Genomic DNA, 72,089 nt, shown 5'->3' with positions numbered 1-72,089 from the left:
AAGAGCAGATTCAGAGAAACCTGGGAAGAGCAGGAGGGTTAATCTTGTCTCGTATTCTTTTTCCATCAGTGATGTTTGGGAAAAGCTTTGCTCCAGGTATTATTTGGTGTCAGTCCCTCAGGTCTCTTTGTTGTAAATGTGATGTCCTTGGAGCATGGAGGGTAAGACTGGGCTGGAGATGAGAACACATGTCCCAGCACACTGCAGCTCAGCCTTTGGCCATTCTGCTCCCCTGCCCTTCACCCCACACTACAAAGGAAAGAAAGATCTTCAAAACTGGGAGAAAAAAAGCTGATTTTGTTTACATTAAAATTCATGAACACATGGTTTGGCCTTTAATCTCCAAAAGTCACAGTGTTTGCTTGAGAGGACAGTTCCTCACCCAGACCAGGCCAGTTTAGAAAATTCAGCAATTACAAAGACGAAAATGACCTTTTTTTGGAGCAAGTAAGAAGGGCTGGGGAGGTCTGATTGTCCAGCTCTCTCCTTTCTTTCTTCTTGTCTCCTCAGCCTCTTTTTATTTCTCTCCCCAACACTATAAGCCAGTTTTCTGAAAAAAAAAAAAAAAAAAAAGATTAACAAGAACATGTCTGGCAATGATGATGATGACATTTGCATGTTCATCTTTGTGCATCACTGTTATCATATAGTATATTCTCAGCTTTGTCTGCAGGCTCATTTATTTCCTAATTTGTCTCTGAGAACAGAAAACCTACAAATATTAGAGCTAAAATAAAAGAAAAAAAATAATGAAAAATAGAAAACCGGACTTAAAAGATGTTATATTTGACTTGAGGGTGCTGGTAAAGAGACAAGATGAAATGTCAGATGAATAATTCCATACTTCAAAGGACAGCAAATTATTTGCAGGGGTTAGGAAGCACTGTCAGGTTCTTTCTCATACTTTGTGGGAAAAATATCAGATTTACTGGGAGCACACGAAGCATTTTTCCATGTTCCCTGAGGAATGAGGACACCAGCACAGGGGGAAGATGGGGCATTGCTTCCCATGGCTGTGGGTCCAGGACGTGGTTTTAAAGGCAGATAAAACAGCACCATTTTCCTCTCCATCATTTCCCAACCCCACGTTTTGGGGGTTACGAAATGAAGGGCTCTGTTGCATCCAGGAGCAGGTGGTCACCACCTCTCAAAATAGCAGCACTCCACTGTTGGATTTCACATCCCAAACAACTGGCTGGCTGTGTTAGTAAATGGATAAAGAGATGTGATTACACAGTCTGCATCCTCAGGACGCTTTTAGTACAAGGCCAAGGCCTTTTATTTTCATCACTGCACCGTGGCATTTCAGAGCCTGGACCTAATGGGGAATGACTGGCAGCCTTAATGATAAAACAATATTCCAAGCTGAGCTCACGACTCGCAATAACTGAACACTGCTCATGGGATAGCTCTGGGAATCTCCAGTGTGAGCAAAAAGAGTCCTGTAGTTTTCTCATTTAATTAAATTTAAATCTATGGGGACTGACAGTGCGTGTCTCGGGCTTATGCCTTTTTTTTTTTTTTGACTCGTTCTTTGCAGCTTAATGTCACTGTGAAGTAGTTTTTAATCAACAGACAGACTCAACTGGAAATGAAGCTGACACCTTGTTACCTTTATATCAGGATTTTTATTAATTGCAACACTAAGTACATGGAAAATATCTAAGATGACATGGAGTAATAAAACACCTGATGGTAGCACAGAGTTCAAAAGCACTTTATCATTTTCTCTTATGGGTGACTTGCCCTTGTGCTTGCCTGGAATTTTTTACTGGGAGGGCTCACTTTCACCTGGTTTTATTGTTGCAAACCAAATTATTAAGGGGTATATTCTACACCAGAAAATTGGGGTATTTTAGAAACATCTTGTTTCTAAAAATTCATGGTAGAACCACATCTGGTTTCTAAAATACCTCCAACATTTTTTAGTTAAAGGAGAACTGCTTTCAGTGCTGTTTCATGGAGAAACACTATTTCAATGCACTGGAACGAGTTGTAAACATAGACATAGACAGAGATATAAATATAGAGATAAAAAAACACCTGCACCACATGAGTCAGTAGTTCTTAGAACCAGTTTCTGCTGAACCATTCCTGAACTGCTGTGCTGAGGTGTTCCTGACTGGAAGCCATGTAACACTACAGCACAGGGAATGAAATTAGTCACGTGGCATTAACACAACATTAGTCAGGAATGGTGCTAATTGCTAAATCCAGGACCTTTTAAATTTAGCATTTCTAGGCACAGGAAGCCAGCAAGGGATTGTTTCATTTAACAGAATTCTTTTTAATGTAGGGAAACCCTTTAAAATTACCTCCCCAACACAAATTTGGTTCTATAACAAGCTTCTGAAAACTGAGTGTGGCAGAGTTGTTCATTAGAAATCCAGACAAGATGCCAAGAAGCAGTTGACAGTTCATTTCCACTCTCTGTGCTATGGCCTCTCTCAGCTCCTATTTACTAATTAGACTATTCACGGACACAGAATGGTTTGTGTTGGAAGGGACCTTAAAGATCATTTTCTAACCCCCAATACCTTCCACTAGCCCAGGCTGCTCCAAGCCCCGTCCAACCTGGCCTTGGACACTTCCAGGGATCCAGGGGCAGCCACAGCTTCTCTGGACAACCTGTGCCAGGGCCTCCCCACCCTCCCAGGCAAGAATTTCTTCCCAATATCCTTTTTAACCCTGCCCTCTTTCAGTTTGAAGCCATTCCCCCTTGGCCTGTCACTCCATGCCCTGCTCAAAAGTCCCTCAACAGATTTTTCCAGCCAGGCCCAATGTGGTAGGAGGCAAAAAGCAAAACAAAGGGCTCTTCCTGGTCCTCCTGCTCCTCTGAAAAGTGTGGAAAATTTCTGACAGGAGACACGGGACTGGTGAACCTGGGAGGCATCAAGAACAACAACTGTGAACAGGAACAGAGCAACAAAAGTTGGACAGAGCAGGAGTAAATGGAGAGGAGAAGTGGGAAATTGTGGCTGAGGAAAGGAGGGGTGATGGAGGTACAGACAGAAAGGAGAGAAGGAGAAGGGAGGGAGCCACACTGCAGAGGGATAATTGCAACACTTCAAAGGCACTTTCAAAAAACACAGGGAAAACGTCTGTGGAGATACAAAAGTAAAACAAACCTTCACAGAATTATAGAAGGGCCTAATTAGAGGCAGCTGGAGTAAGGAATTAACAGGCATTTACCCCCTGCAACACACACCTCTGCAAGACCCAGGCAACTCATTGCTGAGCTTCAGGGTTTGTTGGGTCAGCAAATAGCTGAGACCTGGCATCCAACCCACATCCCACGTCCCCCCTCCCCCTGGTTCACACTCACTGAGGTTTCCTGGTGTTAAACTGCCAGCAAAGCAACATCCTTCCCTCTTCCCAGCCTCCTATAAAGCCACACACTCCTTGGTTCTTCCCCCCATTCCTTCTGCAAGGTACAGGCTGGGAGCTCAAGTATTAAATAGGGAAGCAGGGATCTGGTTATAAACAAGATAAAAGGAGGGATTAACCTTTTTTTTTTTTTTTCCATATCCTGGTGCTTCTTTAACTTGTAAAGGAGAGATTGGACTCCCTGTTTCCATGCCCATGTTTTTCTGAGAGCCTTATCCAGTAGAGAGGCCGTGGTTGGTTCAGGTTGTGCTGCTGAGAGATGGAAATATCCAATTTGTAGCTCCTTGTGTGTCCAAGAACCTCAAACTGGCTGTGTTTGGGCAGCTCTGCACGTACCACTAAGGAGACAGGTAAGTGCCCCAGGTTAGGAAATCTTTCTCTGTGTGTTGGAAAGAACATGGATTTTATGTTGACAAAAAACCCTCTCCAAATGTTTCCCTTTTTTTGCTGGAGCAACAAACCTAAACTTGTGCTGTGGATGCTTAAACAGACACTCTGCAAGCCAAGAAATGTAGGATGGACCATGACACCTCAAGGGCAGCACCAAGAATTAGAATCATAAAAGATCCCAGAATCATAGAATCATTTCATAAAAGGCTTTTTCCCCCCATTTACTTAGGAATAAAAACCTCATTTTGAAGATTATGCAATTAAAATTAAAAAAAAAAAATCAAGAATTACATGCAATATTTATTGACTACATTACAGAGCAGTGAGAATTGTATCAACTGAAGGTGGCAAGATACAGTGGAAAAAAATAGTGTATTGTAGTGAAAGATGATGTCAGAGCAAATAACCATGTGATGTGATTTAAAATCCCATGAGTAACTCTGCAAGCTAAGGAATGCTTGAATTGAGTGTTTCTAAGCAAGCAGCTGCTCTTTCCATACACATTCTCTATTTTTGGCATAATACATAAATCAATGTCACAACAGAAAGATAAAATGATGCACACTTGAAGTAAAACATAAAATTACCTCTTTATGGGCTATCTGCTTCTTAGGTGCTATTTAGAAAGCATAAAATAAAGTAGAATAGCTGTTTTGGAGCTGCCTAAAATGCAGGAATGGAGGAGACAAATTTCAGAGATTCATCTGCACTCCCAGTTGGTTAAAGCCAGGTTTAGTCTGAGCATCACCTTGTGATTGTCATGACAATGTGCAATTCCTCTTCCTTGGACAATAGAGGTCAAATCTGCTTGAATATTTTATTCCTAGAGAGATCAGAAAATACTTTGCCTTCACCTGAAGTCCAGAGAGAGGGACAATTCTGATTTTCCCACAACCTGGATGTCATCCAGATCTTGGAAACTAACATTTGATAACTCAAATATGAGCTTTAATATATTGTCTGAGTCTCTGGGAATTCTAATGGTGTTAGGGACAAACAGATAAGAACCATCATTTCATGAATGGAAATCCCCACATTTTTATATTCACTTAATCCCTTGGAATCTGCATCAGAATACAAGTAATAAGTAAATAAAACTTCTTTTTCACGACAAACTTTGCAAAAAACGCCTCTCTTGTGCTAAGTCTGGGCTAATATAACATCACCCAGACAGGCTTTTTCTGCAAATGAAACTTTATTTCTCTGCTCTCTGTCCATTTTATCCACTAAAAGCAGCCAAGATGAGATAACAGCATATATTTGATACCTGATCATCAGAGATATGAGGACATTTATCCAGGGAAAGTCTCAACAACGATAAAGGACTGAACTAATATTGTCTAACCTATTGTTGGTATCCTATGAATTAGTGGAATATGCAGCCAGTTTGTCTGTGTGAACATTCTCTTCTACAGTGCACCCAACTATTGAGGGGAAATCATTCTACAACACCAAAAAACCAGCACCAAAACCTACTGCAGGACTCCATTTATGGAATGTTTTAGACCAAACTTTCTTAACACAAAGAAAGCAAAAGTTACCCAGGTCTGCAGTTCTAATCTGAGACTTTTGGGAAATATTAATGTCCTGATTGTGCTGCCCATAATTCACATCTTTTTGATGCCATTAGAAATAAATGGAGTCTTAGGAGTAAGGAAGTAAGGAGTTTTAGGTCTTAAGGAAAATATAATATTTTCAGCCTTTGGAGCCTTAGGAAAGTTATTTTTTACAGAACATTATAAGATATTTAAATATAGAGAAAAATCACTTTATGAGATCTGTTTCTTTCTTAACTGTAAGAAATATATATATTTTTGAAAGGTTGTCTATTTAGAGTCTGATTTGTAGATATCTCATCTCCCTACCCTTTCTCTCCTGTGTGCCCTCATTTTTTGTGAGGATGATAAAAGCTGCACCTGCCACAGCTACATTCTCTTCAAACCCAGCCTTTTTAACACATTATAGCTATAGGTCATATAAGTCTTTTAACTCTTTCTTTTCTAAAAGAGAGTCCAAAAAATAATCTAATTATTAACAGTATATCATGGCTGTATACTTATATCTGAAGATATAAGATTTCATGATTTTTGGGAATAATTCTTGAACAGCATTAATATCAAGGACAATAGTTTTCTATGAGGAGCAAAACATGATTTTAAAAATGCAAGTTTAATTAAATCAGGTCCTGCTTAGAAGACAGCTGATTGTATTTTTAACATCAGCCTTGACTGCCTTCTTATTTCCAGCTTATAGACACTCAGGAAAATAGAAAATGTTGGAGCTGACAAAACCAAAGGTTAATGCCCAGGAAGAGTGGTTGGAGATGGCTGGGAATACACAGTTCCATGAATAATGTACAGGCCTAATTCCACCCACCGGGCTGACATTGCCGTTGACTTCAAAGGACTCAACAAGTGCAGCTGCTGAAAATCCACACAACAAGCTGAGCATTTTGCTGTAAATTGAAGATTTGCTTTTGAACCAGGCACTAGCTTGGAGATATGGGAACTATATGGAGATATATGTTTTCACCGTATCCAGATTTTGCTGTGTCTTCTGAAGTGAACAAGTCGATAGACACGTTTTTCACTTTTTTCTGAGTCAGAAAACAGCACTGAAGAAAACTGCTATTTTTCCTATTACAGCAAACTCAAGGTTTTGTAACATCAATTTGAAATAAATAGTAACAAAAAAAAGAAGTGTAGTACCCAAGCACTAAAACCAAATAAGAACATGCTGTTATTTTCAAAATTCTTCTCGTTATAAATCGATGCCAATTAAACCTCAATATATGTGTTAATCTCAGAAACAAGGAACAATTGTTTTGCAATTGCTTGCTGCTGCATGTGCACATTTCTCCTCTGTGAAGTTAATTTGTAATTATTGTGAAGTTTAGAGCAGTTTGGAGGGAAGGTGCAGAGGCAGCTTTGTACATCTTCGTAAATACCTTTTTTTCAGGTGCAGCATCTGTTGCTAAGCTCTAAATACGTACCTATTTTTCAGGTAACGTTTTCTCATCCATAGCAGGGCTTAATTTGTTCTCCTGTTTCAGATGTCCCCTATTCTTTAAAATATCAGAGGATTAGGTTGTTAATTTTGCAGTTAACAGCTGGCCTTCCCACCCCTTTGTGAAGGCAAAAGCTGCCTGTTTCTTCTTGCAAACGACCTCATCTCACCCAAACTTCTCAAAGGGAGAAGTTGCTGCTGCTCCTTCTGCTCTTAAATAAATAAAGAAATAAAGCAATGGGGCCCTACAATGTGATCATTAGCACTTAATAGCCTTAAAATGTATTTTCGAATGTAAAAACCTGCTCTGTAATGAATAACAAAGGAAGTGTAATGAAAGTACAAGCAAGGAAGGAGTTTCCAGAGACAGTTGGTATCTACGGCAGAGATCTACTCGATTCAGTAGCTAATTGCTAATTCGATGTCTAATTGCTCAGTATCACATTATGCACTTGTCTGACTTGCAGCAGCAGTTCAAACAGCTTTAGTGAGGGCTCCTTAATGGCACAGTTCCCTTCCTCACGTGGCACTAAATGTAATTATTCCAGATGCCATCTGGAACATCACACAGATATGAGCAGCATCCCACCACCTGCAAAACGTTCAGCTGCTTCCTGGGCACTCCCAGGACCTTTTCCCAAGTGTGCTGATTTAAAGGTAAACCAGCAGGGGAAATGAGGCCAACTCAAAAGAGAGATTATAAGTCAGAATAACAATTTAATAAAATAATACAATAAATACGATTATACGGACAAACAATTGGTTTTCACCCACAAAACCCAAATGTACAACCCAACACTCTGAGGCATAAACAGAGTGGTGTTCGTTGGGTCCCCTGAGTCCAAAGGAAAAGGAGAGAGGAAAACCTGTTGGTGAGAGTGCTGGTGCAGTCTGGTTGAGAGTGGTGGTCTGCAGTCTTCCTCTGGATCCCACAAGTGGTTAAAAAAGTCCCAAGACCCCAAGATTATATATCCTCCAGTTCAGGCAGGAATGCCCAGTACCTCCCTCAGGGTGGGGAGTTCCACAATGGGTGTGAGGACAGGAGCATCCTCCTGTCTCACAGGCCTCTTAACACCCAGTTTATAGCCTGAGGGGTCAGGGGTGCTCTGGGCAGATGGTGTAAATGCTCTATTGATAACAGTTTCTGGGAAATGGCATGGAAGGCTCTAGAATACAGTTTTGGGTTACACCCATACAGTGATGAACTGGTCCCAGCTGTTCTAACTAGGACACCAAGGAAGGTGCTGCTCCTGCTGGGCCAGCACAGCACCCACCCCACACACCGAATCCATCACCCTGCTACTGCCTGTCCAAGAAGGCACAAGGCAAGGCCACCCTTTGGCCCCTCCTCAGTGGCATCTGGAGAGAGCAGCACCTCCCTGACACCACACACGACCCTCTGCTGCTCTCCAATGAAAATTTAATAAGGACTATTTTCTCTCCATTATTGTGTGTAGAAAGTTATGTCCTCATAAAAAAAATCATGGTGCAAGATCCGGGTTCACACCAGTCACCCAATTTATATTATAAATTAGCTGTGCTAAAACATTGCAAAACTTTGGAACAGCTTGGAGGGTTTGGGGGCTGTTTCAAGGAGAACTCTGCAACTTCCCACAAGCAGGAAACATTTTCCAGGTCTGTGTTCTACCTTCCAAACGTTGGAAAACATTTCAAAGGAGCACAGACTACAAGCGTTGCAGGTAAAGCAAGGCAAGAAACATCCACAGCTTGCCGAGCATCGCTGTGTTCAGATATATCTGGTAGTCTCTGTATAGCAATTTATGCTACAGCAGCCACTGCATAGAAACAGCATTTTGTATCCAATTTAAAAACATGAATGTTCTGTCCTTACCCTAGAGCTTAAAGACAATTTACAGAAGTAGGGCAGTATGAAGTATTGCCACAATAAACTATTGTTTTACTTCCCTTTTACAGCAAAAATTAGGGGAACACTGCAACTGATGTCAAGCCTTAAAATATGTTTGCAATAAAATAGAAGCCATTGGCTTTCTTTAATTTCAATGGCTTTCTTCATTATTCAAAAGCCTCTTTAAATCTTTCATAGATTCAGATGTGATTTTTTAAAAAAAGAAATACATAATCCTTCAGCAATTAATCTGAGTCTCTGGCTGCTGAAAAAATGGACATTGATGGTCTCTCACAGAAGGAGAAAGCATTTTAATACTTCAAAACTTGTTTATTGGTTCCTCTGTGTTGGCAGGAGTGTGAACATATTATAAAATGTTTTTCTGGTAATATTCTTCTAGAATAAATGAAGAAACGCCTTCTAATTAGTCACTGTGAATTAATTTGAAATCCATTCTAGTGGCTGGAGATTTACTTTTAATTGGACACAAATGATATGGTCATAGAAATTTACTATCTTTTTAATCACATGAAACTCAGTAAAGAGTGAGGATCCAGGACACAGCGAGTTAACAGAGACAAGAACAATTACTTTCATGGCTGTTTTCAGTGAATGAAAGGAATTAACTAAATTGAATAATGTGTTAATACAACAGGTTATCATCTTTTCCCCTCAACAAGAGAAGCACAGAGCAGCTCTAAAAAAAATCCAAGTTAGACTATTTTAATTAACATTAACAGCACTTCTCTGCATGATTAGTCCCTCTGAAAGAAATGGAAATACCAGAGGATTAATGGAAAGGAATGAAACTGTCAAAATTCAAATCCTTAGACCCTTTGAGGAGGAGCACCCTGGATTTAGGAAGGTTGGGTTTGCTGGTTTGGGCACACCACGGACACCAGATGATGGAGGTGGAAAGAAATTTCTCTAGTTGGCATAAAAATCAGTGAATGCAGCTACACATTCATCTGCTGCTTTTTGGACCATGATAAGGAAGGGACAGAAAGTATTTTCAATCTGTGTAAACTAAAATAATGGAGAGATTTAGGAGTCTGAGAGTGGATTTAGTTAGAACAAGCCTGTAACTCCTCCAGCTTTCATCAGTCACTCTGCAGAGTGAAGGAGAGAGATGTCTCTTCATGGTCTGCAAACCCTCAGCTAAATGGTGTTTAGACAAACAGGTAATTCAAGTCTACCTGCTGACAAGCACAATTTTAAAGTGATCCAGATGTGGTATAGTTGTTGATGTCTTTGTGTGAAGCACTTAAAGGAATAACTTTTAAACAGATGGAGCAGGGAAAAAAAAAAAAGTAAAGAAAAAATAATAAAAAAAACCAGAATGGGAGTTGACAGATATTTGGATTTTAGTACAGCATTTGACACTGTCTCATGAAATCTTAATTGAAAAATTAATTCAAGTCTGCTTGGCTGGAGACAATGGTGTGTGGATTGAATATTGGCTAAAAGACAAATGAAAAAAATGATGACAAACAGCTGTGAAACAAGATGGTTGGAAATGTCCAGTGGGGTAACACACACTGATTGTTAGTCTGGGTTTACTTCATATCTTCATTAATGATTTAGAAAAAGGACATAATTGAGATCTTAATTAAACACACAGATTATGCTCATTCTAGAAGATTTGAAATGTCAATAAGGAGAGTGAAATAAAAAGGTTCTGAGAGGAAGCCTGGGTGCACATTGGCCAAAACAGATTCAGCAAGGGAGGAAAATTATTTTACTGCAAACACAAAGCCAACAGAAAGCACAGAACCAATCAGAAGATGAACCAGCAATTTAAGAAATGGAATAGTATTAATGGAGAAGAGAGTTGGAGGATGTCACAAGAAGCATAAAAAGTAAAATGCAAGTTTAAGATCCAGTGCCCTTCGCATTCACTGGAAGCTCAGCCAGGGACTTCAAAGGATTTTGGGCATGGATGGCAGTCACAGAGCAGGGATTATCTGCAACCTTGCTCTGGCCATTGCAGGCAACTCTGAGAAATGCTCTCCCAGAAAGATGTCGCATTGGAAGGGAATCAGAGAAGAGACAGAATAAAAAATTAAGGGGTTTTGTGAGAACTGAAGTGGGAAGAAAAATGAAGAGAATTAAGCAGTTATAATTTGGCCAAATAGGGAATAAGCAGGAACACAATAACAGCTTTCAAGTGTCTGAGGACATAAGCCTGTAGAAAGGATAACAATTATTCACTCTGTTATATGACAGTAGAATTTTAACAGGTGAAAGGAATATATTATAAGGGATGAAAGACATTTGATGTAAATATCAAGAAATGCAGCATATTAAACTGTTGAATAATAGAAGAGATGGAAGTCCTATGGTCTGGGATTTCTAAAAATCAGATTGAATGCCAGCTATTGAAATGCAGAGAGTAATCTTTCCTATTCCCCAGGATGCCATGAAATACATCTGCCTTAAAAAGATTCCTGTCTCCTCCCAGCCCCTTCCTGTGCAAGTTCCATATGTTTTAAAGCCTGCACCAGGAGATGCAGAAATAGCAGAGGATAAATTGTTCTTAATAATGAATAAACACTCTTCCTATCTTTTGATTGTGTAATCTTCTCTCTGCTTCCACCCCTCCCTGATTAAGATTACAGTCTTTTCTCAAATGTAGTATTCAAGTCATTATCTTCAAACTGTTTTGCTCCACTCAGAGGCAAAAAAAGTCTTTACTGGGATGGGAAATGAGGGTATTTGTAGCAGTAACCCAAAGATTTGTTGGCAGAGGACATTTTTTACCATGATTTGTCTGAGACTGGTTGTTTTTTTCTGCTAGAAATGCTGCCTACAGGTGGTGTGAGACTCTTTCTCAGGAGTTTTCCTCTCTGGCCACATTATTTTCTTAAGTCTTTAGATTTTAAAATTATTGACAACATTAAAGGCCATTAGTAAATTTGTTTATTTGCATGTGCCCACTCATTTGCACAGCAAAGAGCTTGACTAAGAAATATTAAGCAAAGAGAAAAATGTAAAAAGCTGACTTCTATGCCATAACACAGCTCGTGACAGGGGAGGGAGCTATTTCTATTTAGCAATTCCTGCCTTTTTTCCACCCTCTGTATTTTGGTTCCCAAACGTAGGAAACAAAGACAAATTTCAGAAGATAAATCAAGAAGTTGTTTTTTATTTTTTTTCCTTTTGATATGAAAAAGACAAATTAAAATACAGCTAAATATTGGTAAACTTAGGAAATGCCAGCTCTTACTTGGCATAAATGATCACAGGTTTATTCATTTTGATTTCAGCATGACTATTTACACTAGAGGAGGATCTATACCACTTCTATTTCAGTAGGTGTTAAAGTACAGGACTTCACTCACTCTAGTACCAGTTTTAATGATCAATAGTACACTTGGGCAACATTAAACCACTGCTTTTAGACTTTCCACACTACTACAATCTATGTTAGAACACATTGAAAAATAGTTTCTGGCCATTTCTGATTTGATACTAATGTACAATGAAATATGGATTAAAGAACTACTGGGGAAGGTTTGCCATGTCCAAGTGTAAATCACATATATTTTACTGTAGACAAACATGCTTTGTACATCTGCAATGTCACATGTTTATGCTTAGAAAATCAACACATCCTGCACTGCAGAAACAAGGATCTTAGATAAGAAGCTGAATATAAAATGTTAGCAAAGTGCTGCAAGAAAGAGCAAGGACAGGAAGAAGAAGAAGCAGGGAAGAGGTGGTATCTTGTCCATGGAGACAATTACTGGAATGATCTGTTTAATTCTGCAGCCCAATTTCCAAACTGACAATGAAAATAAGAAATATTCAGAAAATGAAAAGTAGGATGTCTGGAAAAGATATTTTATTGAGAGTGAATTATAAAACTGAATATATATGGTTTATCTGAGTATGGTGTAGGAGATGACTTTCTTGAAGTCAAGGAAGCAGTGATGTGAAAAATCATGCAATAATAAGTTATTAAAACCAGTAACTCTTCTGATCCTTACACAGACTGTGACAGCATCACTGACAGCACTGGAGCCTTGCTATTATGTGAGTCAGAATAAGTTCATAATGGGGGGTTTCTGTGCTGGTACTTTATCCCCAGGTAAATTCAATCTGTGCTCTGATTTGCACTTGCCTGAAAAGACATTCAAAATCAGCCCCAAATTCAATCTTGGATATATGTACAAATTATAAATACCTGGAATGGAACAGATTAAGCCTGTTTAAAATAAAGAATTAGCTCAAAATTAAAGGGAAAACAATGTATAACCATAGCCTGTAAAATGCCCTGACATCCTTGAAAACCAAGATTCTGTATTTCTGCACACTCATATTATGAACTTAAAAGCATGAATATGTTTTATTCCTTACCAGGTTTGTTCTTCTACTTGGAAAACATTTATTCTGCTTCTTGTTTACACTGAATTTAGAATTAATGTGACTGTTCTGGTTGAGCAAAAGCAACCTTGACTTGTATTAGGCATCATTTTATCATGCCAAGGTATCTTGTGTAAAAACGTAACATGAACACAGTTCTCAGAATTAAGCTAGTTAATAATTACCATATAAACAGGTCAAGGATCAAAAGAGACAGTAAATTCTTGTGAAGTGTGTTTAGATTATATTTCCAAATTACAATACTGAAAGCCAGAGCTGTCTTAATGTGTATAGAATAAATCTAACACCCAGGGGTGAAATACCATGGCCTCAGTGAACGTTTTTCACAGAAAAATAATCAAAATAATCATGCCAGCAGTTCATTTGGGTAAAATAATACACTGTTGGCATTAGTGAAATATATCTTAGGTATAATAATATTTACCAAAAACTTACATAAACCAAGCCATGTTGTCTTTAATACTGTAGAAATAAACAGAAACCCCAACTGAGAGACTCCAGTCCAGTTTCCTGATGAGTTTCTCAACCTAAAAACCATTTCCCTAGTTGAACTGTCAGCAAGACACCACTGAAAACTGAACGTGATTCTGTAATTTAACATCTTAAATACACATACCTTCAATAAAACCTCTTGAGTGGGTTTGCTGGTGCTGAACAGAATCATTCTGGAGCAGGGAATGTGATGTGTGGGCACGGGCAGAGGATGAGCACAAAACTGCTCCAGGTGTGATGGGGGAAAGACCTGCCTGCTGGAATCAGGGTGTGTGAGGAGTCCCAGGACAACAGGTACCAACAAAGGTCTGGCAGCATAGATTTAAAGCTGGAAAACCAGCTGGTGGCACCTGGAAAACCCAGCCAGGTCCCAACACTCCTCTCCTTCAAAAGGCTCAAGGTCTGTGTCACCCCCACCCCCTGTTCCTACCCCCGTTTCTGGTGTTACCATTATCAGCTGTTACCAGTTAATTATTACCATAGGCTTAACAAGCTAATCATGGCCTGGCTGTGCCACCTGTTTGTGCTTTACCACTGAATGACTCACAAAATCACAGAATCAGACTGGTTTGGGTTGGAATGGACTTTAAACTCCTCTTGTTCCACCCCCTGCCATGGGCAGGGACACCTTCCACTAGCCCAGGTTTCTCCAAGCCTGGCCTTGGGCACTTCCTGAGTGGCTCCACCCTCTCTGCAGCTTAGGGCATGGTCACCTTTGATCCTTTCAAAATGTTTCATGTTTCATTACATGGAATCAAGAGCATAATAACACCAGACTGAAGCTGGGGACGATCATGGAAGCAGCTGGAGTCAGGCAAATGTTATTTCCAGCTGAACTTGCTTGTGTTGTTTTAGTTGGCCAAAACTCAGGACATAAGTGGCTCAGGCTCAAGAGTTTGTAATGCAGATGGCAAATACATGTAGGATTAAAATACAGTCAAGTGACAATGTGAGAGTGATAACCTTGCAGATTTGCTGAGGACTGAACAATGCAGTTTCTTACACTTGAATTATTTTTCAGATGTTTTCCTTACGCAGAAAATTTGGGGTTTTATATTCAATCAAAATATTCACAGAAAATACTTCTATAAAACTACAAACCAAACCAACCACTCAACCAAAAACCCACAACAAAACAGTTTTATTTTTCTTCAAAAAGTTGGAAGTGGAAAAGAAAGTAGTTCAATGCCCCAGCAGGGACCTGACCAGAACACAGCCCTTTCTCACTGATGTCCCACCACTCATCCAGCCAAGCAACACCATGAAAACTGAATAACTGAGTTGAATGTGTCCCTCATTGCTTTATTAGATTTTAATGCTTCTTTACTTCTAATAAAAGCAATGTGGAATCTAAATTCCACTCAAATGGCAAATCCATCCTGTGAATCAAAACTGCAAACAGTTATAGAAAACAATTAAATCTGCATGTGCTTCTTTTGGAGCTTGGAAGGAATTGAAAAAAAATAAAAAACTCGGGTCCTATCAGTCACTATAAAAACATGCAATAACCAGGAAAGGTCTCAGCAAAGCAGGAACAGCACAGATGAGTAAACACAGCTGAGCAGAAACGTGTGTGGTTCATTCAGTTGTTTGCCAAAGCGCCCTTACTTCAGTACTTTATTTACAGAGAAAAAATAGCCCATCTTTGGAGTCATGTGCTGTTCCTGGCTCCCCAACCTCCCGCTTATCTCGGGGGTTAACCAGCATTTGGGGGTATAAATAGTTTGGCTACTTTGGTAGCCGGCTCTTGGCTCTTTTATTCGACGGGAGAAGCAGCCAGACGGGAAAAATCAGCTTTCAAGGTTGGTCCTTTCTGCTTCCTTTTCAGAGACAGGAGTGTTAAGAGCGGGAGAGGTGGCAGCGCTGATGAGATCAGACAGGCGGGTCGGAGTAAACAAACGAAGAGCTGCTGCTTTCCCCCTCATTTCTGTGTTAATTTGATGCCACCTCCGCGGGTCTGACATTTGGAGGGCGGAGGGTGCGAGCAGCACCAGCTGGAGCTGTGACAGCTCCTCGTCCAGGGCTCCGGGTGCTCCCCTGTCCTTCATCCTGAACTCTGGACCGGCCCCTCGGAGGATGCTGGTCCTGCAGGCTTTGCCTCTGGCACTGGCCCAGAAGGGCTGGAGGGTGTTCCGAGCTCCAGCCAGCCATGAGAATCTGGGAAAATGAACTGAACTGCCCCCCGAGCCCTGGGCAGGCTGCTAGACATGCCTGGCCCTGGGCTTTGAGTGCTCACACAGCATGGACTAAAGGTGTTAAGCAGGAAATCGGTGTGTGTGTGTGTGTGTGTGTGTTTCCTCTATTTTGGGATCTCCAAACTAGAATGAACTGATTGCTGATGGCTAAAAATATCATGTTGTTGGTCCTTTCTACGCTCTTTATTGTTGAAAATGCAAAAAATAGAAAGGAATCCTAAATCATGGAAAGGAACAGAAGGTCAGAAGGACTCTAAAGATCATTTCCAACCCCTTGCCATGAGCAGGGATGGCACCCACCAGATCAGGTTGCTCAGGGCCCCATACGCTCTTATATATATTGTAATACTTTACTATTATATTTTACTACTGAAAAATCTCTTCTTAGACCACAAAAGGGACATATAGACACCTCTGTGCCCCACTGGGGGACACTGACAGACTCTACAACATGTACAGACATATGGAAAAACAAGGGGATGGTTTTCACCCAGGTGGGGTCACCCCTGTGCAAAGGGGACTGGTGTAGGAACTATCAGAGCTGCAGAGGAGCAAAACACATCCTCTAAATCTAAACATTAAAAAAAAAAATCTAAAATGGGTGCAAAAAAAAAAAAATCAATGTCAGCCTTTGCAGAAAATATTGGATGTAGAATTAGCATTAGGTGGTGTAAACTGAATGAGGTAAAATGAGGCATCAGAGTGGAAGGAAACTGCGTGAATTCTTTTCTCTTTAAAGTGCTAGCAGGACATGAAGGTGGAATTAAAATGTTTTAAATGTCAGCTGCTTGCATCGCCCAGATCCCACGGGGAGTTTCCAAACCATCAAAACTCCAGCCATACTAAATGCACTCACACTTGTGCTGCAGTTTTGCAGCTCTTCCTCTCTCTGGCTGATCACGCTGGTTATAAACAGAACCCACGGGCCACACACTTCTGAGCTCATTCCCTGCTCCTCCACTGGCACAGAAGGGGTGGCAGAAAGGTGGATGCTTCAAATGTGTCTTTCTTTGTGCTGCAGTCGTGCCGTGAGATCAGCAAAGCTCAGACTCTGAGGTTTACCAGCACTCCAAGGTGCCTTCCCAGCGTGCTCGTTGCTTATGCTGGGAGGGTTCTGAGCTTTCAGGGCTGGGGAAGCTCGTCAGAGGTTGTTTGCAGCTAATCCTTGGTCACAGCTCAACAAGGCACTGCTGATATCCCAGAGCTTTCACAGTTAACAATCCCAACCATAATGTAACATGCCTGATTGCTCAGAGACAAGCTCTGAGGGATTATTCCTTCTTCTCCAGCTTCCTCAGGACACAGGAGTTGTGCTCAGCTTTTCCCTTCTCCTTTCCCTTTTGTCTCCCAGCTGGCCCCAAGGGCTCCTGCAGCAGCCAGGGGTGGACTGTGGCACAATTAAGTTAATTATTAGCTGCCACAGCCCTGGGGTCAATAATGCTGGTAACTTCTGATTAACACTTGTGATGCTGCAGTAGTGGTCAGTTAAATCTTTGCATTCTCCCTCCTGGGATTGATCTCATTTTATAGATTTGCCAGCATTTGTGCTCAGGTTTTTGGACCCTGGAGAAGCCAGGCTGCTCTGTCAGGATCCCAGAGCTCCTCATCTTCTCCACCTTGGCATAAACCTCTCTGCATTTTTCCATAGCCAGCACACTTTCAGTGAGCAACAGCAGTAAATCATTGCATTTCTAAGAATCCTTAAAAATGAAGTTCCCAGGCTTTCCCAGCTCTAAAACCCTTAGAAAGGCTTTCCTTCCCTTTCTACACCTGGTTTTCTCTGGTAGGAGTATGACTGTTACACAGCTATTTTCTTTCCATGTTTTTAAAGTGGCTGATTTTAATTTGGATGTATTTTCCCCCGAAAATCCTTTCAGTCAATATGGAATTACATAAAGCAGCTTTCTGGAGAGAAAATACAGCTGGAGAAGTTTCCACTGAGAGGTGTGTGTGTATTGGGGCGTGTGGGTGCATGGTCTGCACAGGGAAAACAGTTGCCTCCTGCCTGGAACCAAATCAGTTCTCTCAGTACCTGGCAGAGGGGAATATTGGTGCAAAGCTGCAGAGAAAAGAAGGAATCTGAGAGAAATGTGGAAGAGTCTGGATACCCAGCTCCTCCTGTCTCAGTGCCATGCAAACAGCCTGCAGACCGTTCAGTGACAGGACAAATTCAGTCTCAATATTCACTCCAGGACATCCCAGCCCTGCTTTGCACCACTTGCCCTCCTTTTATTTCCTTTGCTTCTTTATCCCTGTTCCCAGAGTTTCTCTGATTCAAGAAATGGTCTTCTCTCATTTCTCTCCCCCCAAAACAAAGATGTAAAGTAGATTGGGTGGATGAGGCCAGAACAGCTCCAGGGGTCCTGTACACCAAACGAGGAAGGTACAAGGACTGATTCTTGGGACCTTCATTTCTGTGCAGAATAATTGTTTATCAAAAAATATTTATTTATGTAAGTCTTGGCACTATCACTTTTGATGGTCTGAACTGATCTCTAAGAAATAAAATGAAATAATGATGTATTTACATATTTCTGATCCTTCCACATCAAGAATGATGCTCTCAAATAGGGACAGGGTGATGCTGGGAAAGTAAATTTTTTGTTATCCCCAAAAACCCTGATAGACTGAAACAGATTGACTTGGCTTAGAAATATGGTGCAGCTAATAAAGATGTTTCCCTCTTATAAATCTAGCCATAAAGAACCATCCAGGAAGAGAGAATATAAGAAGAAATTATAAAATTCATAATGAAATTTTATTATACATTTATCTGGACAGGGGAGTAAGGTTTCTAATCACCAGTGACTGAGATTTTCAAAGGTTTTACATTAGGAGCAAAGTGGGTGAGAAACTATAAGATTATGTTTAATCAAGTAATGAGTGAAATAATATATGATGATTTTTTTATAACAGTGGAGATCTGGGCATGGCACAGTAAGTCTTAAGGAATTGTGCTGTGAAAAAAATCCAATTCTGATTTTTGTTAACAACATGTTCAGAAGGAAAAAAATGGGCAGAAGTTACCAGCCTGCTCCAGCAAACAGATGTTTTGGGGTTTATTATGGTTAGTGGGCCTCTCTAGCTTAATTAAACCCTATTCTTATCAGCTAAGTAACACTGAGGCATATAAGGAAAGGGAGATGCTACATTTTTAACAAAATAAACAAGTAAACTCAGCTTTACCATAATCTTTCTATCTGAGAACAAGAGAAAGGAAAAGGAGGCACTGGAAAATCCATATTTTAAAAAAAAAATTATAGATATTCTTACCAATACCAATAAAATCAGGGATACTCCCTGAATTCCTTTCAAGGGGGAAATCCACTGTTGATTTCCATCAGAAGAGGGACCATCAAGATTTCCCAGCTGCTAATCTGAATCCATTAATGTCTGTATTGGCAGATTCAGAAATCTTCATCTGGATGAAACTTCCTTTACTATTTTTTCCAGATAGCTGCATTTACTGGAAAATGAGCTATGTGTGTGTATATATATAAAAATAAATATATATATATTCACTATTTTCATATATATATTTATTATTATGAGCTGTATAAATATATATATCATTATTTCCATGCTGAACATCTGCATACATGCATGTTATCACTTAAACCTTTAAGGTTTTACTTTGTATTTAAAGACTCCTTTTGATGCTTCATGCCATTCATTCAGATATAACAGCAATGTGTTCCACAGCAGCAGCATGGCTCCCGCATATTTTATTTTTTTTTAATATATACAAGGGAAAAATGTGTTTTATCTGCCTTGCAGAGCTTCAGACACATGGAATGCTGAAAAGAAAGATTGTCTTTGTTCTGATTTATGAGCAACCAAGGGGAGATCCCCCCCTTGGGATGTTTTTGCTGAAGTGGAACCACTTGGAGATTGAGCTTCCTCCCTGGGTGCCCTGATAGTCTGGTGGGTGCTATTCCAATCTGAACTGAAGCACAAGTATTTATTGCAAGAGAGGAGTGCAGAATATTTGCTGAGTAAGCCAAGACTTTTTGCATTATACCAGGGATTTAAAGGGACAAAAAAAAAAAATCAGTCCCAGCAGCAAGTCTCGGGGCACTCCATATTAACCTCTCTGTATGGCAAGAATTAGATCTTTTTTCTTCTCCTTTGTTTTCTCTATCTCATGATTAGCTTTTAATCCATGGCAGAAATTTACCTTTTACACTGTAGTTTTCAAATTTCTATAATAGGCTTTGGTGATGGATTGGGTCATAAGCCTTTTAAAAGTACCACTGAATGATCTCCTTAGGTTGGTTTTTATTCTGTGAACCTTTCTACTGGCACTCAACAGATCTGTGGGGCAACATTTTTAACCATTCCAAAAGGGGAGGGGGGAGGATTTCCCCCTCTCTCACCACTTTTTAAATGTTCTGGGGTTTAATATTCACATTTATCAGTGTTTGTAACACTGGACTGGACACAGCAGGAGTTGCTTGTCCATAATTTGGACAGGAGGAAATCTGGAAATGTCCAACATATAATTATCCTCTTCCTGAAAGGACAGATTCACTTCTAAATAGATGGACAGAAAAACAGGCTATAAAGTGCTACTGTTCAGTCGCTAAAAATCTGGTGGTATCCTCTGGGAGACTATTTTAGGAGAGGGAGCAACTGTGCAGCCTGTAATGTGCCACTGCAGTGTGATCCACAAGCCAGGATGGTCCCAGCTCCCCACTGGGAGCTGAATAACCTGAGTTGTGTTTCTTGTGTTACAACAATCCCTGATCCAGTGTATTCCCACTGAGGTGCATGAAAGAAAAGGAGCCTTTCCCCTTCTTCTTTTTAGTCTGAGCTAAAAGGTTTTTTTCTTGGAGTACTTTGAGGGAAGGCAGAGGACGGTATGTGTTGCATCAGTTGAGGAGGAAAGGACACAGCCTGGAAAAGCTCCCCAGAGCCAAGGACAAAGCTGAAGGGTAGTTGAGGAAGAATCCTAAAATGTTTGGGAATATTAAGAAGAGAATAAATAGTCAAATGCTTAGTGATTTGGATGTTAAAATTCAACTAAATCCTTTCTAAAAGTGACTCTCAGTTATTTCATGTAGGTTTAAAGATTTGGGATCCTGGTTTAGTTTTGTGTTGTGGGGCAGTCTTATCTCTTGTGTCACAAGCCCATAAAACTGGTTTTATGGAATTACCTAGTTTTATGATGGAAATTATCAGGACCCAGCCTTGAATCTTAACCAGGTTTGCTTTTCCCTTTATCTCACGTGTAGCTCCCAGGGGGTGGGTTCAAAGCAAACTGAAAGGAACCATTTTTCATGGCTCATGTCCCAGTGCAGTGGATTTTGCCACCAGATGTTCTGGACGCTGAATGTTTCCAAGGTTGCAAAAAGTGCTTGGTTGAATCCAAGGAAGAAAAACTGGGTGGCAACAGGAGGCAAAAAACTGTTACTGAGACTCCATTTTTTGCTGGCTGGGAAGTTTACTTGCATCAGTTTATGTTTTGTCTGCTCTTCTACTTTACTTTTGCGAAGTTCCCTGGTTTTGGACAGAGTCCAGAGAAGGCCACAGAGATGAGTAGAGGGATGAAGTACCTCTGCTGTGAGGAAAGGCTGAGAGGTTTGGGATTGTTCAGCCTGGAGAAGAGAAGGCTCTGAGGAGACCTTATTGTGGCTTTTCAGTTCCAGAAGGGAGATGATAAGAAGGCTGGAGAGGGAACTTTTACAAGGGCCTGGAGGGACTGAACAAGGGGAAATGGCTTCAAACTGAAAGAGGGGAGCTTTAGATTAAATATTGGGAAGAATTTTTTCCCTGTGAGGGTGGGGAGGCCCTGGCACAGGTTGCCCAGAGAAGCTGTGGCTGCCCCAGCCCTGGAAGTGTCCAAGGCCAGGTTGGACAGGGCTTGGAGCAACCTGGGCTAGTGGAAGGTGTCCCTGCCCATGGCAGGGCTTGGAACTGAATGACCTTTAAGGTCCCTTCCAACCCAAACCATTCTGTCATTCTGTGATTTGTTGATTTACATTTCCTCAGACTCTGCATGACCATTCTTGCACATTCTTCATTTAATTAAAAATGTTAAGACTTCCCTGCAGTTACCATATCCCTGCAGTTAACAAATCTCTGCAGTTAACACATACAAAGTGTCTCTTTAGTCATGTGGAAAAGTAATCCTGAATCACACCACTGTCTGAGGTGACCAGTCTTGTAGAAAAAAAAAAATCTTCTCTGTTGAGTTGTGATTTACTTAAAAACTATGTAACGGGGAACCTGGAAAGATTAAATCTGTTCAGAAGTTAGCAAGGAAAATAAATATTCAGGTATAAACTATCAAAAAGGGTAATCTGAAAAACATTCTGAATAAATTATGGATGAGGTCAGCATGGCAGAAGCATTCATAAGATTCAAAGGGTTAGTGCAGTGCATTGAGGTTCCAACTGCAAAGGGACACCATGTCCAACATCTTCATTAATCCCTACATATCCAAGGCATCCTCAGAGATCTCTCCTAGGCACACTCTTGGTTTTTGAGATAATGTAGAGTTTTGAAAGACTGAAATGGTCTATGCAAGGGGTAGAAATGCAGTAGTGAAAATTAGGTGCAGCTATGAAATTAATGGAAGCTTCATTGGAAATTACACTCTGTGTAACACCAGGGTCAGCTGTGCAGTGTTTGCATCCTAAGCCTGTGCTGCTGCTGAGCCTTTTTTTAATTATTATTTTAAATTATTTTATTTTTATTATTTTATTTTTGTTATTTTAATAATTTTACTTCTACTACTTATTTTAATTTTTTTTTGTACCTGAATTTCAGCAAACGCTGCTGGTGGTTTTCGAAGTGAGACGAAGTCCTGTGAAAAATACTGAGCTGTATAATCAGAAGCAAAATGAGTCTGAGGGGCTTGCTTTCCCTCTGGTTTTCTAGGATTTCAGATGAATAGCAGCCATGAGATGAGCCAGTTCTGTGGTGATGAATATTGCTTAAGGGCAACAGCACAACCTGGTGGTTTATGGTTATTCTAATGCATCAGATCAGGTATCTGCACAGAAAACAGAAATATCCCTTCCCCACAAACCTGCTCAGAACTGCAGCTGGCTTTCATTAGTTTATTCCTAAGATACTGTTTTACCTGAGGTTTTCAGAATAAATAGAAAAAAACAGACTGTCAGGGCACTGCAAAAAGATAAAGTAGCAGATCCTTCCCAACATCACTGACTGTGAAACCTCGAGGTGCAGTTCGTGCTGGATGTGTCTGAATTTTTATTCCAAGGTAATAGCTAGAGGTGTATAACTAAAAAGAAAAGCTTGCAATATGCAGCATGCAAAATTTTGGAAAAATAGACAAAAGGAAAGTGTGTGTAGAAAAAAATGCAAGTTTGTCTTGCTCTTTCTATTATATCGAAGCCAAGCAAAGTATAAAATGCATTTACACAGAAGGAATATTCAGACACCAATAATAACATTTATTTTCTTTCCTCTGTGTCTTCAGGGCAAGTGACGTTGGTCAGAGTGTATCTTCTGAGGTGGCAGTGAAGTGAAACGGGTGGCGAATGTGCTCAGACAGAATTTCCAAATAAAATTAATTACGTTTTGTGTTTTGCTGTGTTCTGAAGAACAGGCTGTTATTACTGGCAAAGCAGCTGGCACTGCTGTGGGTGCTGAACTAAATATCTTGCAAACTACATATTCAGGTCATTTATTGATCATGTAGAAGGGGACAAAAGCCATTGACTGTAACTAGAAAGGGGCTCCGGTCCAGTGCTGGGGCTGATATTGAGATTGTGAGAGGCTTTTTCATAGAATCACAGAATTATAGAACGGTTTGGGTTGGAAGGGACTTTAAATCTCATCTTGTTCCAAACTCCTGCCATGGGCAGGGACACCTTCCATACACCAGGTTGCTCAGAGCCCCATCCAGCCTGGCCTTCACCATCTCCAGGGACTGGGAATCCACAGCCCTTCTGAGTTATTTATCTTCAGGCTGTGTCCAAAACCCAGACTGCTCAGTCCTGCTTGGCTTGATAGAAAGAACCTTTGATTTCACCTGGGTGGGTTTGGACCTGAGAGCAAAGGGATTTTAAAAGACACCTGCGGAAACACTGACGGACTGAAGTGCTCTGGGGCAAAAGTAGCATTATATTTATGCAGTGAATATTCCTACAGGATTTTCCCCACAAAGAAATGCTGAGGTGTCTCTTTGCTTCATCTTTGTCCTTTAGCCCAGTTCATGGCTGAAGAATGACTCACAGCCCTGGTCCAAGAAAGCACTGAGTCCATGTGGAAGTGTGATTAATGCATTTAAACTCGCTCAAGTTTTATTTGTTTATGGTGATCAAATATATAAAGTGTGTTGAAATTCTTGAAAATGATTATTATTCTGCTTTGGTTTATTACAGAGGAAACACATTATTACATAAATAGGACAAAATACTTTGAAGCCCAGTGATGACACTTCTGAAAAATTGTACAAAGAGCTTTGGAAAAGTGTAGAATAGGGAAAAAAAAAAAAAGGAAAAGATAAATAAGAGAAAGAATTGTTTTCTTTTTCTTGAGGACCAAATTAGAGGACAAAATCATCAAAGACCAAATGCTGTTGTCCACAACTTTTCCCTATAGCCCACTAAAGCACAGGGAGGTGATGTGGTTCCTGCATCCCACTAGAGCAGGTATGGGAATCATGCTGAGTTCTGCCACAGGTATCCACAGCTATGGACAGCAAACAAACCTCTGAGATGAAATGGCTTTGTGCCCCCTTCTCACACATCCTGCTTCAGGGTGGAGGAACTCCAGATTATTTTCCAGCTTGCTGAAAAGGATTGGTGAGCACGGTGATGTCAAGTCCATCTGCTTGATGTGCTTTGATCACTCTCTAATTATATCCCATCAGCTGAGACACTGATTTGTGCTTTGCTCCTGAAGCAGAGACAGTTTTGATTGCTGGATGGAGCATCTCAGACCAGCTGGGTTGAGCTGACATGTCTCCATCAGCCCCTCCAGCCACAGCTGCTGGGTGATGTCTGGGGCAGCACAGAAACTTCTGGGAGGGTGAGTCCTCCACTCTGCTTCCCCTGCTCTTTGCCAAAGTTAAGCCATACTTTCATCTTAGCAGAAAGAATTTGTTGGAAATAGTTTACTCTACTCCTTGGGGACACCTTCCTATCATGGAATCATTCAGGTTGGAAAAGCCCTCCAAGACCATCGAGTCGAACCATTAACCCAGCACTGCCAACCATGTCCTCAAGGGCCACAGCCTCAATTTTTTTTAACACTTCCAGGGATGGTGATCCCTCTGTTCCAGCCTGTTTCTGTTCCAGACAACCCTTTGAGTAAAGAAATCTTTCTTGCCATCCAGTCTAACCTCCCGTGGGGCAACTTGAGGACATTTCTTCTGGTCCTGTCACTTGTTACCTGAGAGCAGAGACCGACCCCCACCTGGCTCTGACCTCCTTTCAGGGTGTTGTAGAGAGCAAACTCTTGACAACTGAGTATCAAAAACCCTCTCAGAGAATAGTCACGTTCCCAGTTTTCATGCTCTCCCTTCTCCCTGTAAATGGAGGGAACATGGAGAGGGTCTGCATTGTTTTCACAGTGCCATTTATGCCCTGAAAACAAATGTTATATCAGCACTTCCAGTACATGTAGGAGGAGGAGCAACAGTCCTGTAGAACAAATTCAGTGTGTTCCCATATTTGTCCACCGAATTGTGTGTTCTCATTGCTGTAAATTTTGCACTAAATTATTTAGGTCAGCTTAAATTTGGAAAGCAACAGAATAAACACCATTTTTTTGCCTCATTTACATGTCTGTGATTATTGTGAAATGCTTTGCTTTCTAAATTAAAGTGATGCAAGCAGTCTGCCAGGAAAATAAGCAGCAGTATATTTTGGTTATGCTTCTGAAAAGCTGGTTGTGACACTCTCTCATTAACCCAGGAGTAGGTGGACACCTGGAAAGGGAAAATTCAGAAAACACTGGATATGTCCTAATTTTCTTGTGAACTAAAGAATATTTGGGGTCTTTGCCTAATGGTTTAAGTATATAGTGCTGCAGACATGGGCACTGCACACCTTTGGAGCTCTTGGGGTTGGTGTATCAATGTCCCTGATCCGGGGATTAAGGATTGCTAATGGCATGGAATGGATGCATTGTCAGGATACAGGGTATCACATTAAAAGTCATTAATAGCTCTGTCCTGTGCCCTGACATGATCCAATTCAGCAGCTGTCCCATGGAGAAACTCCTCAGGCATCCTGTCAAAGGTGGACATGCTAATAACTGGGATGGGACTGGCTCAGTGCATCCTGATGGTGCCAGAGTCCTTCCTGCTTCCCTCTCAGTGACTTGTCCTCAATGCCTGCCCTCATCCTACCTCTTGTTTTCGCTGCTGGGGAAATGCCAGAAGCTCCAGATTCCATTTCTGGCTGATCCTGTCTCAGGCAAACACCCCTCTGTTCCTCAGTGTATGGCAAGGAGCTTCCTATAAACAATTCCACATAACTGTCACCTCCCAGTGCCTTGCATTCCTTTGGTTATACACTGACAAATGTTGCTTTGTGGTTTTCAGTGTGTGTGAGTCCCATCTTTCTGCTCCCACCAGATGCCACTTATGTTAAATGGAAAGCTTTTTGTCACCAAGGCTGCTCATACTGATCTTCTTTGCGTTACTTGAAAATCCTGACTGAAAATCCAGTCATGGAGTGGCCCAGCACAGCTTTCCAAGTGAAAGGTTTGCTCCATATAAATCTTTGCATGTTTGCTATGTCCCATGCTGGTTATTATCACTGATGGGGTGTTCACTGTGGGGTCACTGTCATTTCCAGCAAATATTTTGGGTTTACCACACTTGGAGAATCTCACCCCGTTATTCAAGTGAGGCTGTTGGCTGTTGGTGTTTTCCTACCTCAAGATTTTTGGGTGAGGAGGAGGAGGCTGCAATATGCCTTCCTTTCAGCCACTTTATTGAATAAATATCCATTGATGAACAGGAAGCACCTCTGTAGCCTCTGCTTTGAATCTGCTTCTGTCTGTTCTGGTATAATTATGTCAGCAAAAATTCATCAATTTTACTCCTTGCCCATCTTCTCTGGAAAAAGCTTCAAAGTTTCTCTGTAAAACATTTGGATTCAGCCCCTTTTCCTATTTCATGCACCAATACTTAATTTTTGTACAGATTTTTATCGATTGTTTTTCTTAGTGTTATTTTATTTTGCTGTTTTATGGCTGCTGTTAACATTTACTGGGGAAACTATTTTTTACACTCTGCATGGGGACATCACTGCAGATTTTTTGGCTTCATGAATAGCCAACTAAAATTTGGGGTGTGTGGGGGGAGATGTAGAATAAAAAGAGGAGAGAAAAGGCAGCTTAGGAAGGTTAGAAAATTGCTTTTCACTTTTCACATGGTTAAATCCTAAACACTGGTAAATGACTTTTCACTGGGGAGGACAGCTCATATCTGATATAAGCACAAGTGTGCTTGATCAGAAAATCAACACCACAGGCACTTCCATCTCTTTGTGCAACATTCCAAACTTTCCATGTTTTCAGCAGCCAGGGGTGAGATTTGCTTTTTATTTTTCCTTTTTTTTGGTGTGAACACGAAAATTAAACTCACTTGAACGCTTTCACTGAGCAAGCCTTAGCCATCCTGTATTCCTCCAGGGGCACTGGGAATACACTCACAGTCTTTTCCAAACTAAATGATTCTGTGATTCTACTTTGTGGAAGCTGTGCTCCTGTGGGATGGGCACTGGAAAGCAATCCATGTAAATCTCACCCAGCAGCACCCACCCCCCTACCTGTGGGTTTTCTTCAGTGTGAGTGAGTTGCTGCTTTGGCAGAAAGGAAGGCACAGGGGTTTGTGCCATGTTATTCCATCTGTGCCTCCTGAATCCATTTCCAGACCGAATCCTCACTACAACCTTTATTATGATTGATTATTGTGCACACAAGATTCACAGCTGTGCTGGTGGCTCCAACAAGAAGCACTGGCAGTTCCTGGGCAGGCTGCTCCCAGGTGGCTTTCCTGGGAGCCCAGGGATATTCTTCACTATCTTCCTTTGGGTATTGCCTGTGGTGACTTCTAGAAAATGTAATCTCTGAATTCCAAGGGCTGGCTGCTGTTTACTGTGGAAAATAGATGGAAATGCTTCTTTTATTCAAGATTACCATCACAAATTCTTTATTTTTAGTGATATATTGAGAGAAAACCTACCACACTGCAGCTATAAAAGTGGGGTATTTAAAACAAACCAAAAAGAACAGTGTCTTAAAGTCCTGGGTGTCTGAATGCAATTCAGACTTTCTATGATCTTGGGCACATCTTTCAATTTCCCAGTATCCTTGGTCTGATAACTTAAATAGAAAGTCTTTTGGGTTGTAGACTGTCTTTGTGCATTTTGTACTGAACCTGCCTTCAGGCAAAAGGGAGAGAATGAGCAGAGAGTTGTAACACTCCTGCAACCACTAAAACTGCCTCTTCTCCCCGAGGTCGGCAGGGTCTGCTCACAGTGCCAGGTTCTCTAGTGCTGCCCTGAAGTTTTCCTTCCCTGCTGCAACTCCTGCTAGGGGAAAATAGGCTTAGGGATCATTTTTGGTGTTAAAATGCTCTTACATGATAGAAGGAAAGGGACTGGGAGAAGTCAGTGCTGTTTCAGGCTTGTACATTTTCCTTCCTGCAAACGAAGGTGAGAGGAAGGAAAGGTAAGGTTATGGGGTGGGTGAAACCATCAGGGATCTGCATAGGGTGGGATAATCATAAGCAGACTGTACTGTTATTAAACTAATGTAGAATAACTCTATCTCCTTTATAATATAATGTTCTCCAATAGTTATACCTGATTAATATTTTAAGAACACTGTTGGAATTAATATGGCTTTAATATTTTGACTCGTGTCCTCAAAATTCGCATCGATCCTCACATTTGGAGCATCACATTACCCTTCACTTAATGTTATGTACTTAATATATAAACACAGAGCAAGACCAGAGGGGGTCTCCTGTATTTTAGCACTCAGCCACCTGCTCTGACAAGGCTGTTGTTGAGGCAGATGGCCCCGTGATGGATTACCTGGGACTCACCAATCGCGGCGTCTTCCCGAAACATTTGCACAGATGTTCGTAACGAGGTTTTCATGATTCCACAACACTTGCACATCCACAGAAGGAAGGGAAGTCCTTCTCTTGGGAAGTCACCCAGCCTGAGAAGTTTGCTGCTCTGGTGGCTCTGAGCTTTCATGACCCTGTGACAGAGGACGGCCCGTGGTGCCCCAGCAGTGTCAAAACAAGCGCAGCCTCTTCCAGGGTCATTTGTTTTTTTCCCAAAGTTATATTTCTTTCCTGAAACACAAAGGCAAAGAGATCAAGTCTGCTGGGAATTATAGAAAATAAAGTAAAACTAGCTCTGGAATGTTTTTTTTTGTTTTGCTCTGATGCAATTTTAGTTTGGAAAAATGAAACATGTGTCCTGATGTGGCCAACACAGAATCATTGTGGTTGGAAAAGCCCTCGAAGATCATTGAGTCCAACCACTAACCCAGCACTGCCAAGGCCACCATAAATCATGTCCATAAGTGCCACATCTACATGTCTTTTAAATCCCTCCATCAACACTTTCTTCCTTCTACTTGAGCAAAGCTGTTGGAAAGGGCTTTTCCAGCACGGGGGCTGCAGTGACCTCCCACACCTTCTCTCCCAAAAGCCTCAGACCTACCACAGGGCACCAGTGGATCTGAAACTTTATCTCGTGCCAAACACCTTGTTATTTCCACTAAAATCCACAGTTGTGACACATTCAGGTGCTGTGACCCATTTTTGGGGCACACTGAACTTGTTTGCTCTGTAACTTCCCTCTCAGGACCTCCCAGCAGGTCCTGATGTCAGGCTCAATTCTTTCATTCCTGTTTTCACCACGCTGGATGAAATTGAAATCTGAAAACAGCAGTGACTTAAGATAAACCTTTGAACATCCCCGTGGCATTTTTCATTACAGATGTTCCTTCTCTCGTGGATGTAGAAACTGAAAGCCTAAAATAAAGAGTGAGAATTGGGAAGACTGGGGAGAATTCCCACCTTTCAGGTAGAAATTCTACTTTGGAGATGCAAAGGAGCTCATTGATCCACCAAACTTCTTAGTTATTCACGGAGTTTGGGTGTGAGAGACCATAATATCATGAACTTCAATCTGCTGTTGGCAGGTGACCATGGGAATTCAAATATCTTTATTTTAAACAATTGGAGCTTTACTGTTCATAGGAAAGAAATGGGAAAAAAAAGGTATATAGTCAATTAATTAATCATCTGCAGAAATCTGAAAAACCTAACTTGTAATTTAATTAGCTTTAAAAAGCTCACACAAGATGAGCTCTTTGCTGAGGCTTCAATTTTGCCTATTTTCTTGCAAGGTAAACATCAGGCTATAATAATGTCATGAAAGACATATTTTGTACACATTAATCATATTTTATTGAACCTGATCCCCATATGAGACAAAATACTGAGTTATGTAATACCACAAGGAATTAAGAATACATGAACATTCAAAAGAAATAATAATAATAATAATACCTTTATCTTTTAACTGGCTATATCTTCTCATTGGCTCTGATTTCTCCAAGACATTTATAAAAGTACAGACCATAATTGTGCTAATAAAGAGGAAATTATACTGATCTATAATTAGAGTAATAAGGAAAAAGGCACAGCAGATCATAATTGAACCAATAAGGGGAAAATATAATCATGTTTAATGGCTTATATGAGTGTTAGTGTCTCCTGTATGCTTAATAAATTGGTATCTATTTTCCTGGTGTGTATCTAAGACACCTTTCCTAATATTATCAAATTACCCTTCAGATCCATTGTTGGGAACTTCTGCTCATCCTGGAAGGCACTCTGTGGTGAGGTTTCTTGGAATAATCAGAATAACAACAGAATTTCGGACGGGTCTGACCATCAGCTACAATCACCTGCAGCAACACCTCAACTCTCTCCAGGTTTATTTAGGGTGTCCCTGGTTTACATCCATGGATATACAGAGGTGTGTGGGCAGTAAGAGCAATCAGTCTCATCCCAAACATATTTTCAAAAGAAATAAAGAGAGAGTTGAGAGGTGTAACCCTTTATCCACTGTGGTCACTGGATTTGGGCATGAAAAGATGCTCTGCAAACTCAAAACAAAAGGCAGTGATTTATTTCCTAATATTCACAGTAGAATATCATGGCTGCAAGCCCCAAAGCTGAACATCAGTGGTTCTTTGCTGCCGCTGAGCTCCCTCTTCTGTGTTTTTATTTTTTACCTGAAAATTTCACAGCTTGCAGCTTTGATGTTTTTTCCCTGTGAGTCCTTGAGCTGTTAAGTGTCCCCTTCTCAGCAATCTTACCCCTGTCTGCAATTTCACCTTTTGCATCTTGTGCAGCTCGAGTTTACTTGTTTTTCCTCACAGCTTTTTTTTTCTCCCAGCGTGGTGGTTTTCTCAGAGGTCTCAGCCAAGGTCACACAGATGCTCAGCGTGAAAATTCAGCCAGGGATCAGAGAGAGCTGAACCCTCCCGAGGGATTTTAGAGCTGGAGTTTAAAACAACCTCCCCACATCTTCACAAAAGGGACATTACCCAGAGTTTAGCTATAATTTGCCTTTTGATTACCCTCCCAACAATTAAAAAATAAGAATATTTCCTACTTTTACATAGTATGAGCATGTAAATATTTCTCTGGACGTGCCCACACTTGGTATGTGACATCCTTTATTTTGAAGGGACATTTTCAAAGCTTTTCAGCCCAGTTATCCTCACAGGAGCCCAGGTGCTCTTCCAGAACTGTAGGTGGCTTGGAAGGGCAGGACCAGCTCTGGTGAATGGGGCTCTTTGTGTGCAGGTAGATCTTGAAAGCTCAGAGGGCTATGATCCTATGATAACATGGAATGTGCGTGACTTAAGATATTAATAATTTCAAAAAAATCTGAATATGCTTAAATAATGTCCTGAAAGGCACCTAAATAATTAATTAAATAACAGCAAAAATATATTTTATATATTGATTATGTATTTCCATGTATGTTTATGTATTTATATATAATAACTATAATTCTCTAAACTTCTTAGCCTGATAAATATCAACCTTCCTTGGAGCTGACCTTGGCTTTCACTTCTTAAGACACCTGGACAGACATCTCTTGTATCAAAATTCCTATGACAGTGTGACACTGCTTTCACATACACACATGAAATAAGGAAAAGACAATTTTATAGTTTGTAGTGAACTTTAAGAACCTTAAACGAAAGAAATCATATAACCTCATAAAACCTCATTAGATAGATGGATGGAGATATTTCAAAGTAACAGAATAAATATATATGTGTATGTATATATACAACACACACACACATATATATAAATATATATACACACACATATAGTATTCCATGCACTGGTTTATACCTCCTTTCCTTTCAAGCTCCCAAAGGAGAACTGAGAAAACAACGATTCTACACAGAATTACAAAAGGCATTAAATGTATTTAAGCTCTAATTTTCGCCCAGGTATTTTTAGTAAGCTCAGCAATAACTAAAAGAAGTGTTTCCTTGCGCAGCACACAGTAGTGAAACTTTAATTTATATGTTAATTTTTTAATTAAAGGGAAAAAATTATAGAAGAGGGTCTAGTTTTCTTTAAAAGTGCAGCATAATAGTCTAACATTAGACTGGAGGATAATAGTTGAGATGTCTAACAGCCCAACCACTCTTCCCTGAGGACACCCAGGTAACCCCAAGGCTGAATTCAGTGTTTTCTGCTGCCTCAGAAACAGCCTGAGACAGTCAATTCACTTATCCCAGGGTCACCTTGTCACAAAGGCTCCACGTTTTGCATTTACTGAGGGTTCTGCCTGAGAGCAGGGGGTGTTTGGGTGCCCTGGGCACTGTAAAGAGGAGCAGACAGGGGTGAGGAGAGGGGAAGGCACAGCCCTGATGGCAGATGTAGGGAAAGGCAGACAATGCTGGAAAATAGATAAAGCCAGAAACTGCATTTTTAGTGTTTGAGTGTCCTGCGGTTTCTCTGCCGCTCAAGGCAAAGAGGTTTGAGAATGCAATGGGCAGTCACAAGCATCTGAAATACCTTATTTAAAAGTGGCCTCTGACAAGATTTAGGGCTTGTGATTCATTCCTCTGATGTCATGGAAATGAAAGAAATGTGTGTCAGCTGGCCACGTCTCCAAAGGGGGTAAAGAGGCATCAGAGAAAGGCAGTGAATGCACATCAGAGAACACTGAAATTGCCTTAATTTGAAGAGCATGATTTGGTGTTTCCTGCAGGAAACTGCACTTGAAAAGTTTTAATCAGCAAGAGTTGTCACTCGAGTTAATTCTGAATTAATCTTATTTTATCACTAAATATTTCTATTTGCATTGCTGACACAACAATCTTGGCTAAGAATTCCAAATTCCCAACTGGTAACTCCCATGTTGAAACTCAACATGGACGCTCCCATGTTGAAAGCTTAGGGATTTATCACAGAATCATAGAATCCTTGAAAATCCTGGGTTGGAAGGGACCTTAAAGATCCTCCAGTTCCAACCCCTTGCCATGGTGGTTTAGGTTTAGACTGGGCCATGCTCTCTCCAGTGAGCTTGTCCATGCAATACACCTAAAGGGAGACTGCAGAATTACCCAGAGAAATGAAATTATCATGATTTCTTAAACTTTCCTCTGTTAAAACACCATTTCCCATTCTAGCTTTAAAAAAAAAAAACACACTTGTGCTCTCCATATTAAGGTCTATAAACTTCACACTTAACTTTTTATTTCTGCTTTATTCCTCTTCTCTGCACTGCCAAATATTGCTTTTGTGTAATTGAAACAGAGCTGTAGTTTGATTATTAAACAGGGAAAGTAATTGTATTTGGCTGTACAGGGGGAAGTAAAGGTGCTTCATAGAAAAAAAAAAATTAAAATGTGGAAAAGTTGCTTTTTTTTCAGAGCAGAAGTTGAGGGCAAATGCTCCTGGGGGGCAACAGTCCCACCACCAAGGAGTCACCTTCTAGTTTCATGGGGTGGCTCAGGGATGTGGGTTTGACAAGACAGTTTGTAGGGAGGGTGTACATAATTTATTTCTCTTCTCCACCCCTCTTCTCTATTCATTTGTGCCCCAAAATATTTGCATTTTAAAGACCCTCCCCATGTTGTAGGACCTGACCTGTTGTTCAGCCTGGCTTTGTACCTGCAGCATGGAATTCTGGTGGGAACAGCGTTTAGGAGGCTGGAGTAAAATGAGGGTATCAGGTGTCCTAAGCACCGTGGGTGATTTCCTGTTGGGAGCCCAAGAAGACAGAAATCAGCATGTGACACTGTCTGGGTCCCATTTTTAACCCCACCATCAGCAGAGGACCACGCAGAGCTCTGCCACAGCCCTGATGGCAGCGAGTCAAGTGACACACCTGATGCTTTGCCAGCTGTGACATGCCTGGGCAGAGGACACTCCTGTTTTATCTGCCACAGTTGCTTAAAACCAAAAATAACCACTCATGTTACAGTGCAAAGTTTGCGGTGGGTAAAAAAGGTGCTGATCTTGGGCAAAAAAAGCCCAGGTGGGAGAGAGCTCTAAGCAAAGACGGGCAGGATTTATTATATTTGCAATTCTATTTATCTTTCCAGCTCCTAAACCAGCTGCCCCATGCGAAGGACACATCCCTGAGTCCCCCCAGCCCCCTGGAAGCTCCTGCCTGGATGTGCCCAGCGCGGGTGTCCCTCCATGGCATTCCCACAGTGATCCCGTTATCCCGGGAGCAGATGCCGGGTGGGAAGCAGTGCCTGCCTGCAGATCAAGTTGCTGCTGCCAACTCTCGCGAGCTTTATGTCAGAAACACTTGATTATAATGTCAGCACTGGCCAATTTACGGGCTTAAAGCAGCAGCTGCACAACTGCATTTCCCTGAGGTACCCAAAGATCCCGACTCCTAAAAACTTTTGTAGCTCTTGTAATAGAAGTGGGGTAAGTGATTCTCTCTTTCCATGTCTCTGTCTGCCAGGAAAATTTACAGTTCAGCTTGATTTGTATGGGGATTGGGATCTTTTAAAACGTTCTGCTCTGCCCATTTGTTGCTCTCCTGGGAAAACTCCCTCTGCTCCGGGAATGTGGTGTGTGTATCCAACCTCGGGATTATTCAAGGGATCCTGGGCTAAGTAAATTAAGCTGAGCTAGAAATCACTTATTAATTCAACCATCTTTCCTATTTAAATAGTGATTTTATAGCCCTGTGTATAGATTTTTTGGCTGGGTAAGGGTTTGCAAGGGGAGGAAACAGTCATTGAAATAAACAGTGTTCCCTTGCTGAATAAGAATGCAAAAGTAGAGTCTGTTTAACTTTTGCTGGAGGAAACTACTCCAGCAGCAGCTTTTTAAAATATGCAAATACATTGTAGGATATAACTATGCTGGGTTAATGTTGATGAGCTAAAGCAATTTCTGACCCTTTTACTCTCATAGTAATAATCAAGTCATGTTTGTTTTGCTCAGTGTGCTTTACACTGCTGAGTTTGGTTTAAAGCAGCATTAAAAACCTTATTAAATGTAATATTTGCCATGCAGTCGAGGTGTAATAATAATCCCCTGTCACTGCTTCTGTTAATATTGGCAGAGTAGCTGGAGACAAGTCCTTTCATTCACTAGTACGAAACTTCTGTGTTTTTCAAGCTTGATCTGTTTCTAACTTTTTCTTTGAAATTTGCAGAGCTAATTTAAAAAGTACCCAACTGATTTTTTTGTTATTATTTTTTTTCTTTCTAATATTCTTGTTTAAAACTTCTTCAGTTTCATATCTTGCAATGCTACAGTGTTTTCCTCCCACCCCCATTCCTTTTTAACTAACAGGAAAGTGCATGGGGGAATTAATTTTAATTACTATTGAGATAGTAAAAGCTTTAGAAACTTTAAAGCCTCTTGCTTTTCTTAGTCTTATTTTCTCTTCATATCGACAATATTTGAAATATCTTATTATTTCCAGCTTGTTGTTGTGGTTTGACCCTGATCTTTCTTCACATGTTCAGTGAAGTGACAGTGTCAGTGAAGCAATGAATGTATAGAAGTAACTTCTCCCATCTCACAGTGGTATTGGGTGCTCAAATACCCAACTAGATCCCTAATATTAACATTCCTCCCAGTCACCCCATTGCCTTGGATGCTTTCATCCCTTCTCCATCCCTTTTCCATCATCATCCTTCTCCCGGCTCTGGTGGGTTTTCAGGACCTTGGGGGAAGAGTTTGGGTCTGGTTTCGCAGAGGGGCTGAGATGAGCCCTGGGGTGCTCAAAACCAGTGAAGTTTTAAGAGCAGATTTACTGAGCAAACCAGTAAAAGGTTATTTTTCTCTCCTCTCCTTCCGTGGCATCTCTTAAATCTTCTTGAGAAAATTTCAAAATTAAACACACCGTGTTAAAAAGTGATCCCAAGTGAGAGCGGAGTCCGTGTCAGTTTGGCAGGCTGGAAATATTCAGCAGACTGGTTAAGTTATGCCAAATTCTCTCAAAGACAGCGGGATTTAGGCTTGAGTGTTTTAGCAAACTAGGGTAACTGCAAATACAGGCTTTTGCTTTGGTCTTTGTGGGGGTTTGGGCTGGATTTCAGGAAAAGGTTCTTCCCTTTGGAAGGTGGTTGGGCACTGAACAGGCTACCCAGGGCAGTGGGCACAGCCCCAAGGCTGCCAGAGCTCAAGGGACAGGGTGGGTTTGTTGGGGTGTCTGTGCAGGGCCAGGGGTTGGACTGGATGATCCTTGTGGGTCTCTTTCAACTCAGAATATTCTATGATTCTCAAAGGCCACAAAGGGAGAGGAGCTAAATACCACTAACTGATGTGAGTGAGCCTCCTGTCTGTGCCAGAGGGAGTCTTGCTCACCCAAGCTCCTTGGGAATTGCTGGACCACATGAGTTGACAACTCACATCTCTAAAATTGAGCAAACAGGGGTCACTTGCAGATTTCTGCAAGTCAAGCTGAAGGTGGAATGTGACACCAACTCTGTTGTCCCCATTCACCACCTTATCTATTTTTTTTAACACAGCAACAAGATAAAACAACATGTTCCTGCTTTCTAAAATTTATCTATTTTCTATCTGTTTTGATGAATGATAAAAATATCCTTGAAGATTCCCCCCTGCTCCTTTGGTGCTGTCTCAAAGTTAGGAACCTCTTTGCACAAAATATTCCCTTTCCCCCCCCCCTCTGCATTTTCTTTCCAGGAACAGGAGGAGCTCAAATTAGGCCACAGCTGTATTTTCCATACAAATTGGCCTCATTCCTTTTAAGGACACAAATTCTCCTCATTAACAAAGAGTGCCCTGTTTAAAGGGGCAGGACAGAGTACATGATGTACTACATCATAGAAGGGAGCTTTGTTGAGCATTTTCAGATATGTAAACCACAGAAATGGATTTATGCAAATAGTCTTTGTCTGAATTTTCTCTTTCAAGAGGACAGTACTATGGTTTTATAGCATTTGAGGAGGTTGGGGTAAATCAGACTATTAGTACTTATATTTGGTATATAGTCAGCTTTTATTCCCCCAGTTTTTAGATAATACTAATTATAGATTGGAAAGGTTCTCAGGAACCAATGAGTGGACAGTATGTAAATTTTTAGGCATCATCTACATGTATTCAAAGGTCCTTGATGTTTTAGTATTTTAATGTTCATTCTAAGTAGCAGAAGTTTGACTACTACTTTGTAGGACTCTGATGGTTGTAAACTTGCTTGAACTCCTCTAGAGAAACAAGATCTTGAAAGACATGACTCATTTAAGTCTTGACCTGCTAACTGGAGTAATCAGAGCCTGTTTATATGACTTTACTGGTCTGGCTCGTTCAGTTCTGTGCTTTTTAGCAAGAGAATTTTTCTGAAGTACTGACTAAATACAAAATACCAAACACAGTCTTTGCAACAAAACGGACAAATGAGAATTTATGGTTAAATACTTCTGAGCTTTGTGCAGCAGCACCATCTTATTTTTAAAGCCCCTGGGATGGCCTACACCCTTAATTAATAGCTCATTTTGGCTCTGGTAGTAACATATTGCAACGCTAATTCTGAATTTCTTTTTCGTGTGTTTCAGGCATCATGATTTGGGCAAATGGTCCAAGTCCCTCTACCAGGTTTCTGATGTGGTTTCTTCTCCTGTACATGTTCATCAGGAAGGTGGTGCCTGAAGACAACATCGTTACAACCAAGAAAGGCAGAGTCAGAGGGACAAACCTGCAGGTCCTGGGGGGCACTGTGACAGCCTTCCTTGGAATACCTTATGGACAGCCACCCGTGGGCAGACTGAGGTTTCAAAAGCCAGAACCTCGGGAGAAGTGGTCGGATGTTTGGGACGCCACAAAACACGCCAACTCCTGTTACCAGCATATAGATACAGCTTACCCGGGGTTTGCTGGATCAGAGATGTGGAACCCAAAAACTAACCTGAGTGAAGACTGCTTGTACCTTAACGTGTGGGTTCCTTCTCCCAAGCCCAAGAATGCAAGTGTCATGGTGTGGATTTACGGCGGTGGCTTCGAGTCTGGGTCCACTGCCCTGCCAGTCTACGATGGCAAGTTTCTGGCCAGGGTAGAAAGAGTTGTCGTGGTTTCCATGAACTACAGGGTCGCTGCATTAGGATTTTTGGCTTTGCCAGGAAACCAGGAAGCTCCTGGAAATGCAGGTTTGTTTGATCAAAGGTTGGCCCTTCAGTGGGTGCAGGAGAACATAGCAGCCTTTGGAGGCAACCCAAAAAGCGTGACGATATTTGGGGAGAGCGCTGGCTCGGCTTCTGTCAACTACCACCTCCTTTCCCCCAAAAGCCATCCTTTATTCACCAGAGCCATCATGCAGAGTGGATCTGCCAATGCCCCTTGGGCTGCAATCACAGCATCTGAAGCCAGAAACAGAACAGTGGCTTTAGCTAAACAGCTCCAGTGTCCCACCAGCAACGAGACAGAGCTAATTCTCTGCCTCCAAGACAAGGACCCGAAGGAAATACTGGAGAATGAAATTTTTGCTGTTCCAGGTGGCTCTTTTCTGCAAGTATATTTTTGTCCAACGCTGGATGGCAATTTTCTCTTAGACATGCCAGAAAAATTGATTGAGAAAGGCCTTTTCAAACAAACACAGATCTTAGTGGGTGTTAACAAAGATGAAGGGTCAGGATTTCTAGCATATGGAGTCCCTGGCTTCAGCAAGGATAGCGATGGCTTGGTCAATAAAACCCAGTTTGAGACAGCCTTAACTCTGGCCTTCCCAGGAGTGAGCAAACTTGCAATAGAGTCCATAATCTTTCAGTACACGGATTGGGAAAACGAGCACAAGCCAGAGCACTACTGTGATGCCGCGGACGACGCCGTCGGGGACTACAACATAATCTGTCCTGTCATGGAATTCTGCACAAAATTCGCCCAGCTGGGAAACAACGTGTTCTTTTACTTCTTTGAACATCGATCCTCCAAGCTGCCCTGGCCTGAGTGGATGGGAGTGATGCACGGCTACGAGATTGAGTTTGTGTTTGGGTTGCCCCTGGAGAGAAAGGTGAATTACACCAAAGCTGAGGAAATCTTGAGCCGCTCCATGATGAGAGACTGGGCAACTTTTGCCAAAACTGGGTAAGTTTACTGTGGAAATTGGTTTGATTTTTGCTTGTTGTTTCACCAGTGGAAAAAGCTTAACGGTTTTGGTGCTGCCTGGAATGATGAGAAGAGATTTATTGTTCAGTTATTCAAAATTCCTATTTTAGTTCTGCTAAAAACACTGTCTTAATAAAATAAACTGTTGATGTGCTGCTCACGGTATTGGATAAGCTTAAGAAAACAATGTTTATCCACCCATAAAAGCAAGTACAAAACATTTCTTTTACCATAGCAGCAGTGGTTACAAAGGAAGGTAATGGTTTCAAGTGCTAGAAACAAAATATTTCAGACTCTGGGAAATAGAGAAGTAGGAGGAGAAGTAGGAGCAGAAGTAGGAGCAAAAAACCCAATTTCCTTGAAGAAGTAATTTGATCAGAATATGCAGGTTTCTAATATAGAGGTGTGTTATGTACACATGATGAAGAGATTGGGATTTCAGGACATACTTCCGAGAAAACCTCTCTTCCCATGTGTGCTGTGAGGATGAGCCTGGGCCTCACTGATCCTGATGACAAATCACTCCTTATTTCCATTCGACTCATCTGTAAGCGAAATTTCCAATTGACTCATCTTGTCCAAGCCTGGACAAGAAGCAAATCAGAATATTTCATTTGGATGTTCGAGATGGATTAAATACAACTCCTCGTTAGGTGCCTTCTGCTGGTGTCCAGGAGAAGTGAGGCAGCCCCTGCTCTGCTCAGCAGAGTTTTGGGCTCTCAGTGCAATACTCAGTGGGAAATAAAAACATTTCAGAGCAATAAGAAAACCATCCAATGCTGCAGTTATGTGTGATTAGTCCCAAGGCTGCAAACCTGATGAGATGGGGAGGGATCTTGTGTTCCAGAAGCTTGGTTTGTGCTCTCTCCTGAGAAAATCATATATATAAAGCTAGATACCTTTTAGAACTCACAACCAAACACTTAATTCACACTACAAAGTGTTTATTTAACTTGAATTTCAAAATTATGCATTAATTCTGTTTCTAAGGTGAACCATTCATTGGATTTATATATAGATTTGTAAAGGCTGAAATCAGCATTGTAACAGGATCTAATTAATTTTCTTAGTAGATTAGAAACCAGGGGAGACCACTGTGCTCATTTAGTCCATACAGCCTTGTACATAACTCAAAACACAGGTAGAACTTACACATTTCCAGTGACTAAAAACCCAGAACAAACATTGGTAGGTTGTTCTACAGTTTAATTACATTTAAAAGGGTTAGAGTTATAAAAATAAGTTTTGTCTCTAGTCTGAATTTGCCTATTCTACTTCTAGTTTTCCAAGCACTATGTTTTGTTTGACAATTTTTAAGCTTTATTTTATGATTTTTTCCATATAGAGATAAATATCTTTATTAAGGGTCTATTCAAATAATCCTTAATAACCCTTAATACTTTTTAAATTTTTTTTGCTAAGTAAACCAGGTTGTACTCTTAAGCCTTTCACTATAATGTGGGTTTTTTTCCAATTCCTTAAATAATAACTCTCCACCTTTAAACCTGTGATTCATCAACACCTTGTTGGAACTTTCCTTGTTGGAATTAAACACTGTTGTCCCCAAGATGTTGTAATTAAAGGTGTCATCTATCCCTTCTAGTTCAACCAGATAGTCCCTGCTTACTCATCCAAGGGTTGCCTTGGTTTTCGTGTTATCCAAGATGTGATTGATTGATTGATTGATTACTTTGGTTTGTAGGAATATTAATTACCTTAACAACTCCTATTCCCTTTATATGTTTGGAGCTTGTAATATTTCTTTTAGCGTACTAAAACTCAGAAAACAACAGTACTCATCAATGCACAGTGTTTTAATACAGGTTTTATTATTGTGAAGTTTAATCTAAACTTTAATCTCTGGGCTCTTCCTGCCTCCCTCTCCACTCAGAGCCTGCTGACACCGCTCCATGGGAATTTGGTGGGAAAGGCTGTGGTGCAGAGAGGAACATTCAGCAGGTTGCAGGCTCTGGAACTGAGCTGTGCAGTTGATTTATCGATGCCAAAAATGCATGTGAGAGATTGCCAGGCTGCAGTTTGCACAGTGAGGTCTGGAAAAGCCTGGTGACACTTCCTGCATCGTGAAGACACACTGGGACAACATGACTTTGACACTGGTGTCTTTAGGTCCTTGGTGGAGAGCAAAGTGAGTGAAGGCTCCTTATTACACACTCCAGCCCTACAGGAGTTTGAGGTCAGGATCCTACATCAGAGAGAGCAGATCTTTCCATTTAACACAAGTATTTCTTAAAAAGAAAATTCAGGTCCATACTAAATTTTGCAGAACTACATTTGCAGTTCTGTGAACTGCTTTTTAACCCTGGATTATACATATATATTTAATTTTCATCTACATAATTTTTATGTGAATATATATATATAAATCTCAATAACCTGTTGTGCAAACAGAGGGCACTGTCCCTGTCACTGTAACCTGCTAAAAATAGACAACATAAGGTACATTCAGGTTGAAGTTTGTAGAAGACAGTCCTGTCATCTAGTCTGATTATCATTCACACTATAATTAGATTACCCTACAGATTGAATTTCAAGTGGTTTCCACAGCAAAATAATCCCTCTCTGCTTCCACACAAGTATCAAAAGCATCACTATTTGGATAAACAATAAAATTGTGCAATTTTTGTAACAGCAAAAGGTGAGGATTAACCCACACTATGGCACTTTACTCCCTGAGCAGAGCACAGACACCTCAGGCTCTGTTACACATTATTCATAGTGTACAATGGGTGGGGAAGTAATAAAAATTGCTGATAATTCCAAGATTAATAAGTGACACTTGTTTTCCTGGCGTATTTGAGCACATGGTAAACATTTATAAAGAACTGGGGAAGCCCTGCTTTGATATAATGTTTATAGGAAACTCTGGCATGATCAAAGGGCAAACCTCTGAGGGGAAAATTACCATTGATGTCTCCAGCAGATGAGGAGAAAATCAAGCAGAAAAGATGAAAATGAGAAATATTGTACAGCACATTTTTAGTGAGGGCGTTTGACCTAATATTCTAATGTGCAGAAGTACAAAAGCACAAGGGAGGGAAGAGGAGCCTGCAGAGGGAAGGAGATGAGGTAGAGTCAACAAAACTGGGAGAAATCATATTTATCCTGGTGTTTTCTGACTGGGAGGGACTGAGAGGTGGCAGAGCTGTTTCTCAGAGGAGTCTTCGAGCCCAAATTTTGACCTTGGTGGTCTTTCTTTTTTATTCTCATGTGAGGAATGAAATTGGTGATAGAAAAAGTTAAAAATATGCCCTTTAGGAGCATTTTCTGCTTCTGTCATTCTTTAAACCCCAGAAAACTGCTCACCCACTCCCCCCACAGTGGGATGGGGGAGAGAATCTGAAGGGTAAAAGCAAGAAAACTCCTGAGAAATGCCCAAAGTCATGTAAGAACAAAAGCAAAGTTGTTAGGGAGAAAAGGAGAAGTGATTCCTTCAAAGCATCCCAAGAGTATATGTGAAATTCTCGATTTCTGCCTTTCTCAGTAACTAAAAGGAGACTGTCAGCCAGCCCAAGGCTTTCCCAGTCCCCCCCCACCCCTATCAGCAGCAGATGCAATTTTCCAAATCTCCAGGCACTGCTTATTTCACATCCTTGCTAAAAATAAATATCAGTGATAAGTGACCACTTTTCCTGGAAAATTACAGGCATCAAGAATTTTTATTTGTGAATATGAATAGGGAATGGCAGATGCAGATGATTCAGTAGGAGACAGGAGCAAATATCTGAAGTTAGGTGCTGTTGTTATACTCCAATATCCCTCTTCGGGACCCCTGGGAATAGTGTCACTTTTAGGAATCTGTCATATATTTACACAGTCTGTAACACCTGTGAAGATCCTGTTGAGATGGTCTTCTTTGACAATCAGCCTTTGCTTTTCAGCCACGAGAGTCCCTGCAGATCCATTATCCACAACAGGATTCCTCAGCCTGGGAATCCCTTGGAGCTGGGGAAGCCATTACTACCTGATTGTCTGCAGGATTTACCCAGAGAAATAAGGTTATTTTTTATAACATAGTTGTAGAATGGTTGAATTGGAAGGGACCTTAAAGATCATCTTGTTCCAAACCCCTCCCATGGGCAGGGACACCTTCCACTAGCCCAGGTTCCTCCCACTGGCCTTGGACACTTCCAGGGTTGGGACATCCACAGCTTCTCTGGGCAACCTGTGTCAGGGCCTCCCCACTCTCACAGGGAAGGATTTCTTCCTCATGTCCAATCTAAACTTACTCTAAGTCAGGTTAGAGCCATTCCTCCTTGTCTTGTCACTCCAGGCTCTTATAAGTAGTCTCTCTCCATGTTTCTTGAAGTCCCCCTTCAGGTACTGGAAGGCTGCAATTAGGTCACCCCAAAGCTTCTCTTCTCCAGGCTGAACAATCCCAATTATCACATCATCTAGTGTTATATTATAGTATGTTGCAGTATAATGTATTATGAAGTATTATATTATATACTATTCTATCACACCATATTATTCATTGCATCACAGATTTATCACGTCACATAGTTTGAGAAGAATGAAAAAAAAAAAAGCCAATGACCTTTTGGGTCTGAACATGGAGTATTGTGGTGAAAGGACAGACTGGGAGGCCCATGGGATTCCTGGCAGCAATGTTCAGGATTATTGCCAGCTAATGCTGCCCCTGATGCTCTGGACAGAGCACAGGACACAGGGGAGCCCCCACTCTTGAGCTGTGGCCAAGCAGAGTGACAGTGTGGGGGATTCACCCCCCAGTTAAACACTCCCAGTGTCTCTTCCCTCAGAAATATCCAATATGCCCATGATTTACTTCCAAAGCAGATCTAAGGAATCAGGGGCACAGGTTGTCCCTTGGGATCTTGAAAGGAGGGAGAGAGTCCACAGGCAGGGATGAGCTGGCTGAGCAGTGTGAGGTCAGTCTGGAGGTGGATACTGATGTCCATGAAAGTGCAGAGAAATTAAACTACTAATAAACTGCCCACGATTTCCTGGGACTGGAAGCAAAAGCTTCCAGGAATGATAATTCCTTTCTATAACTTGAAAATTTCTGCTATTTCATTATATTATAATTTTTCATGGCTGAACTTTTGGTATCAAGTAGGGTTGACCATGTATCCCCATTTTTCCTCATGCAGTTAATGTAATTTCATAAAATACTTTTTTTTTTTTGCATGTATTTGATCCTTGAAAGAACAGCATTTTCATCATACCCTGAAAAAAATCTCTGTTCTACCAGCAAGGGAAGAAAGAGACTTATTACTCCTGCTGTCTGAATAAATCAAGCATAATAAAATATTTGGGTTATAAGAAAGAACAGATTCCAAAATCAATGCATTTGATTTACACTGGGAGTTTAAATTCCTCCCTTTACCTTGACCCAGGGTCTCCTCAGCTTATTCTTGTATTTAAGAACATTGGCAGTTGAATATCAATTGTTAGCCTTAAAATCATTTGATAAAATACCACATATCATCAAACTGGACAGAGATGTGGTCAAATTGGATTCAGCAGGAAACCACAGTGTGATGTCACATGGATCAGGCTCAGAATGATCATGTTCATGTGTAAATAACATTCATTTTAACAATAATGTCAGTTTTCAGTGGCCTTCTCCTGAGTTCTTTCCAGTACACTTTATTCTAAGCTCCACCTGTGGTGAAAAAAAATTTCAATTTCTCTTTTTAAACACTTTTAAAGTTCAATTCTTTGCTGCACTTCTGTTATTCTTCAGAAAGCTTTCAAAAGTAAAGTGACACTAACAGCTACTATCAATCAGAAAGCAGTAGAATTCTCTGCCACCTCTAGGAAGGAGAAGTTTTATTTAACATGAAAAACTAGATGGCCCCCAAATCAGTGGGCACCAGGTTATGCTTTTCCCGTTACTTTCTTCATTTATTTTGGTAACTGTGTTCTTTAGTCATGAGACAGACAAACTAGATGGGATGAGAACTCAAATAAGGGTGCAGCAGAACACACAAAGATAATATTTTTTAAGGCTTTGTGAAAAATGTTTTGGATAAAAGGAAACGGGCAAAACTTGTCTGGCTGCCAGTTTAACAACTGCTGAAACAAATCTTTGCAGCTTTTTTCTATAAAGTGAAGCCTTTGAAATATTTCCTGCTATGTTTTAGGGGAATTTGTGAGGCTTTGATTGTCCCACTAAAGCTCTGAAGCACTTTGTCTGGTTATTATTGCCTTTCCCTGATGTTCCTCTGGTAGACATATAATAAATTTCAGTGCTTTTGTTACCAACTTATCACAACCTGTTTATAGAGAGTAGTTTCAGACCAGTGAGAACAAAACCAACAGCCTCATATAGAGTCCAGACAGCAGTTGAACTGGGGACCTATATACTCTATATGGCAAGGACTGAATATAGTGGCAAAAAGTAAAAATAAAAAACTCCAACCACTTTTAATTTTCTTATACTTCAGGAAGTAGGAAGTTTTATGTACCACTAAGCCACTTGAAGGTCAGAAATTTATTGTGGGCTCTATTTCTTCCAGGGAGCCACATGGAGAGAGGAAGAGGGTTGGGTTGGAGCCACTTTGATCCTCATAGGGTCTTCAAACACACTAGAGCCAGAACTCAGGGGCACCAAGAGGAGACTTTTCCTGAGGCTGATGCTCCTGACATCTCACATTCATCTAGAAAAAGTAATTTTTCATCTTAACTAGTGATTTTCCCTGATAAGCTCAAGATCCTGAACAAAAGATTTCTGGATGTGAGGTAAAAAACACAAATCACGAGAAGAGTTTCTGAAAGTAAAAATAATTACATGGAAAGTCTTCCTTTCCCAAGTTAAGGAAAACCAAAGCTTTCATTTTGGCCCAAAAGGGCACGTTTATTCTCACATAGACTCCCATTAATGTGAGTAATTTCTGAGCCATGAAAAAAAATTGTGGAAATCACAGTAATGAACAAAAAAAAAAAAAAAAAAACAAACAGTAAAACAAGGTCAAATTTTAAGAAACTTTATTTCTATTTCTCCACCTTCAGTTTTAGGTTCTTATAAGTGACTCATCATCTTTGCAGGGTCCATATATATTGTTACATTCAGAAGCAGTAATGGAAACACCTTTTTAGCAAACTATTTGGAAAAAGTGCATCATGGAAAAAATCAGTAACTAGAACCCTGCTTTGGCAGGCATCTCTCTCTTTCTGGCTACAAGCTGACAAGCTGTCAAGCTGTCATCAAATTTCAGAATTGAAAACAGGAGTATTTGGTTCAGTCCTCTTTTCAAAATAGGCCTGGGATATAAAGTTGTTTAGATTGGTTTAATGCTATTACAAATATTGCAATTACAAGAGGATGTCTTGTGCAGTAAATGCAATTTGGTCCACACAGATTTTATTCCCTACAACAGATGAGTCAAACTATTATTTTCAAACAGGAGATGAGAACATCTATTAAGGAAATGTCCAAATATTGTAGGAGTAATTGAGCGAGACATAAAACTAAAAACCTAAAACCATAATGCAGAGGTTTGCCTTGAAGAGAGGACTGGCAATGCTTTGTGGAGAAGGGGAAACTTTAATTCAACTGTCAAAGGCTGAGGGATCCAAACCATCAGTGATGATTCACAGTCCTGGGAGGGAGCAAGGTGAACTCCCTGGGTCTGCAGCCGAGGCAGAGACACACAAACCCCCACACAGGGTCCAAGAGAAGGAGTGGATCTCTTTGAGGTGGGTTTTTGCAGAGCTGTGCTGCCTTTAGCTGGCCCTGTAAAAGAAGAGAGGGAAATCTGAGGGGCTGGAGTGTGTCCAGATAAGGGAATGGAGCTGGGGAAGGGGCTGGAGCAGCTGAGGGAGCTGGGGGGGCTCAGCCTGGAGAAAAGGAGGCCCAGGGGGGACCTTCTGGCTCTGCAACCCCCTGACAGGAGGGGGGAGCTGGGGAGGGTCAGGCTCTGCTCCCAGGGAACAAGGGACAGGAGGAGTGCCCATCCCTAGAGGGACCGTGCAGATGTGGCACTCGGACCACGGGTCAGTGCTGGCCTTGGCAGTGCTGGATTAGCAGCTGGACTGGAAGATCTCAGAGGTCTTTGCCAACCTAAGTGATTCTGTGATTCTGTGACTCTATATCTTGGGTGTGGCTCCACCTGTTCTCACAACAGAGATGGGTAGAACATGGTTCCCTGCTGTCCCAAGAACCTGGCAAAGAGGCTACATGGATATTTTCCAAGGAAAGGAGAGGAGCAAAGACAAACAAGTGTTTCAAGAGTTGAAATAAAACCATAGTGTCATTGCTACTCAAATTTGGAAGTGGAATTAAGAAGCCTGAATGGAAATAATTTAGTGTTGGATGAAATGCACGTGAGGAAGGAAAATGGGAAGGCAAGAGAGGGAACTGCTGACTGATGCAAGAGGTCAGTGACCAAGAAATACACAAAGAAGAGGGAAAGAGCAAAAAGAGATTGATATATGAAAGAAGAAAATATCCGAAAGACTTCTAAGCATTTCAGTGGGTGAAGAAATCTGTGAAGAGAGAAATGAAGGAAGGATACACGTGAACTTATTCTGAGTTATGTGTAAGGCAGGTTCACTAATAAAAGCAACACCCTTCAGAGACAATTTAAGATTAGGATTGCTTCCCCTGTATCATAACTTTTACAGACACCTAAATGCACAACTGCAGAAGCCACTGTGAAATTCTAATTAATGTTCACTCACAGTTAATCCTCTTTTTAGGGCCACTCTTCTTCCACGCTGCTTTTCTGCAGCTTAGTCCTTGTTTCATCATCAGACGACAGAAATTGCAGTTGGAAAGGTCTGCAAACCCCATTTTTCCAGGTGGTTCTGGAACACTAATCTGAAGTCCTGCTGAGAAAATTCACGAGAAGAATGGAAACCTTTCAGTAGACATTTTAATTTACTCCCCAAAGCAAGAGATTGGCTTATTTCAGGGAAGTGGCAAAGGGGAGAAGGGAGGAAATGAGGAGCAGCAGAGGTTACCCAACACCATATTTTTTGAAGGTAGCTCAATATGGTGTTTATTTTTTTTTTCATTCAGCAGCAAGAGAAGGCACTTCTGGGTAAATGCAGTTGGAAATTTAGTCACAGGGTTTGTGAAGTTCTGTCCCCACAAATCTAGAAGCTGCTTTAGTAGAAATCAGGCTTTTCCACCAAATTTTACATGATTCTATGTAAAATTAAAAGCTTCCATCCTCTGTTTTTCCAGACATCTCTGATCCCCATCTGTGTTCTTTACCTTTCCTTGAGGGAATATTAAACAACTTCCTCATTTTATGCAGTACAAACTCTAAAGGTTGCTACCTCAAATTTACACCAGAGGGATCCTTTTCCTACTGGAATGGCTGTTCAAATACTATGATTTTTTAATTTTAACTAATGAAGTTTTAAATACCTCACCCATCTCACTCATGGTGTTCTCAGTGAGTAGCGTCCAAGTGAATTTTCTGTACAACTGGAAATGCTTGGAGGTTTAACAGTTGTTCTTTCCTGGTTGTGAAATGGTTGCACACCATAATTTCCACTAAACCCCCCTCAATTCTGAAAGAGAACTTTGAAGAGGTTCAGATATCCCCCCCCCTTTTCTTCTTGAGGGCATGTCTTTTATAACTCTCAGTCCAAATGTTGGTACCTCCCTCTTGGTATAGTTCAAATCAGGCTCAGATGATGTTACAATGCTGGGACAGAATTTGAATGTGTTTATCAAGGAAAATTACATGTAACTAATATTTGTAAATGTCAAACCTACAAGGAATTTATAACAGATAAGAAAATAACTTAATCATTTTTATTATTATTATTTTTAAATATCTTTGGAGGAGGTTGTGAACATTCTATGTTCTTGTTTACATCTTCCAACATGAAGTTTCAGCAGTTCTGATTCTGATGAAGCAGTAAAGATGCCCAATAGTTTCCTTTATAGGACTGCTCAATTTGGCCTGGATTACATGGTAGTGAAAGTTTGTGACTCATGCACTTCCTCCCACTCAGAGAAATAAAGCAGTGGCAGTAGTGGAAAATAAAAAGGAAAATGCCACTATGAAGAAATCCATCAGGACACGCTGAATCCACACGATTTTGTTGGGTGCAGGGCTGTGTGGAGCATCTGCCTGGAAAAGAAAATCATGATTAGGGCAATTACAATTGAAAACAAATCTCAAACATCATATCCTACTGTAGTATCAACTGCACAGTCTGTACTGAAAATTGGAGCTCTGGAGATAAGGAGAGCATTGAACACATTTATCTAACAATTCCTGGGTGCCTGGGATGAACTTTATTAATGGGAGAGGAAGGAAGGGATGGAACCAGCAATCATACACACATGAGCACAGTATCCACTCTCTCTCACAACCAACTGGGCTGACAGATTTTACCAAAGGCACTGGGAATTTAAAACACAGTATTAATACTTCCATAGCAATAAAACCATTTTTCTCTCCCTTCACACCCACTCTTTAGGTTTGTTCAAGGGAGTAATTCTGGTTAAGATACTGTATAAGCTTTTTTTCCCAGGTCCTGAGAAAGAAAAGATGTGGTAGAGGAGATAAACCAGTCTCAGAGGATGACTAAAAGGACAAGTGCCATGTGCCTTCCTCTCTATTTATTCCTTTACTTACCTTCTTTGGAAGTTACTTCCTCCTTCAAAGTCTCAATAGGGTTCAGGACTTTCTTCCATTTCCAAACAGCCCTCTCCAACCTCTACAAGCTAAGACTAAAAACTACAGTTGCATTTGATTTCTTGCTGCAGCCAAGAGTGTTAAGAAATAACAGCTTTGAAAAGTGGCCCTTTAAAGCTAAAATTGATCCCATACCAAAGGACATGAGGATCTTACAAAGCACTTTACAGGAACATTTTTTAAAAAAAAGGCAGAAGTGTTCCTTCAGAATAAAGAGGGACTAAGCTGTGGTGTTGCCTCTCTCATGTCTATTCAAAAGTGATGTAAATGTGAAATGTGAATATTCACACCAGAACCTGGAGTCCTGGAGAAGGTGTGAAATCATCACTGTGGCAGTGACTCTTGGAACAGTGGGGCAGTTCCAGACCTGGTGTGATAAAATCACATCTGATCATACCCTCTGTGTGGAGTTTGGGGCAAGGGTTCCTGGAAGAGCCCCAAACTTTGCTGGAATACTTTCCCAGCGGAGGATCCCTGTGTGCAGGAGTGCCAGGGTGGGACCAGGAGGTCAGAAATACCCAGGCAGGGTCTAAAGGGCTCGTTAGCTCTGGCTCAACTGACCCAGCTCATTATTCCTCCTGATGGCAGAGCAGGCTCCAGTGCAGGAGCCAGGGATTTGAGGAACCCTAAATCCATAACAGGCATACCCTGCTGCAGGCAGAACATCCTGGATCTGAATTTCTCAAAACCTGCATTATTTATGGCCAATACCTTAAGACCCATCTTATATATATACACCAGGGATTCATGAATAAGTACCAAGCACGATCAAGAATCATTTCAACTTGATGGGTTCTTCTCTTTTGAGCAGAACACAGTAAGACCAAAACAAAGAAGCAACAGCTTGTTGCTTCATTTCCTGAAACTGATATTGGCTGTAACAGCACATAGCATGATAATTTATAGCTTAAGACATTTAAACACTCATCTGTTGTCACCCAGCTGGAATCTGGAAGGAATATCCTGAGCTTTATTTAGCCGGTGAAGGTGTAAGAAAGCCTGGCTGCAAAGGTCCTTCTGTGGTTTCTGTCAGCTGAAGGCTGTGCCAGCTGGATCCTACAGGTTTCCTCAAGGATCAGCAGAAGGAATAATATTTACCTTCGGTATAACTTGCAAAGCAGTTTCCTTTTGCTGTGGCTCAGGGGCACTTTATAGTCACTGGATTATGGACTCGTGTGTGGGAGCTGGGAGTGAGAGCTGAGCACAACAGGATTTAATGAACTTCCCAGAACCGGCTGCTTAATAAATGTAGTTTGAAGGATTCAAATCTCCACCTCTCCCAGACTTGTAGTGCTCACCATAGGAGTCCTTCCATTCACTACTGTGGGATTTGATGTCACAAAATTAGGATTTTTACACCTTGTTAAGGAACAAGTAAATGAGAAGGGTTTAATTACTTAGATTTTCAGAAACTGGTTACTATATTCTCACAATTCACTTCTAAAAAAATCAATTTATTTTAAATATGACCTTTTTTTTTTATTTTCTTTCCAAGTTCCACAGTTCTTCATAGTGCCACAGGCACAGAGGCCTTGGGAACACTGATGCCAAAGGCTCGAAGGAAATTTAGTTTATGAAACAGATAATCATGGGCACTTTCCAATCACCCAGTATTGCACATGCTGACAATACCCTTATCTGAGTTGTTACCTTCCAGTGTGATAGTTTTTAAAGTCTAGTCGTTATTGTTGCTATTATTGCTATTATTAGTAGTAATATTGTTATTGTTATTATTTAATTATAATAATTATAATTATAATAATAATTTCGGTTGATAGATTAGATTGCTGCTGTCTGTCCCATCAGTCTAAGAAGATAAAGGCCTTAAGAGAGTTTTATAAAATAAAATATGAATTGTGGCAGTACATTTGTACAGAGGGTCCATCAGTTCAATAAAAAAAGATGTTTCATGATTAGCTGATATTAAGGAGTACTCTGAAGGGCCCCTCAATTAAATTAAAACTAGCAAGTTAACTTTTTATGCAGTATCATGTATAAAGAGCACCAACTGGTAGCAGCAGTGACATTAAAACCAATATAACTCCCCCTTGCTTGTTATTCCAAATGGGCCACTCATAAACTTTGGATAATGAACAGAAAAGTGCCCTTGTCATCTTTTTTTTTCTTTTTGCTTTTGCATTTTTTAGTAGCAAACAGCCTCAAAGTGTACAATTTAATGTAAAATATTTTGGCATAATGCAAAGATTTTATCCAGGGAGACCCATCGAGTCATTTTGATGGGTGGCAGAAGATGAGCTGACTGGCTTGGGAAAAGGTCCTGGATAACTATCTGAATTTAAAAAAAAAGCTAAGGATAAGTTCATTATACCGAACCATGGATATATTGACCCAATTGATGGTGATACTGCATCAGGTGCAATCTGCATATTCACACAGAGGGAGCTTTCCAGATTTATACAGCCCTCAGTCTCTGAATGGAGATTTTATGCAGGAACTGGAGCTTCTGGGGATGTTTTACAGTTAATGGTTTGGGGTTTGTTTTTTTTTACAGATATTTCTTCATCCTTTCCCTGGCTAACTTTTTTTAGGAAAGTTTCCAGGGAACGTTCATTTTCTTTGTTGCAGGAGGTAGGACAGCTCCTCAGGTTAAGGACTTTGAGCCTTCAACCTCACAGCCCTCTCTGGTGTCTACTTATCAGTGAGTCAGCTGAAACCAACAGCCTGGCATGAAGAACCCAGTAATAAGACAAACTGTTTGAGGGTTTGAGAAGACTCAACCAGTAGTTAACAGTAAAACCTGCTCTTCTTTTTAATGGGACTGGGCTGGAATGATCTGTTAAGCTCCCAGTTGTGCTATCCAAGCAAAGCCCAACACAAACGTGTGCCCTGTGGGGACCACGCCACCACCCAAAATTGATATTAATCTGGCAGTTGTTGTGTTGCATTGGGAAGGTGAACACAGGTATAAATTTTACACATCACAGCCTTTAGAAATTATGTGATACATCTGGATAAGTTTGCTTGGCTAATGCCAAAAACACCTCCCAGCCCTCAGCACAGCCTGGTGCTCCTCATCAGCATTCCTGCTAGTTAGGAGGGTCCTTCTCTCCACGGGGAATAGAAGGGAAAGTAACAGAATGTTTTCTTCCAGACTGTGTGGGGGGAAAACCAAACAAATAAAAAACCCAACCAAACAAAAACAAACAAACAAAAAACAGAAAGAAAAAGAAAAGAAAAAAGGAAAAGAGAAAAGAAGGAAGGGAAGGGAAGGGAAGGTTTGGGAAGGGAAGGTTTGGGAAGGGAAGGTTTGGGAAGGGAAGGGAAGGGAAGGGAAGGGAAGGGAAGGGAAGGGAAGGGAAGGGAAGGGAAGGGAAGGGAAGGGAAGGGAAGGGAAGGGAAGGGAAGGGAAGGGAAGGGAAGGGAAGGGAAGGGAAGGGAAGGGAAGGGAAGGGAAGGGAAGGGAAGGGAAGGGAAGGGAAGGGAAGGGAAGGGAAGGGAAGGGAAGGGAAGGTTTGGGAAGGGAAGGGAAGGTTTGGGAAGGGAAGGGAAGGGAAGGGAAGGGAAGGGAAGGGAAGGGAAGGGAAGGGAAGGGAAGGGAAGGGAAGGGAAGGGAAGGGAAGGGAAGGGAAGGGAAGGGAAGGGAAGGGAAGGGAAGGGAAGGGAAGGGAAGGGAAGGGAAGGGAAGGGAAGGGAAGGGAAGGGAAGGGAAGGGAAGGGAAGGTTTGGGAAGGGAAGGGAAGGTTTGGGAAGGTTTGGGAAGGGAAGGGAAGGGAAGGGAAGGGAAGGGAAGGTTTGGGAAGGGAAGGGAAGGTTTGGGAAGGGAAGGGAAGGGAAGGGAAGGGAAGGGAAGGGAAGGGAAGGGAAGGGAAGGGAAGGGAAGGGAAGGGAAGGGAAGGGAAGGGAAGGTTTGGGAAGGGAAGGGAAGGTTTGGGAAGGTTTGGGAAGGTTTGGGAAGGTTTGGGAAGGGAAGGGAAGGGAAGGGAAGGGAAGGGAAGGGAAGGGAAGGGAAGGGAAGGGAAGGGAAGGGAAGGGAAGGGAAGGGAAGGGAAGGGAAGGGAAGGGAAGGGAAGGGAAGGGAAGGGAAGGGAAGGGAAGGGAAGGGAAGGGAAGGGAAGGGAAGGGAAGGGAAGGGAAGGGAAGGGAAGGGAAGGGAAGGGAAGGGAAGGGAAGGGAAGGGAAGGGAAGGGAAGGGAAGGGAAGGGAAGGGAAGGGAAGGGAAGGGAAAAGAGAAAAGGTTCATCTATTCGGTTTAGACCTTTGAGATCACCATCATTACCCCAGCACTGCCAGTGTCCCCAAGAGCCATATCTACATGTCTTTTAAATCCCTCCAGGGGTGGTGCAGACATATATAGGCGTGTCCATATGGTGCAGAAACGTGCAGAAACACCCCTTGCTCCCAGAGCTTCCTTTGGGGTGAAACATTTCCAACGTGCTTCTTGTTTGATGCCCAGCTGACTGTTTCCATCATTCTTAGAGGTGTTGTAATGCAGCTGCAGAAATCCTGCAAGAGAGGGGGTTACTGCTGCTGTTGCAGCTCCAAGGCCATTCCCCCTCCCAGTTATGTGGTGCCCACGGTAACACACCATAAAACACCATCCCATAAAAACCTGCTGATTGCCAGCGCTGCCCGACAGCTACAAGGAATCACAAAAGGTCATAAAAATGATTCACATTCGCTCTCTCCTTCCTTTAAAATCAGCTGGTTAAAGGAAAAAGGGCCAAGTTGAAAATAAGCATCAGCAGTTCCAACCAGGGTGAAGCCAATACAGTCACATTTAGGAAGGGGCAGGTCTGCATTTGATTTCCAGGTGAAATTAGTGCATGAGGCTTCACAGGGAGCAATCCCTCCACCAACAGCTCCAGCCAGGCAGAGCAAACATTTTTCAGGAGGAAGGGGCTGCACCAGGGACTGGAGGTAAAAGTGTGTTCCAGCTTCTGAATTTGTTGGTGGGTTTGGGTTGGTCTAACCCAGCAGCTAAAATGATGGGCAGGTTGGTTTTCCTGTGCTCTGGGGAAATGCACAGCATGTTAATCAGTTCTGTTCACAAATAGAGCAGCTAAAGAGGAGTATGGTGAAAGCTTGGGACCATCTGAGATATCATGTGCTACTCTTGGTTTACAACACTCATCCTAAAACAGCCTAAAAACTTTTTCAGGAGAGTTAGCAGAGAAAATTTTTCTTTGTGGACTATATCAAAATATAAGTTAAAAGTACAAAAGAACAAACTCTTTTAAATGATGGAATGCACTCTATGAATTCTCGCTCTGCTATTCAGAGCTCCCTCACAAAATAAAGTGGATATTTCCCCGAGTACTTTATAACACGAATTTTTACCAAAAAAAAAAAGTCAGATGATGAATTAGGTATTTTTGTGTATCTGTGTGATAGACCATCTGTAAAAGGAATGCTATCTGAATATAAATAAATATGCAGTGAGCTAGGGTTGTATTTCAGGCTATATTGATCATATTAATGAGAATGGTAATGTATGTATGTTTATTATGATTAACAGAACTGTGTTCATGTTGCATTTTCCATTTGAATGAAATTAACTTTCTCCTTCTGAAGTTGCTGAAGACGAACATTAAATGCAGAGAAATGATCAGTGAATAAGCTCCTGTAAAACCCTTTTCACTTCTATGTCAAATCTAATATACTTACTATAAATTAATCTTGAAAATTAAATGTTATTGACAGTTGTGGACATAAATACTCAAAGGGGGACGAACCTGATCTTTGTAACAACAAGTACAGCCAAGCAACTTCCACTGGGCACAAGATTAAATAATGCTCATGAATTTCAATAACAGCACACGTGAGTTTGAAGGTAGAACACGAGAGCAGTTTTACTGGAGACTGAGCCCACAAGATACTCTGGTTTTCCAGTTAATGAGAAAATAAGTTTGGCTGCCCTAAAGGGAAAATAATTAACTGTAAATGAGCTGCTGTATCACTATCAGAGTAGAGAGAGTCCAGCTATAACTTCAGGGCATATGCAAAGGAAAAAAAATATCTGAAATAGTGAGACAAATTCTGTTCACATCAGAATTTAAACACAGGTGGTTTGAGTTTGTTTTGGTCTTTTTTTTTTTTTTCTCTATCTCTTGCATTTCTTCTCTGGGAGCAATTCAAATAATTGTGTTTCTTAATTGCCTTAAGACTTGCTCCTGTAAACAGGAAAAACTGTGCAGAAAAGGAACCAACTTCTTTCTAAAATATTGAGTGAAGCTCATATTCCTGGTCTAGTTGAAGATATCCCTGCTCATTGCAGGGGGTTGAGCTAAATGACCTTCAAAGGTCCCTTGCAACCCAAACATTTGATGATTTTCTCCAAACAAAATGAAGGTTTTCCCTGCCTAGAGCTTGTACATCCGGAGAGAGGTCCAAGAAGGATGATTTGACAAGGCAGATGCAGATGATAAAAGTTCTCCCTGAAGATGTACGAGCCAAACACTGTCAGGACACATCTTCAGGCCCCAGTGACAGCACAGAGAGGGCAAAACTGGAAGGTAGTAAAGCAGAGATGGCTAAGGAGTACCAGAAGATGAAAAAGCAGAGGTCTGAGGAACTGATAAAGATGATAAGATGGAGATTTCCATGGAAATCAAACTTATTTTTGTCAGCAGAAACAAGTTCCTGTGATGTATCAGCAAAGATTGTCCATCCAAACACAGATGGACAGAAGTTTGTGCAGTGTTTTGGATTCCTGTCTGCTCACTAAGGATATTCTCACCATACTTTTTACTTTCTATGTGAATATTATTAAACTTAGAATTTGGTGCAAAGAACAGGGAATTTTATAGCCTATTCTGGGCACTGCAATTCTCATCATGAAGTTATTAGCAAGAAGGAATGAAAGCAATTGTGAGGGAACAATGAGGTTATAATCATAACTTGTTCTTCCCCGTTCAAAATTATGCTCCTGTGATCTCCATTTTGCTCTAACTGGGAGCTGCTTTTTAACTTGGGAAATTTTCAATAATGAAGCTAAGAAGGAAATTACTGGACATTTCTTTGAGCCATAAACTTCCTGGAAATGCAGAGGGAATGGCATAATCAGCAGGTTCATGGATTTCAAAGTGCTGTGTTCATCTGACAGTTCTTTCAATCACTTTTTAGTAAAATACATCTGTAGCCATTGAGCCATTGTGTAATCCCCCCACACACCTGGAAATTATAATGTGGGATGTCATGATTTATTTCATAGCATAAAAGCTGTTAAATGAATACTGACAGCACCATTAGTGTTCTGATCTTGAACTGAAGTGCAAGTCAGCTCTGCTTAAGTCATCATTCTCATGAGCCACAAATAAATGTGCAGCTTAAAAAGGTGCTGCAGGTTAATCAGAGCTGAATTAGTCACGAAAAATTCATGAAGAAGGGAGCAATTGAGGAAATGACACGCTGAGGCTCTTACCCCAACATAGTTTCTCTAAGCAGCCAGTGCCAAAGACTCCAGAATATTAAAATCTGGTCTGAAAACTTGGTTAATTCTGAGTTAACTGGGAGATGTTGATATTACTTCAGCAGCTGCATCTTGTGCTTTGACTGCTCCCAACTGCACCTGGCACCTCAATTTCCACCTTTGGCAAGCAGAAACCAAAAATGGGCTCCACACACCCTGGACTCCCCTTTGCCTGCTGCCTTCTGGTGAAAAATAAAGTAGAGAGAACCAAGTTAACTTAGCTAATAATGTTCTTAATTGATCCCACCAAGAATCATCAGTTACTGTTGTTCTGCCCTAAATCCCAGGTTCCTCAATATCATCTTCTAGAAAAGAGAATGACTCCTTCTGCTTACACTGAAATAAGATGTTTAGTTTCTATTCCTAACCTCTTCTGAGCTAATGGTGATTTGTGACTGTTTGAAGTACTTATCTACTTCTTTTTCTGAAAATCATGTTCTGTCTCATTTGTTCCTTAATGCAAAACTCTTGTTCTACATATTTAAACCATTTTTTTCCTCATTTAGTACTGTCTTTTTTGAAGGTAAAAAACTGGATGCCTGGCCCTAGAACTTCATGAATTCTGTTGTTTGATAAATATTTATCAAACTATTTTAGCACCAACAGCTGTGATCCTTTAACATGCAGAGCTTGTTTTATAGAAGGTCAAGCACTCTGTACCTCTTCCCAATTTCCAGAAGATTTCAAATTGTTTCCATTTGACACTCTACTAACAGGGCTCAACATAATTCAAGGAGGAACAGTTCTGCTTAATGAGGGATAATTGTTTTCTCTTCAAGTTTAGACATTATTTGTGGCTTTACTTGCATGTTTATCCCAGTTATTTAGTCCAATGTATTTAAAGGGATCAGCAACCTTCAAGTTGAATCATAAACCACTCAACCTCCCAGACTTGTGGCTTGGCTTGTTCTTGAGTAATCCACAAAAATTTATATCTTCTGTGAGAATTTCCAAATTCATCAAGTAGTTTGTATATGGTCATTTATTAACTTTTTCCCTTAGATGAACCCAGAACACCTAAAAAGGGGAATATAAATATATTTTTTTTCAAATGAGACTAAATCACATTTACCTTCCTTTTCCCCCCTGTTACTTACAAAAGGATTTACCAGTAAATCCAAACTAACACACTTAAACTGAAATAGCTGTTAAGTAAGACCAAATAATGCTGCATTGGTGTGCTGAGGTGATTTCTCATTCTAAATGAAGTGTTTCTTTTCTCATTTAGGGCTCCTAATGGGACCCTGATTAATGGAATAAGATGGCCAGCCTTCACCAGCAATGAGCAGAAATATTTGACACTAAACACCAGCACTCCAGAGATCCTGACAAAACTCCGTGCTCAGCAGTGTCGATTCTGGAAATATTTTTTCCCCAAAGTCCTGGAAATGACAGGTAAAAAAATCTTTTATGCATGCTTTTATGTGAAACTTTTATGCAAGGATATTAGTGTGATGCTTGAGTTCAAATCTTTGTGTTATTTGTAGCTGAGGTGTTCAGGTATTGGATAAAACTGTCCACGATGAGGATCCCAGGACGTGCCCTGTGCTTCCCTCCAGAGGTCACCACCCTGTTTGGTGTTAGGACAAAAACTGGGGACAAACCAAGGCACAGGACTTTGTGATGTGCAGTTTCTCTGGCCCAAAGTGCAGATGCAGCCACAATGTGAGGCATTAAAAGTGCTGCAAATCCCTGTTCTCAAGGGAAGAGCCTTGGTGCTGCCAGGCTCTGGGTTCCTGGATGCTGGAGAAGGCAAGAAAAACAGTGTTTAAGGAGGGACTTTTGGAAGCTTTAGATGTTCTGTATAAACTTCTTGTGTCTAAGGTTGTTATATTTGGATTATATTATCTATTATTTATGGGATTCTATTATTATGCAGCTAATCCACAGAGGATATTAAGTGTGCTGCTGCTGCCAAGAGGGGATTCTGGTTTCCATCTCACGTGAGAGTCTTGTGTTTTATTTCTGGAGTGTCAGCCATTGATGACAAACAGACACTGCAAGATCTGCCTAAACTAAACAACTGATTTGTACCTGACCCTGTATAAAATAGGGGTTTGAGATTTCACTACTTGGAAAAGTATAAGGAGCTGTGTGAAACTCTAAATCCAGTTGAACAGGGAGAACTCAAACTTTTAGCAGGCAAACATCACCATTTTCACAAAGCCCAGCAAACAGACCAAGCCTCTGTGCTTTGGATTTCAAAAAGGAATTGATTTTATAAAGTGATTTTGCAGCTCTGGAACCACATTCTGCAGTTTGACTGAGGGAAAGTCTCGTTTCAGAAATAAGATACACGTTTAAAATGTTAATTAGTAATTTAAAATCTTCCTGTAAGGCTCAGTTTGAGTGCTAGTCTTAAAAATATGCGAAGTCTTAAAAATATGTAAACTGTCACGGTGCACAGATGATTCCTTCTGAAATAATTTATTCCTTCCTCATTTGAGTCTATGACTGTATTATGGCTCAACTTTTATCCCCTCTCAGTTCAACAGATGTTTTTCAATTAAATCAGGAGAAGCAAAATCAGTAGGTAAAATGAATAATTTATGAGCCTCACTCTGTGATTTTAAAATCACAGTGTACCAAATTACAGATGGATTTTGGGGAGGTTTCAAAGACTCTGACAAGTCGTTTGTGCTGAGCCAGGAGAACTGAACTGATTTCTGTATTTTTTTGAACCTGGCTGGGAATCCCTGTGGAAAAATGTGTATCCTACAAATGGGCTGAGCACAACTAAGTGCTCTGGGGGGAGCAGGAGGGAGAACATCCCCGGGCAGAGACCAACCCCAGAGTGGCTTTGCATGGTCCCGTGGTGGGAGGGATGACAGAGCAACACCCAGGATCTACCAGGAGACAGAAACACATCACTTGGCCATAATCAGTGATTTACAACATAAATTTACAGCATCCAATTACAAGAAATTCATGAGAATATTCTCAGGAAAAATGAAAATAATCATTGTGTCTGGATCCTAATGTAGAGCTGAGACAGGAATGTTGTTGAGGTAGCACTGTTTTGTCATGTGTCTACATCTGGCAGTCCTTGAAATATTGTAAGTATAAAAACATAGTATTTCCATTATGATCCCTATACAACGTTATAGCATCCTGACAAAAAAAAAAATCTCTTTATAATTCTGCTTAAGACCATGATATAATACTTTATATTGCAATAATTCTCCTCACTGAAATATTATTTTGCATTTCTTTTCTCCTCTTATGCCCAAAGGACAGTGAATCCCATAAATATATGTATTTTCTCATTTTCTGAGGGTGTCTCTTTTCTATTACTCCTTCCATTGCAATAGTCTTAGAAAAAGGTTGCTTTAACACGAGGTGATGTAAGACAACAGAGAAGAAGAAGTAAGGAGATTTTATGTTATCATTATTACAAGTTCAAGTAGGGTTCAGGTAGGTAGAATTCTATCAGGCAGAACCCAAAGAGGACAACAAAAGCAACTTATTTTACAGAAATTGCAATGATTTCTCAGTGTAAAGTGATCAGGATGTGCCTGGTAGCCACTTGTTTAGTTCCTGACCCATCCAAGCACAAGCCTTGCCACCCCTTGAGGTCTTTTCAGCTTTTAATGACCAGCTCCAAACATGTCCTGCATCTGAACAAACCTGTTCCCATCACAGGCTGGGCAAGACAAGTTCCTTGAAGCAGTTAAAATATATGAGAGAGGAAAATATTTAGCCCCTGCCATCTTTATGGTTAAATAATTTACATTTTCCTCAAGCGACTGAATCAGATACATTAAAAAAAAAAATCACGGTTATGGGTTAGAAAAATTAATAAGGAAAGAATAAACCTCACACAGTAACACAAGAGTAACAGCCACATATGAAACATGCCCTTGATCTCTCTAGAGAACTTTCTATGGTTTTGGAAGATTTCTCAATGTCTTCTCCTTGAGTTTCAACACTCAAACCTATCATTGGGCCAGAGCTCTTAGTTTTGTGCCCCACTTGGTAACAATCACTAGATAAGTTAGCTGGCCCTAGACCTGCCTCACATGAGCTCTAAATCCCAAGTAGACACAATTTCCACTGGGATTTTAACCCCATTTTGAAGGCACTGGGCACACCCTCCATCCCCCTCAGCCCCAGCCAAGCTGGGAGCACTCAGATTTAATGTTCCATTGGAGGGTGAGAGCACTGGGACGAGCCCCAGAACTTTTGCTGGTGACTGGTTCTACAAGAAACGCACTGGAGGGACAGTAAACACTAAGTGACTTTTAAGTAGCTTTTAGAGCAATCATATGTTAATTATAAAAGCATCTATGTTAGTCTCTACCTCCTCAACACAATCTTTAATGCATCTAGAGCCTAGTTATTTATATATGCCTGCTTCCTCTTGATTATAGAAAGCTGCAGGCAGCCAAGCTTTCCATTACTGGTCCATTACTATTTTAGTGTGCCTAATACATATTTTTCTATTTTTTTTTCTATATATTACTGCATCATGTATCATCTATAGAGAAATCAAAGTAGGTGCCATAAATACATTAAGTTTTAAAACCACCCTAAAAAGATTTTGGATGTGGAGGCAGAGAAATTTCAACCTCTTGGCCAGTGAGTAACAAAAATAATTGTGTTTGCTGTGATCCTCCAAGCAGTGTCTGGATTCTGCAGAGCTAAACACTCAGGGGAGTAAGAATATTGAAAATTTGTCTAAATAGAACATTCATCCTCACAATTAGTTTTAAATTTCCACAGAATTGTGAACTAGTCAGAAGTCACCTCACCAATACTACAGCACCTACTGACAGAGTAAAATTTACTCTTTGCACCTATGGGCAGTGTGTTTCTGTACCTTAACAATCTGATTTCTTTCTGACTCCAGTACCTTCCATCCCATGTAATTGGAAAGATCCCAGCCTTTACAATAATTCCTCTCCCAGAGAGCTCTACTGATGTTTGGAAGAAGAAAAACAATAAAGAAAGAAATCTGAAGTTTCTTAAGCATACATGTGAAAATGAATATATGGTTGGGGTTAACAAAGTTTTAGTGTTCAGAGAGTGTGATTTAAAGAATCAGAGAATCACAGGGGGTTGGAAAGGGGCATCTGGAGATCCTCCAGTCCCAAAGCAGGGTCACAAGAACACTGAATAGAGATGCTAGAATATGGATCCTATTTGTTTTCTCCTTCCTGGACTTTTGTGAAACTCTCACCATGAGAATCTACAGCACAAACCTGCAGCATTTATCACACTAATGAATCAGGAAGTTTTAAAGTACCTTTAATTATGAGCTCTTGAGGACACAAAAATTAATCCTAACTTGTCATCCCTTATTAATTCTATTATATCATAACAGCTACATGGCCTTTGTCCCAATCTTAATGTTAATACACAGAAATACATTGAAGATTAGCACTTTATTGGCACATCCAGCAGCTCAAAGGACAGTGTGGTGATAAATGTCACTTTGCTGCAATGCCATGAAAGGGCTGCATGGAAGGATAGGAAATGCAGTGTCTGCACTGCTGAGGAATCCAAGAACCCTTGGATTATCAGGAACAGTGTGGCCAACAGGTCCAAGGAAGTGATTCTTGCCCTGGACTCAGCACTGGTGAGGCCACCCCTGGAGTGCTGTGTCCAGTTCTGGGCCCTCAGCTCAGGAAGGACATGGAGGGGCTGGAGCAGGTCCAGAGGAGAGCAACAAGGCTGGGGAAGGGACTGGAGCACAAGTGCTGTGAGGAGAGGCTGAGGGAGCTGGGGGGCTCAGCCTGGAGAAGAGGAGGCTCAGGGGAGACCTCCTCACTCTCTACAACTCCCTGACAGGAGGGGGGAGCCAGGGGGGGTTGGTCTCTTTTGCCAGGCAAAGATCAGCAAGACAAGAGGGCTGGGTCTTCAGCTGTGCCAGGGGAGGTTTAGGTTGGATATTAGGAAGAATTTCTTTCCAGAGGGGGTGCTCAGCCATTGGAATGGGCTGCCCAGGGAAGGGGTGGATTCTCCATCCCTGGAGGTGTTTAAGGACAGACTGGATGTGGCATCAGTGCCATGGGCTGGGAACCACAGCGGGGTTGGATCAAGGGTTGGACTTGATGGTCTTGGAGGTCCCTTCCAACCCAGCTGATTCTATGATTCTGTGACTGGGACCTTTCAGAACTCTGACTCGTTGCCTGGAGAATCTCCCCTTTTCTCCTTGTCGGCTTCGCTGAGCTTTGCGTTGGGCTAACGAGAATTACTCCAAAGTTTGGGTGGCCTAAATGACTGCAGGGAGCAGAATCCCCCCTGTGGGTTGTTAGTGGCCCCCCTGACAGTTCAGCCCAGAGCAGTCACCCAGAGCTCTGAGCTGTAATTATGGGTCAGCTCGAATTCTCTAATCTTTTCCTGCTCTGCCTCCCAGCTGTCAGCTCATCTAAGTCATGGGTGGTTGCCTCAAAGAGATTGATGATGTTGGTGATAATGGGATGCATTGACTTGTGACTTCAATTTGGATCTTATCACTGGGAAAAAAAAAAAAAAAAGCAAACAAATTGGAATCCAAGTTCTTATTTCAGTGTTTTCCTTCCCCCTTTTGTCTTTTAGATTCATAATGGTGGCTACTCTCAATTTTTTGGTGCCTGCTTTCTCTAGCTGTCTCCTTTCTTCACCATAATCTTTAAGAAGCACAGAAATGCCCCATAGTTTATACCCTACAACAGTGACTTTTAATTCAAGATGTGTCTATGGTAGAGATATTCCAGTTTCTAAAGTCTGGGCAGACTTCAAGCACATCTACACCTGAATAATTAAAGAAGGAATTGGTCTTTTTAAAATTCATAAGTGGAGGCTTTACCTGCATAAATAAAACTGGATACCCAAAATCAAGAATAAGATAAGAAATATGATTTAGGTATTTTTTCTCCAAATAATGTTAACACAGCTTCATACACTAAATTACCAATCCATTTGACTTAACATGGAAAATTTGGCTTTACCTGAGACCCTGCTTACATCTTTAAATTAAAAAATGTTTAAAGGAGGTTCTTAGAATCAGGAAAGCACAATGATGTGTGTGTCTTCTCCCCAAAGTTCTGAGTCATGGCTTAGCAAACAAAATGAAGTTTTATTGTTACCAGCACTTGCAAATTCTCTCTGAGTTAATGGCAACTGTAGCCTGAAGAAAAAAAAAAATTAAAAAATATCTGAATTTTTCTTTGATCTCTGATATAACCAAGCTTATTTACAACTTTGAACTGAGGGAGAAGAGTGTGGTTAATTTTTTAACGATTTTTTCACATAGTTGTTCTCCACACTTTCCCTTTTGAACCACGTAGAAACACAGAACTTTCCCAAGAAAAAGTCTCTTGGTTTTATTTCTGGTCTCACTAAAACCAAGAAGCAATGTAAATCTCATTTCAAACTCTCATTAAATTGCCATCTGGATTTCCAGACCAAAAAGGTTTGGAAATGTTGAGCTAAACTGCAGATAAGCAACCAAATTACTGGATGCTTCTCCAGACTAAATCTCTGATTCTGTTAACTCTCTTTCCTGAATATTTTCTCTACTGATGTGTAAAACACAAAAGTATTTCATTTTCCCATCACCAGCTACACTTACAGTGCTGGCAGATCATAAAAAAGGGGGAAAGGGTGTATTTATGGAGGGAAAGGGCTGGTGCTCCACTGCAGCAGAAGAACATAAAGTCAGAAGAGCATAAAGAAACCATGGAACTGTTCTCTCCAGAACACAATTTCCAAGTTTTTTTGGAAGCCAGCAATGGCAACAGGGACACCCAGATAGTCAGGTCCAGAATGAATAAAGTATTCAGAGATCATCAGTTGTTTATAAACTTTTCCCTAAAGTCCACATCTGTCACAAACTGATGAGCCCCAGGGTGTGACACAGCCCTCGTGTGTTACCTTTGATGTCATGGCTCTTCCTGGGAGGTCACTGCATTTCCCTGGAGGGTTAATTACTTTTTGGGGCTGGAGAGAGTGATCCTGGTCTGTAAAATACTCTGAGAACCTTGTGAAATGATGTACTTTTATTACTCTTCTCATCCTCACCCTCTGCTCTGATGCTCATAACAAATTTAGCAATAAATATTGCCTTGGGACATGGGATTAGTCAGCAAATGCTTTATAGGTTGGGGTGGAACAGGAAAGAGAAGATGGTTTCATGTTGACATAGTTCACATTTCACAGTTCTTTCTCCAAACCTGGGCCTTTTTTGCTTTTAACTCAGGAATTTATTCCAGGAGATGGCCAGGGTGAAATCTTGGCCATCCATTGGATTCCATCCAAACTAATGGCAATGCATGGAATAAAGCTGTGATTTCGTTCTATGTTTACAAGCATCTACCTCATTTTACATACTGTAGTCTTTAGGGTATGGAGTTCTCACTGCAGAGTATATTGAACCAAAGGAATATTTTCAGGACTAAAAAAATAAAAAAGTGGGTTTAAAATGATGAATTTGATGGACAGAAGTACTATCCAAAAGCCACAAGCCCATAAATAAGTATATTTATTGCCCTGCAATGTACCAGAATGACATCTTTGCAGTTCTTTCTTCCTGAAGTAAAGACAAAGCATTAATCACTGAATTTTGAGTCATTCCAGGTTTAAGAAAACAAGCAAAGGACCAGCCTATAATGTATTTGGAGCAGATGACATTGATAATCAAAATTATTTTTCAATTAGCATACAAAGAGATTCAAATTTAGATTAATGTAACCCATTTCATGTTTTACAGGAAATATTGATGAAGCAGAACGAGAGTGGAAAGCAGGATTCCATCGCTGGAACAATTACATGTCAGACTGGAAAAATCAATTTAATGATTACACCAGCAAGAAGGAGCTGTGCAAGCTCTAATTAATATGTTTACCCTTTCCAGTGTGTCCATAGAACTGTTCATCAGGCAAATATCCAGGTAGCTTTGTACCACGTCTGGAATTAAATGTGTTCTGCAGATTAAAAAACAATGTTACAGATATAATTTTGATTCCTCAGATCTTTCATTTAGATTTTACCTCCTATCTCAATAAACAGTGTATGGCATCTGTACCCTTTGAAGCTTCACTGGGTTAAATAGGACTGTAAAGTCTGAAGATTAATGATGTACATGTTATTATAAATATTAGCTACTTAGATTCACACTTCAAAGAAACAATGTAATCTGTTAGAGGAAAATGGATTTTTTTTTAATAGAAATAGCAGTGGTTTACAGTGTTACCATGCAAAACACAGCTGGGTTTGATCTTTAACTGAAACACCACCACACTTAAATCTTCTTTCAGACATAACTGAATTGCCATAAGCATAAAGGTACAATAACTTTGCTGGACACACAAAATTATATTTGTTTGTTGGACAAAAAAGTTTTAGGGCTGCCATTAGAGCGTGAATCACTTCCTTCATGGCCAGATTTGTAGGACAGAGCCACAGTGGGAGAGGATTCAAACTATGTATTGAAAGCCTAAATCATCAGCGAGTGCTGGGGTGAAACAAGGCAGAAAACCAAACACCTCTGCTTCCCCCATCCTCGTTTTTCAAGGAGTGAGGAACTACAGACTCACAAGTGATGGACTCACAGCTTTTCCTTGCTCAGGCACCCGCTGACTTCACCTGGTCAAAGTCTCTCCTGTGGAGATAAGCTCCAATCATGACATTTTTTGTCCACTGAGTTGCCTCCTCGTCGAGGGACAGCCCCGTGGAACGCGACAGACAAGTCTCAGCACTTGCAGAACAGGTGGTGGCAGGTTCAGAGAATCACAGAACAGGCTGAGTCCAAAGGGACCCACAGGAACCCACAGGGATCGAGTCCAACCCCTGGCCCTGCACAGGAACATCCCCACGGATCACAGGAAGAAAATTGTCCAAATACTTCACCCAAATGGTCAATCAAGAACCAGACATGACAGCCGTGCTGAGCCAGGGGTGGAACCTTGCCAAAAACTGCTCTTGGAGAGGGTTGGGAAGGGCATCACTGCAGAGGAACGCTGTGCCCTTGTGGGAAGGACCCAGCTCTGAGCTCTACCTGCCACCTCCCAGACCCCTTTCTGCCTACCTGAGCTGAACCTATTAGAAGCTTCTAAAAAAAAAAAAAAACCTCTTGGATAATTCGCTTTCCTACTTCTCTGCTTCTGTGATGATGGGGCTGGAATTTTTATGCCTGAATAACACCTTAATTGGCTGCTTTTCACTGGCCCAACTGGGAAGAATAAATGCCAAAAATTTGATGAACGTAAGTAGTATGTAAAAGCAACAAGGCATCTCATAAATAAATTATCCTGGAGCTCTCTGTAAATGCAATAACATCTCAGCGCATCTATTTTCTGTTCTGGTGATTGCAAGCTTTTGCAAAATGCCTCTTTGGATTGAGTAGAGTGAAGAGATCCAGATAATGAACAGAGAGTGTTCTCTTTCTGGCAATCAGTTTGACCACACAGGATCCTTGCACTGAGAGGATTTATTTATACAGAAAGGCCAAGTTCTGCAAGAGATGATGGCTTATCATCTGTTCAATTATTTCCAAGAGAACACAATTATTTCCTGACTACATTATGGGAAACCACCTTTTAGCACAGGATTTCAAAGGCTGCAGTCAGAGCTCCACAACAAAAAAAAATCTGATTTTTGAACAAGCTGATCAAACCTTAAAATTACCTGGGATTAAAAAGTGCTTTTAATGCAGCCCTACATGTTTATAGCACAGATAAGTAGCTCATTACATATATTAGCATAGTTACTGCTATTAATAATGGCATGGAGAGCTGTGTCAGTCTATAGTGCATTGGGTATTTATTGAATATTCTTGGTGCTGGTGATGAGCTGCTGAAAATAAACACAGGAGGATGAACTTTCTGTCCATCACTGAGCAGTTCTGGCACTGCCCATTTTATTTCTGGACTTCATAGATTTGTTGGGTGCTGATCTGCCACAATGAGCACTGACAGCACCAGCAGCACATTTAAAAGCATCATTTGTTTCTTTTGATATCCTTTTCTTAGATATATTTCCCCACCCATCTGTCTGATCAGCCTAATCAATGAGGAGAAAAATATCTGAGCCAATTAAGATGTAAAACAACCTTTGGAAAGGACAGGTGGAGCAGTTCATAAAATATTTTGCTGGGAAGGTATCCTTTTTTTTGAATAAAACAAAGGTTAAACCACTTGTTGAGATGTGGTTTTACTGATTTGCTCGGTGTGAGTTGGTAGCTTTTTATTTATTCACATGCTGGGGAATAATATCTCCATTTATCATCCATATGAAATCACTACATCATGTATATATTCATGTCTCACACATACAGAAAAGGAAAGCCTTAAGTACTTGGATGTAAATGGTTAAGGTAACAAAGAGGAAAAAGAAAAACCTGTGTCATTGATAATATTAGAGGGATATTAGAGGGATGTCTCACTCAGGCCTCTCTGAAGATATGATGTTGCCACTTATGTTTTATTTTCACTCTTAAGAGCCAAAAAACACAAGTTTTTTTGTGAAACCAGAGAAAATATATCGATTCTTTCTTACCATTCTTGATATCTAAAGCAAGGATTCTGAATTTAGTCACGGAGTTGCTGAAAGGTTGTAATAAAATGAACTGCAGTGCCAACAAAAATGTTGGCATTAACCCAATTGTCGTTAGGTTTATAATCTATACCAGCACACTGGTTAAATGAGAGACACCTCACACATATTTTAGAAGGGACTGAAGTCAGATATTTCCCAGCAAAACTGTTCAATAAAACCACCATTTTTAATTATTTTTTTTTCATTTTAAATGTTTTGCCTGAAGGAATTTGGGTTAGATAAGCTGTCAGTAAAGCTAAGAATTATTTGAGTGAAATCCCCTCTGTTCTCCTGCTGGAGAGAGTTGGGATGTTCATGGTACCTTGTCTAGGGCCGGTCAACTTGCACCAACAAATATTGAAGTTTTTTTTCTTTGAACAGGGGCCTTCAGGCGCCAAAAGTCATCTCTGGCACAACTAAGGCCTTCCCAAGGTTTCCAGGCATCCTCCCAACTGCAGATTTGACACTCACAGCTTGGATTTTTGGGGTGGGTGCTCAGGCCTTGCTGTCCTAAACCTTGGCCGTCGCTCCAAGTTTATCACACTGATAAAGCCAAATTTCTGTTGAAGTGGAGGTCTGCTTTTTGGCCTTTTTTGGTCACTAGAGGTTATTTATACAGCAGAGATTAGAACTCTATAAACACAGAGACAGACGTGCCCAGTTTAGATCTTCACGAACAGACAACTCATCCCTGTCAGCTCCCAGCTGGAAAAGTATCTTTGCAACATAAGGAATCTAACCCTTTTTTAAATATAATTATTACTTTAATTAGAGTGTTGGAGAGAAAATTACCTCAGTTTACAAAAAAAAACCTGATGGAGGCCCTTCTAATGTGCCTTTCCCATCAGCAGGTGACTGGACCCATTTTCCTGGGCAGATCCCACATGGATTGATCTGAACGTGGCACTAACAGAGGAGAGATGTATATTTGTCTCTATCAACATCATAATGTCATGGGTTTGGGCTTAATTATGGTTTATCATTTCTACTGGCTCAGCACCAGTTCTGCAACATCAGCAGCAGTTATTTAGGGGCCATAACAAACGTCACTGTGCTTGAGTTACACCTGCAGCGTGTCCAGCTCATGAAGAACAGCCTGAGCTCTCACTGCCAAGTGCCAGCCTGGCCACAGAATCCTCTTGTCCTTCCTTTCCCCTCCAGCTGGGGGGGAAAATTTAATAAGGGGGAAGATAAACCTCAAAAAACAACCCCTTCCAACAAAAACCAAGAAGGGAGTTAAAAAAAAAAAAAAGAACACAACAAAATAAATGCATGGGGGAAATAAATATAAGGAGGAAAAGTGGTTAAGATCCAAAGGGAAGAATTAAAAAAATAAACAAACAAGGAAGGGATGAAAAAAAGAAATCACAAGTAAAAAAAATGAAAGGGCAAAAAAATAGTTTAAAATGTCTGAGGGAGGGAATTAAGAAAATGAACAAACAGGGAGAGGAATAAAAAGAAATAAAGAAAAAAAACAAAGGGGGTAATGGAATAAAACCCAACAACTGAGGGGAGAGCAGAAAATAAGGAGGGGAAAAAACTAAAAAAAAGGAGAAGAAAAGACCCCCCACAAGTCCTTCTACCCCAGAATGAACAATTGAAGGGTGTAGTAGCATACACAGAGGTACTGAATATCCCAATGTCTCTGTTCCAGTAACTCCAGCCAAAAATCCTCCCACTGAATTGCCAAATAAGTTTAGGAATTTGACAGTGATTCAGAATACGGGGTGAGGAATGAGACAGGCAGGTCTGGCTCGGGCTTGGGGCTGTATGGAAAGTGCTGGTGCCAGCTGACCACTCTCTCCCTGCCTTTTCTCTTCCAGTCCATGGAATTATGGGCATTTGCCAAAAACTCCCTGCCCTTGGCCAGCCAGGGAGCCCAAAGCCCAGCACCTGTGTCAGGGATCTGTGCAGCTGGGAATGTTCCCCACGGCTGCTCCAGCTGGAGTATGTGCCACAAACGTGGTGATTTACTCTGGGTGGATTAGGAGCAAGAATCCATAAGGGAAAAAAAAAGCTTCCTGGCTGAATTACAAGTACTTCTCTCTTTCTCCTTGCTCTGTTTTTGTTTAGCCTCATTTATCTGTGGTTCTAGGTGGGTTTTCCATTGCTGAGTGATTGCTGTTGGATGAGGGGGAAGAAATTTAATTTAAAAAAGAAAATCTTTAGCAAAATAGACAATTTTAAGTATTTGCATACTGGAACTTTGGGATACACAAGAGGAATTTGGCAACTGTGTGCACAGTTATTAACAAGCCTGGTAATAACAGATATTTATTCACCTTGACTCTGTTCTGTGAGCTGGGGGGGACCACACCATGTGTCTCTCAGGGAATATGCATCCATGCACACATATATCCATGGAAATACAGGGTCCCAACCTTCCCAGCAACATGAAGATGGAAGCTTAGATGTTCCACTTTGAAAACACAAACCCAGTATCTTTTTGGTCTTTACTGAAGAATAAAACACTCACAAGACTTCCTGACATAAATCAACACCTCAGCCAAGTTACTCATTCACAGTTAAAAGTTCAAAAGCTTTTCCTCGGATTTCAGTCGTTTCAGGAGCAAGTTTTATGAACAAACATAATTAGGCATTTTGAAATGCTTGGTAAGACAAGATAATTCCTTCCTGACCCCTGCAGAAATCTCAGAGCCTGAGCACTGATTATCCTGTTTTAGCAGGGAAAACTTCCAGTGCTTTGTTGATAAACCAGATTAGTTGCACTCATAAAAAAACTTTAACTCATAGACTTAATGACTGCAAAGCACTGATGTGAATCCACAATTAGTGCAGGTGTGAAGTTTTGAGAGGCTTTTAATTGGATTGCAGGTGAGATTAAATAAGGCTTCAAGGCAAGAAGTGCTGGCCTAGGGAGGGAGGGTTTAGTCACATAATGATTTCAGTTAGTTTGGGGAGAATTAGGAGGGAAAATGAAGCTTAATTCCAACACAATAGTGAACAATTAAAGAGTTTTCTTCCTCTCAGTTGAGGACACTTACAGAGTCTGTGTGTGGGGTTTGTCTTTTGGGATTTATTGAATCTGGCCATTGCATATATATCACTTTTGAAAAATACTGTAGTTCTTTTCAGGGATCTGGAGGTAGCCAGGTAATTATTGCTGTGTTAAAGCATTGCTATATGAAAACTGAAAATTGTCTGTTCCTTCCAAATC

The 72,089-nt window shown here is 40.9% G+C and overlaps 1 protein-coding gene and 1 long non-coding RNA gene across 3 annotated transcripts in view; one reads left to right on the top strand and one right to left on the bottom strand.

Annotated features, from left to right (window-relative positions):
• The window catches only part of LOC127468598 (uncharacterized), a 15,069-nt gene extending 1,134 nt beyond the window's left edge, over positions 1-13,935 (bottom strand). Inside the window, exons 1-4 of the long non-coding RNA XR_007903602.1 lie at positions 13,653-13,935; positions 6,770-6,841; positions 3,507-3,725; positions 1-550 (exon numbers count right to left, since the gene is read on the bottom strand). The exon at positions 1-550 is cut by the window's left edge and continues 1,134 nt beyond it. This is a non-coding gene — a long non-coding RNA (uncharacterized LOC127468598). The remainder of the gene's footprint in view (positions 551-3,506; positions 3,726-6,769; positions 6,842-13,652) is intronic.
• A 1,109-nt stretch (positions 13,936-15,044) lies between these two features.
• Positions 15,045-69,235, top strand: BCHE (butyrylcholinesterase). 2 transcript variants are annotated; one of them, XM_051781853.1, is made up of 4 exons: positions 15,045-15,330; positions 37,777-39,298; positions 58,623-58,789; positions 66,087-69,234. In XM_051781853.1, exons 2-4 carry the CDS (start codon positions 37,782-37,784, stop codon positions 66,206-66,208), a joined length of 1,806 nt encoding a protein of 601 aa, XP_051637813.1. In that variant the 5' UTR covers positions 15,045-15,330; positions 37,777-37,781; the 3' UTR covers positions 66,209-69,234. The 2 variants fall into 2 exon arrangements, with proteins under 2 accessions (XP_051637813.1, XP_051637814.1); XM_051781854.1 differs by lacking the exon at positions 15,045-15,330 and adding an exon at positions 34,432-34,666 and having other exon boundaries at positions 66,087-69,235.
• The last annotated feature ends 2,854 nt before the right edge of the window (positions 69,236-72,089 follow it).

This window comes from Manacus candei, unplaced genomic scaffold (assembly GCF_025592945.1).
Source record: "Manacus candei isolate 608988 ecotype Guabito, Panama unplaced genomic scaffold, ASM2559294v1 h1tg000015l, whole genome shotgun sequence".
In the NCBI taxonomy this organism is placed as follows: domain Eukaryota; kingdom Metazoa; phylum Chordata; class Aves; order Passeriformes; family Pipridae; genus Manacus; species Manacus candei.
The sequence above is the reverse complement of the archived record's forward strand: the minus strand, read 5'-3'. Positions and strand labels throughout refer to the sequence as shown.

What these genes read in the sequence shown, in the direction of transcription:
- BCHE (XM_051781854.1), top strand. Translation starts at nt 37,782, where the DNA reads ATGATTTGGGCAAATGGTCCAAGTCCCTCTACCAGGTTTCTGATGTGG. An exon ending in GCAACTTTTGCCAAAACTGG is followed by an intron (nt 39,299 to 58,622) that starts GTAAGTTTACTG and finishes TTTCTCATTTAG; the next exon opens with GGCTCCTAATGGGACCCTGA. An exon ending in CAAAGTCCTGGAAATGACAG is followed by an intron (nt 58,790 to 66,086) that starts GTAAAAAAATCT and finishes CATGTTTTACAG; the next exon opens with GAAATATTGATGAAGCAGAA.